At 37.5% G+C, this 72,089-nt stretch overlaps 7 protein-coding genes across 7 annotated transcripts in view; 1 reads left to right on the top strand and 6 right to left on the bottom strand.

The window, feature by feature from the left end:
* The window catches only part of LOC101540262 (olfactory receptor 1013-like), a 936-nt gene extending 860 nt beyond the window's left edge, over positions 1-76 (top strand). Inside the window, exon 1 of the mRNA XM_004620435.2 lies at positions 1-76. This exon is cut by the window's left edge and continues 860 nt beyond it. Within this exon, the coding sequence (XP_004620492.2) occupies positions 1-76 (76 nt within the window).
* Positions 77-7,506: 7,430 nt separating this feature from the next.
* Positions 7,507-8,442, bottom strand: LOC101539997 (olfactory receptor 1013-like). Its single transcript, XM_004620434.2, has one exon. The coding sequence runs from the start codon at positions 8,440-8,442 to the stop codon at positions 7,507-7,509; it is 936 nt and encodes a 311-aa protein (XP_004620491.2).
* Positions 8,443-22,772: 14,330 nt separating this feature from the next.
* On the bottom strand, positions 22,773-23,690 carry LOC101550278 (olfactory receptor 9G1-like). The gene has a single exon (XM_004620387.1). It carries the CDS (start codon positions 23,688-23,690, stop codon positions 22,773-22,775), a length of 918 nt encoding a protein of 305 aa, XP_004620444.1.
* Positions 23,691-30,570: 6,880 nt separating this feature from the next.
* LOC101550028 (olfactory receptor 9G1-like) lies at positions 30,571-31,488 on the bottom strand. The gene has a single exon (XM_004620386.2). The coding sequence runs from the start codon at positions 31,486-31,488 to the stop codon at positions 30,571-30,573; it is 918 nt and encodes a 305-aa protein (XP_004620443.2).
* A 12,209-nt stretch (positions 31,489-43,697) lies between these two features.
* LOC129405837 (olfactory receptor 9G1-like) lies at positions 43,698-44,615 on the bottom strand. Its single transcript, XM_055143470.1, has one exon. It carries the CDS (start codon positions 44,613-44,615, stop codon positions 43,698-43,700), a length of 918 nt encoding a protein of 305 aa, XP_054999445.1.
* Positions 44,616-51,468: 6,853 nt separating this feature from the next.
* Positions 51,469-52,386, bottom strand: LOC129405846 (olfactory receptor 9G1-like). Its single transcript, XM_055143499.1, has one exon. The coding sequence runs from the start codon at positions 52,384-52,386 to the stop codon at positions 51,469-51,471; it is 918 nt and encodes a 305-aa protein (XP_054999474.1).
* Positions 52,387-65,287: 12,901 nt separating this feature from the next.
* On the bottom strand, positions 65,288-66,205 carry LOC129405847 (olfactory receptor 9G1-like). Its single transcript, XM_055143500.1, has one exon. The coding sequence runs from the start codon at positions 66,203-66,205 to the stop codon at positions 65,288-65,290; it is 918 nt and encodes a 305-aa protein (XP_054999475.1).
* Positions 66,206-72,089: the final 5,884 nt, after the last annotated feature.

The following is a 72,089-nucleotide window of genomic DNA, read 5'->3' as shown; positions in this document are numbered from 1 at the left end:
ATTGATCTATAGCTTAAGAAATAAAGATGTTAAAGATGCCCTGAGAAAAATGATAGATAGAGCAAAGTTTTCCTAGTTGAAAATATTTGTAAAATATGGCAGCATTTGTTTCATAGATTATTTTCATGTCATTATTGTCAGTCTGTAATCTGAAATGTGAACACCAAAAAAATTGCTGGGTATATTTATTATAGCATAGTAAATAATTAAGCTATATACTCTCTATATGAAAAGACCAATCTGCATTTGTCTTCTACAAGTTGACACACAGGTACTGAAATTTGGTATTTATTTATTTATTTATTTTGTGGTGCCAGTGATTGAACTCAGACATGGCATATAAGTGGCAAATGTTGCTTTATTGTGCAGATTTACAGTGCAGATTTTCAGCACTGACTGTGATTTTTAAAAATAATCAATGGGGTTAGAGTGACAATACAGCAGGCAAGGAGCTTGCCTTGCATGAAGCCAACCAAGATTCAATCCCCGGCACCTTATACAGTGCAGTCCCAAGGGCTGCCAGAAATGATCCTTCAGCACAGACTGAGGAGATCACCCTGATAATGGTTGGGTGTGGCCTCCAAACAATAAATAAATAATAACAAAAAATAAATGAGGTCATTCATAAAACAAAACAAACCCATGTTAGTTTGGGATTTTTACTATCCCCCTCCACACCTCCACCCCCTAGTAAACACGGCACAAGTTATATTGCAGAAATGATACTTGTACCTAGAGTAAGAGTTGGCACAATAATATAGAACATGCCTATTTGAATTTAGTTGGGAAAACAAACACTGGGAAACCAATTTTTTTTTTTTTTTTGCTTTTAGCATGTGTATGCACGGGAAAGGAAAAGACTACAGAGAGCACCATAAGGAATGCTCCTCTTTGGGTTATAAGGAATTTCAGTGAGGAGAGCAATTTTATAAAATACTTGACAGTTCATAAACTGGTTTTATACATAATATTTTATCTTTTTGGGTCACACCTGGCAGTGCACAGAGGTTACTCCTGGCTCTGCACTCAAGAATCACCCCTGGCAGTGCTCAGAGGATGATATTGGGTGCTGGGAATCGAACCCGGATTGGCTGGGTGCAAGGCAAATGCCCTACTCACTGTACTGTGCTCCAGCCCCCAATATATATAATATTTTAATTAGTAAATGGGAATACTAAAAGTAGGCATGAATCTTGAGGATTAAACGTCAGACACTTCAATTTGTATTATTCACAGATGAGAACATAGAAATACAGACTTAGGTGTGCTGACTGCAAAGACTCCTACTCCCTTTCTCTAGAGATTAAATTATAAAATTATAAAAAACGTTTGTCTTAAAATGCCCACAGCAACAAGTTATTACTTTTAAATTTTTATTTATTGACCTGATAAAATGCAAAGATTTCCATGGAAATAGATACAGGAAAAACAAATATTCTTAATGTCATGATGAACTTTAAATAAAAAATGTTTTCTATATATAATGTTTATTCTTATAATGTGAGGTAAATTGATATCTCATTTTTGTTTGAATTTTCATTTCTTTCAGAAGAAGAGATGGTAAATAGCTTTTCATATACATCTATTGGTTCTGTATATCTTTTTGGAGAAGTGTCTATTCAAATTATGTTCATTTAAAACGTAAGATTTGTCTTTATGCTACTGTTTAATTTTATGAGTTCTTTTATCTAATATTTTACATAACTTTTAAGATATTTTAAATATGTTAAATGTGTCAATTTTTTAGTATATTTTATCTATTACTTTAGATACTAACTTTTTCTTGAAGATGTGATCAGCAAATATTTTCTCCCACTCAGTAGTAGCTTTTCACATTGATTCAAATTTATTTCAGTATATTTTAGATTGATGGGGTCTTATTGTTAATATTTGCTTTTGGGAGCTGGAGCGATAGCACAGCAGCTAGGGCGTTTGCCTTGCATGCAGTCTACCCGGGTTCAATTCTCAGCATTCCATATGGTACCCCGAGCACAACCAGGAGTGGTGAGTGCACTCCTGAGTGCAGAACCAGGAGTGACCTCTGTGCATCGCCGGGTGTGACCCAAAAGGCAAAAAAAAAAATTGTTTTTGTTTCCCTTGCAGTTGGGGAGCCAAATCTTTAAGCACATCTCTAATGATGATATAAAGAAACTTATTAGTGATATTTTTCCCTATGAATTTCATAGTTTTAAGTGTCACCCCTAATATTTAATGCATTTCAAATTAATTTCTGTGTATAATGCTAACAGTGGTAATAATTTCATTCTTTTACACATAATTGAGCTTCTTTTTTTTTACCAACATTGCTTACTGAAGCGAGTTTCTTTGCTCCATTGTAAGCTGATGGTTAGGATTACGACAGCGTTATAACAGTGAAGAACTCCTGACAACATAAGCACTCATTCATGGACCCAAGGGTAAAGAAGAAATGTTCTATCTATCATCTATCTATCTATCTATCTATCTATCTATCTATCTATCTATCTATCTATCTACTTATCATCTATCTATATGTCTCTCTATATTTCTATTTTATAAGTGAATTCTATCACCATCTATATCTCTGTTATCTATATATGACTATACCTATATATAACCCTTCTATATATCTATACCACATATCTATGCACTTACAATTAATTATAAGTTTATCCAAAGATGAAATTCTCTTATGTGGAACAATATGGCTAGTTACAAAGGACATATTAAAATAACACAGGTGAAGAAATAAAACCTGTGTTATTACTCATGTGTGGTGTGTAGATAGAAAATCAGCAGGAGTTGAACTTAAAAAAAATAAACTGGAAAATATGATCAAATGTGGTCACAGAAAGAAGGGAGAATTGGTATGTGTATATCAGGGAAAAGTGTAAGCTGTGTGGTAAAAGATAGAATTGTTTTTTTAGCAATGAATTTAATGTAGCATACATATATTGATTTTTCATGCATACAAAATTACAACTTATATAATGGTAAAATGTAATGCAGACAAAATTGTGACTTATATAATGGTAAAGTGTAATGTTATCCCAGTAAAATTAATTTAAATAATGGTTGATGGTAGGGAGTGCAATTTTATACACCATAAGCTTGAATATAAACACCTTAAAAGCATGTCACCTCAACTACACTAAAGAAAAAGAAAGAAAAAATCAACTTTAAAAGAAACTTTGGTACATCTACACAATGGAATACTACGCAGCTGTTAGGAGAGATGAAGTCATGAAATTTGCTTATAAATGGACAGACGTGGAGAGCATCATGCAAAGTGAAATGAGTCAGAAAGAGAGGGACAGACATAGAAGGACTGCACTCATTTGTGGTATAGAATAACATCACATGAGGCTGACACCCAAGGACAGAAGATACAAGGGCCAGGAGGATTGCCCCAGAGCTGGAAGACTGCTTCACGAGCAGAGGGGAGAAGGCAGCTGGAATAGAAAAGGGATCACTAAGAAAATGATGACTGGAGGAACCAGTTGGGGTGGGAGATGCATACAGAAAGTAGATAATGGACCAAACATGATGATCTCTCAGTGTCTGTGCTGCAAACCATAATGCCCAAAAGTAGAGAGAGAGTATGGGGAATATTGTCTACCATAGGGGTAGGGGAAGGGTGGGAAAGGGGGGTTACCAGGGATATTGGTGGTGGGGAATGTGCACTGGTGGAGGGATGGGTGTTTGACCATTGTGAGATTGTAACCCAAACATGAAAGCTTATAACTATCTCATGGTGATTCAATGAAATAAAAAAAAATTTTTTTAAATCTAAAAAAATTTTTAAAAAGGTGTTTTTCTTTCCTTCTCCTTTCTATGCTCTGTCTAAAAGTATAACCCAACTATTAATTTCTTTGTAAATCACAGTATTTTAATAAAATAAAATTAAAGAAAGGAAATGGATGCAACGTGGCTATAAATAAATGTTCTGTCATTACATATGTGTATGTTTCCAAATAATTTGAGTTAATGAAAAAAGAGCACAGTCCTTTTTTAAACAACCAGAAATGGAGATACAGAAATAAATAAATTGGTTCAGAAACCATTGACTTCTCTCCTAAGATGAGAACTGTAAATCTCTATTAGATAAAACAGTGCAAACAAAAATTAAGATTTCATGAATATCACTGTTCCTGGGTGGGTGATGATCATGATCCCACCTGCAGTGACCCAAGGGTGCCCTTGGTGAGTTCAGGGATGACTCACCATACCTAGCCCCTCCTTCCCTCCCACACCTTCTCCCCCTGGCCCCCCACCCATTCCCCCCATCCTCCAGCCAGTCTGATAATGGTGAAGGATGAACAAAGGAGGGAACGGGGTTGCCAGCAGGCTGGTTGGTAATCAGTGGTCATTTATTCAAGTCTTACAAGGATAGTTATAGAGAAATCATGAAGGGTTGGAGGTAGCAATTACACATATGTGTGGTTGAACATGATCATAAGCAATGAACAGATGCAAAGCCCTTCCTTCAGGGGAAGTTCTAGGAGACACTCAAGGACAAAATCTCATGTTAAGTGTTCAGCACTCTAATTCCTGCTAGGAGATCTGCCCAAGGATGGAATTCCATCTAAGGGCGTATGCTTTCCCCTTTCCTTAGCCAGTATCTATTTCAGGTGTCATCTTAAATTTACTTCTTAACAATATTTCTAGTCATTTTGTGTGGACACGGTAAGAGATATACTGAGCTTAAAAACTGGCTTTTCCTGGAAATATCTTACTATATATCCCAGACTACAGTCCTCAGCCCAAGTTATTTCTGTCCTAACCCCAGCAGGACCCTTATTTAGTTACTTTTTTTGTGGGGGGGGATCAGGATAGAGTTTGATCCATGACCATGCTCTTAACTTATTGTTCTACTTAGGGTGCTTAGCTCATCCCTTTTCGATGCCAGAGTATCTTATAGCTTGTCCTAGGTCCATCCTTGTCCCTCAGAAGGACCCTCGTTTTGAGGTGTTAGGAACTAAGGGGCAACCGAAGCTTAAGCCAACTAAATATGACAGACACCTAGGAATACATATTTTTCATAGTCCATTAACTCCGAAGTTACAAAAGCATAGCATTAACTGTCTTCCTATGTCTATACAAAAAGGACATTGCTCTAAAGTAAACTATGCAAAGGACATAGAGGAAAGAGAAAAGCAACATTTCACTTACATATACAGAATGCAGAGTCCTCAGAAGAGTTTGGCTTTACAAGTCGCAGGGTCTGATTCAGGGATAAAAGCGATTAACCAATAGGGGAAGAAGCGCACAAAGGAGAGGTTAAAGATAAACACAGAAGATTGGGAATGCCTGTCAGAATAGAATTGCCTCAGGAGCTCTGTGGTGGGAGTTACTCAATAAATCTAAGCTCCCTGTGAGAGGAGAAAGGACAAACCAATGTTAAATCTAAAATGTTTAGAACTATAATCCAACACAGGACTGCATTATTTTATTTATTATTTAGTTTTATGTTTGAATTAATATGTAGTAGAAGATATTTTATTATGATGCATCACATTTTCTAATGCCAGCACTCTTCTTGTATGGAAAACCCATGAAGTTGTCTCAACATAAAAAAGCCTCTTGTTGCAGAGTCTCCTTCCCCCCACTTGTGGCTGTCTTCATCTGGGCCCTTCAGAGAGGGACAGGTTGAGTTTCTCTCCCCGCCCTGAGCAGAGCTCCGGCAGTCGAAGACCTCCGGAACCCAGCCACAGTCATGCTCAAGGCTGCTCCCACACGAACAGACGAGCCTCACACATAAAGGAACCGGCAGAGGAACCCAGATGTGTGGGACCCAGGGCTGAGATCTCCAAGCCTACTCAGATTGGGACTGGGCCTCTTCCACCCAGACCCCCATTTTCCAGTAGCTTGGCTGCCACACCCACAAACTGCCCCTGCACCATGTAATCCCATCAACGGACAAGATCCAGAGACTATAAAACAAAGCTCCTGGAAGCACAGGGGCTGCATCGTCTGCATGACCTCTTATAGCCTAGTTCTCCCTCTCTGAGAACCTGGCAAGGTACTGAGACCATCCTGACCACACGGCAGAGCCTGGCAAGCTCTCTGTGGCTTATTCAATATTCCAAATACAGTAACAATGTTGGGTCTCAATCCCCTTACCTGAAAGAGCCTCCAATGCAGCACCACTGGGAAGAACGAGTAAAGAGAGGCTGCTAAAATCTCAGGGCTAGGATGAATGGAGACATTACTGGTGCCTGCTCAAGCAAATCAATATTTAATGGGATGACAGTGATACAGTGACAGTGTTGATAAACAATTCTACTATTTTTTTTCAAGACTGACATAACAAAATAACACAGATGTGGTATTGTTGTAAGTATTAATAACAGGTCTATTTTTTTTTTTCAAGATCAGGCTTAATTTATCTGGGTTTGTAGAGTACCATTTCTTTGGACAAAAGCATTCCTCTCATTTCTCTGTGTAGCCACCGTTTTGGTCAATCGTTTCAAAACTACACTTACCATATTGGGTTAAGCGTCAACTCCTTTTAATTTCATCAACTTTCAAAAGCTTCTATTTTTAAAGACATCACCTTTTGAGTTGCTAGAACTTATAATATCAACATTTAATTTTTTAAAAAAATTTTTATTAGTGAATCACTGTGAGGTACAGTTACAAACTTATGAACTTTCATGTTTGCATTTCGTTTACATCCCTCCACCTTGCCCATTCTCCTCCACCAATGTTCCCAGTATCCCTCCCACCACCCCCACCCCGACACCCACCACCCCACCCTGCCTCTGCAGCAGGGCATTCCCTTTTATTTTCTCTCCTGTTGGATGTTGTAGTTTGCAATAGAGGTATGAGTGGCCATCATGTTTGGTCTACAGTCTACTTTCGGCACGTAGCTTTCAACCTGAGAGGTTCCTCCCAACATTCTCTACTAGGTGTTCCACATTTTAACAACATATCAACAAATGCATCAGAAACTAAGTAAGTTTTTCTTTAGTAAGACAAAACACATCAAGAGGGACAGAGAGAAGGGTACATGGAAAGAAAAACATTTGGACTATAGGAAGTAGAGAGTTGAGTCCATTTTTGGAAAGATAATAAATAAAAGTGAATTCTTTGGAATTTTAGATATAGTACAGATATTTTAAATTCATCTTAAAAACATAATACACTTTTTTAAAACTATTAAATCAAATCTATATTTTATGGTTTTTATTATACATCACCTATATTACAAAACCCTGAACAAAAGGTTTAAGGCTCTCTGTGTTCCTGGAGTGAGCAGATGCCATTGGGCTACACTAGCACATGACAGGAATGAATCGACATGTTACTGGTGCCTGCTCGAGCAAATTGATGAGCAACGGGATGACAAATGATACAAGTGATTACATCACCACCACTCCAGTAAATCAAATCAATACAAACAAAATCATCTATTATTGATTTCTTCAAACAGAAAAAGGTGTTTTTCATCTCAATCTCTTAACCTTACCCTGAAGATTAAGAGATTGTTTTCTCTGAGCACTGATCTGAGGAATTTGTGTCAATTTACCCTTCAGATTGTGTGAACCTGAAGAGTTTTTTCAGTGCCTCTTTCACGTCTTTATTTCTGAAACTGTAGATCATGGGATTTAACATTGGGAATAACACTGTATAAAATGTAGAAACCATTTTGTCTCTCTCAAGGGAATAGCTGGAACTTGGGCGAGAGTAGATGTAGAGGATGGAGCCATAGTACAAGGTGACAGAGATGATGTGGGAGGAGCAGGTGGAGAAGGCTTTGAGGCGGCCCTGGGTAGAGCGAATCCTCAAGATGGCAGCAATGATGAAGAGGTAAGAAGCCAGGATAAGCACAGTGGGAACAATGACATTGGAAGTCAGGAGGAAGTATAGCACAGCCTGGTAGCTCTCTTTCACATCACATGCCAACTTGATCAGGGGTGGGACATCGCAGAAAAAGTCATCAATGACATTGCCACCACAAAAATCCAATGTGAATGTATTGCTCGTGAGAATAATTGCATTCACAAAACCTCCAATGTAGGAATATATAACCAGACTGATGCACAACATACTAGACATGGCCTGAGCATAAAGGAGGGGATTGGAAATAGCCATGTAGCGGTCATAAGCCATGGCCGCCAACAGGTAACACTCGCTGTAGGCCAGCCCAGCAGAGAAGAAGAACTGACATAAACAGCCAGCAAAAGAGATGCTTTTGTCCTCAGAGATGCAGGTCACTAGGATCTTTGGGGTGTAGACAGAGGAATACCAGAGGTCCAGGAAGGACAGGTTGCCAATGAAAAAATACATGGGTGTGTGCAGCCGGGAGTCATTGCAGATCAGCGTTATGAGGGTGGTATTTCCCAGGAGGGTCATAGAGTACACGCCCAGGAAGAGCACAAACAGGACCAACTGCATCACGGGGTCTGTTGAGAAGCCCAGCAGGATGAACTCTGTGACTGTGTGATTGCTCTTCTCCATGACTGAAAGAGATTTCACCTGCAAATGGAGGAGAGAAGCACTCATTCCCTGAATTATTGCTAAAGGAGAGACTTGTTCTGCGACCCTCCTCATGGTTATAAATACAAGGATATATGTGAGAGACATGAGCAGCCATGTTGCTTGCCGTGAGCAATTGATGGGAGTTTTGAGCCTCAGCATGTTTGTTTTCAATAAATATATTGAATACCAGAAAGTCATTAGTGTTGGTAAGCATTCATTTTTAAAATTCAATTTAAAAGACACTACTAATTAAATTCCATGTGCTCTCTGGGTATTGGATAGAGCGGGGAGGATAGTGAGGTATACCTCATACCTAGAAGATTTTATGCAGAAGAAAGGAATACATAAGAGATAAACCAAATAGAGAAATATTTTTGGTTAAATTTTGATGATAAATTAAGCTGGTGAGATGAAAAGAAACAGAGGGGATTTAATTAAATTAATCCTCAGAGAGGAAATTTTCCTTATCTATTTTCTGGTTACAGTGGAAACTTTGCAAGGTGAAAGAATAGGGCATCCCTTAACATTTCATTTGGCATAAGGAATAAAATGATATAACAGCATTTTGTAAAACAGGAAATACCAGAAAAGATACATTAACTCTATTTCTCTTTCTGAAAAGAGAGGTAATATTCTCAGGCTGAGCTGTCCTTGTGATTAGCCGGAGGAAAATAGGGATTCTAAGGATAAGACATTGATGACAAAAGAATTCTCTACAAGAAGACATTCTAAAATACCCTCTTTTCGTCCAGGCTGTGTATTGGTATATTATTTCTTTTCAAATAATGTTACATTATATGGGCTTGCCATTGATTTATTTCTAATGCATGTGGAAATTTTATTGTCCCTATTCAGGTGCTAGTAAGGACAATGACGCTGAGAACTTTCTTACACACTTTATGTACGGGGATCTGTTTTAATTTATCTGAGCAGTTTCCATGGTGAGCTTATGCTCATCATCTTAGAAATCTGCCAACTTGATCGTACAGGTTTAGTAACGTCTTTTCATTCTCACCTTGTGAACAAGGTAGTTGTGATTATTTCTTATCCTCAAAAACCCAAGTTACTGCCTGTCATTTTGATACTAGTCGTTCAATAATTAAGAAGTGGCATAATATTGTGGTTTTTATTTAAATTTATCTAATGACTACATGTTGAGCATCTTGTTATTCCATGTTGGCCATTTGTGTATTTTTACAGAAATATTTATTCAAGCATTTGAATTATCTTTTATGTTTTGTCTTTTATTATTTAATTGAGCTGCAATAAAATTTGGTAAAAGTCCAGTGTATTTTTGACTTTTCTTGTTTGCCTTTTGGTATTCCAGTTAAGGCATATGGCTTGGCCCAAAGTTTCCAAAGATGTGCTATGCTTTCTTCAAAGACTTTCCTCATTTCACTGCCCACATTTAGGCTTAAGCTATATGATTAGGGGCCCAGAGATAGTACACCAGGCAGGGAGCTTGTCCTGCAGGCTGCTGATCTGGTTTTGACCCCCAAACCCCAGTTCCCTGCATTTGCCAGTAGTTATCCCTGAGCACAAAGCCAGAAGAAAACCCTGAGCACAGCGGCTGTAGCCCTCAAACCCAAACCAACCAAACAAAACGTGGTTATGGTAAGCTAACTTTGTCTATAGTGTGTTGTGGTCCAACTTCAGCCTCTGCATTTGAATATCTAGTTGTCCCGATGCTTCCCCCCGCCCCCCACCCACCACACACACACACACACACACACACACACACACACACACACATGCCTGGCAATGCTCATGGTTTACTTGTGGCTCTGTACTGAGAGATCAGTTCCGGTGAGGCTTAGGAGACACTATGGGGTGCATAAGGCAAACGCCCAAACATCTGTGTTACCTCTCCCCACGCTAACTTTATTTTTAAAGACATCGTCCTCACAAAATTGTCTAAACCCTTGTCAAAATAATTTCACTGTTGTTTTAATTTTTCACTGCCCTCTAAGCTCTAAGGATTACAGCACCAACACTCAGATGGTGGTTCTTAAATTCCATACATCTGAGGAATCAACTGATCCAGACACTCATTCTGAATTTATTCAGTTGTAGTTTTGAGATGGGCTGGAGCGATAGCACAGTGGGTAGGCATTTGCTCATGGCCAACTGGGGTTTGACTGTTCCTCTAAGAGAGCCTGGCAAGCTACCGAGAGTATCCTGCCCGCACGGCAGAGCCTGGAAAACTATCCTTGGCATATTCGATATGCCAAAAACAGTAACAAGTCTCACAATGGAGACAGTTACTGGTGCCCGCTTGAGCAAATCCATGAGCAATGGGACGACAGTACTACAGTGCAGTTTTGAGATAGAAAGCTGCTTACAGTAAGAAAACAAATGTGACCAATTCAGGATATCTATAGATTAGACCTGACCGAATGCTTAAAGGAATAGCAGTTGTGTTCTTATTCCTTATCACAGGAGTCCTACCTGCATTACAAAATTGTGACAATACTTGTAGTTAACAGATATAAAGATTTATAGCTCAATTGTTTGCATTTAAAAAATAGAGGTGTAAAAAGATCAACTTTGAAACCTAATGTTAAAACTCAAGACAGTATAGACAACTTCATGGGTAGAAACTGTCTATAAGAACTGAGATGATTTTGTTAGAAATACAAATGAATGATGGCAACATTACTATGTTTAATAGTCAACATATTACTCCTTCTGATGAAGGTTATATACTGGTACTTAAAACTAAATAATACATTTTTACTTATAAGGAACATAACAATATGTTTTTCACAGTTATTCTTTCCAACTAAGGTTATATACTGGCTCTGAAAGCTAAATAATGCATTTTTATTTTTAGGGTGCATAACAATATATTTTTCCTTCAAAATTATTGAAATATCTTTTTATATTTGAAATAGTTTTGTTTGTATTAATTCTTGTCAAAGTTTCACACTCCTTTGTGTTTTAAAACAATAAGAGTACAATTTTCTTTTTTTTGACATTTAAACAGAATCTCTAGATTGTTTCTTTGTAGTGTTACTTAAGTTGCTCTTTAGATATTAGTAATATTGTAAGATATTAACAAGTTTGTTTCTTTTATAAGTGGTTTCTGACAGTTGATGCGTTTGTGCATTTATTTTCCTCAGCTCTCTTGTCTAATCTTAATAGTAATAATATTTATTTTAGTTTTTAGGAGTTAGAAATGCTACTTGATCTGAATCCGAGAGGTTTTAGGATTTAGAGTAGTAATATGGTGAATATATTTCAAAATATGCCCATCTTTGGTACTTATCATATCTTAATGACTTTGTACTAGTTATAAAGAACAAGTAAAAGTTTCCATCTACCTCAAACAGCTGCATTATTCAACTTACCTTAAAGTGGTCCACAACACCATTGCCTTAATAGAAATCAATTCTGTCCTAGAAACTTTTATACAAGTTTTTGGCTCCCCAGAGTTATATTCGACTGCAACCCCTCAGGATTTCATAACCTTGAAAGTAGATAACAAGACAATTAAACACAGTTGTACACTGACAAATTGGGTATTATTTAAGGATGCAGGAAAAAATGAAGACTTCTATTCCCTTGTGAGAATGTGAATACAGTGAGCATTCTCATTGTCTTTTGAGTTTGTAGAAGCTAAAATACACTTATATGGATGAGGGTACTAGGCATTCATTTCATTTCATATTATTTGTCCTCATTTATTTTTTCCACATTTTTTTGTGTTATGGGACATCCTCTTTTGTTCTTTGGGATCATGTGGTACTGTGCATGTAAAATATTTGTTCTGATTCTGTGAGAAATCCCTCTAACCAGTTTAGTACATTTTAGATATTTTTATGGTTATATATGTATATTATAGTACATTTGTTTTATAACATTTATTACAGTTTTGTACATTTTCAAAGTTTATTTTTTAAGATACCATGATTTATAATTTTTTATAGATTTTTGTACTTTTTCAAAGTTTATTTTTATCAAGACCCCATGATTTACAAAGTTGTTCATAATAGAGTTGTTTCAGGCATACAATACTTCAACACCAATCTCACAACCAGTGTGACCTTCCTTCCATCAATCTTTGCAGATTACCTCTATCCATTTTCTACTCTTTTAATTCGTCTTTGCCTCAGGATACTCAGCCTATTGAAGGCATCAGTGGATTATCTGCTTTCTATATACTTAATTTTCTTTTTTTGAGGTACTGCTTTATATATATTTATCTCTCTTCTTCTGCAGCATCAGAGAATGAGGTTAGTCATTATTCTTTCTTGTAAAGATTCCACAGTTGACTACAACCCTGGACCTAAACTATAACTAAAGGGTGAGACATTTCAGTCTTTTTCTTTGAAATAGCTAGTGATCACAAGATATTTTTAAAACTTCAGGAATAGTGAAAGTGATAGCTCTCAGAGGTAGTTCTAGAGACATTTCATTATTCCTTGGGAATTCCTGACCCACCTGCATTCCTTTCTAGGAACTCATATTAAATCCTTTCCTAACTATGCAGTTGGTATAGCTACCTGTTACTTGTCAGGTTCATAATTGATAGTGGTCTTGGAAGTTTTCCTGGGACATTGACATTCAAAAGTCAATGCTATTTGTTCCACTTATATCCAATCTTCCATGGGTATGTGATTCCATGGGAATATTGGATATAACACTGAGGTGTGGTGTATGGGGAAATGATACTCTATGGTATCCAGTGGGATCAACTTACTTGAGTAGAAGTTAGTGACATCAGGGAGTAGGAAATAATATGCAGTGAGATCAGTTTTCTATATCACAAATCATGCTAATACTATACATATACATACCACACATTATTAATTTCTGCTGCAAATTAATTCAGACTTATAGGAAAATAACCAGTCACCCAGAAAGTCCTCTGGAATGCACGACTTTTGAAGACAAGAAGGAAGAGAATGTTATCTGATATACTGTAATCTCTAGACAATAACATTCCTTTGGTGTTCAGATATTTTTGAAACTGTCTCTGGATTGGGGAATTCCATGGGAATGAAGTAGATGGGGGAAAAACAGACAAAAAACGTGTGTGAAGATCATATTTTGGATTGTTTTTGTTTTTGGGCCACACATAGTGGTGCTCAGGGTTTATTCTGGGCTCTGTGCTCAGGGATCACTCCTGGTGGGGGTCCGTATAAGATACCAGGCATCAACACAGCCTGGGTTGACTGTGTACTGGGGAAAGTGCCCCTATCTGTTGTACTTTCACTCTGGCCTCAGATCATATTATTTTTGCTTGTACTAAGCTGAGTGTAAAAGTGTAATGTTAGGAAAAATTCAAGTTCTTATGCAATTATCAAACTTAAAATAATTTGTAGATACTGAATATATATCTTTTTGGCTTTTTGGGTCACACCTAGAGATGCACAGGGGTTACTCCTGGTTCATGCACTCAAGAATTACTCTTGCTGGTGCTTGGGGGACCATATAGGGTGCTGGGAATTGAACCTGGATCGGCCGCGTGCAAGGCAAATACCCTACCTGCTGTGCTATTGCTCCAGCCCCATAGATACTTCTTTTTGAAGAATCTAAAACTATCAAAGAGTGCTCTGCATTTTCTCTTCTAAGACAGAAGAGGATAATTCTAGGACAGATTTGTACAAAATATCTGGGTTCTTCTACATAAGGAAAAGACAAGTATTTAGAGCCTGCAACCAGTTTCTGAACTAATACTGATTTCCAGAGTTAGAAAACCCCAGAGGTATATAGTCATCAGTCAGTCTAATGGAAGCAACATGGAAGATAGTTTCAACCAGTTATTGCTCAGTGAGCTCAAAGAAACCAGACATACCGCAAAACTTTATGCACCCATGCTGAGACATATTATTTTAACCAAGAATCAAGATTTTTGACAAAGGATTATTTTAAAAAATATTGTGACCACAAATTTTACATTCTTCAGCTGCTGTTTCCTCATGCACAATGTATTTTCTAGTTTCACTCAGCTGCCATAAAAGAGTTGATTTTTCTGTAATAGTAATGCAGTTATAATCCTTAAAATTGATTTTATAACAATTTTATTATTTTTAGCAGCAAATGGATATCCATTTGTGGAGGCATCTTCTAAGCTGTGTATAGTAGGATCTGGGGTCCCATGGGGTGATTCTCTGGGTATGATATGAAGCCAGGAATTGAACCAGGATTGGCTGTGTGCAGTACATATACCTTAATCCTTGTGTTATCTGCCTGACTCATAAGAAAGCATATATATGCATATATGTATGTGTGTATATGTATGCACACAATATATACACATATGTATGTGCATACATAATTATGTATATGCCTTTAGGGCCATGCTCTGAGGTGTTCATGGATTACTCATTGCTTTGTGCTTAGAGACCACTCCTGGCAGGGTTCGGGTAGTCATATGTGGTGTTGGGAATCCAGCCTGGGTCAATGGCATGCAAGGCAAATTGCCCTACTAGTATCTTCTTTCTAGTTCTAAGTCAAGTATGTCTGAATCAGACTATTGAACTCTGATATTTGATGTAACTGTTTTACACATCCCTAACCATAAATATCTTGAATTTGCTGCTTAGTTGATTTTTCTTGAGTGTTCTAGCTGATGCTGGGTGCTAGTGTCTATTCTGTTGTTCAAGAAATCCTGACATTTGTTGGAGCTTCCTGTCTAATTTTCTTTTTATTTCTTTTTAAAAAAAATTATTAATCACTGTGAGATAGTCATGTTTGGGTTATAATCATGCTCCACATCGCTAGTCATCAGGGAGATGCAAATCAAAACAACAATGATATCATCTCACATCACAGAGCCTGGCACACATTCAAAAGAACAAAAGCAACCAGTGCTGGCGTGGATGTGGGGGAAAAGAAATGCTATTTCACTGTTGGTGGGAATGCCGACTGGTCCAGCCTTTCTGGAAAACAATATGGACAGTCCTTCAAATGCTAGAAACTGAGCTTCCATATGACCTTGAAATACCTGTCTAATTTTCAAGCGACTTAGAAAGATTCTATCCTACAAGTATGAATTAATTCAACAATAAGAAAAGGGGGTATTCTTTCATTCTTTGAAGGTAAGGGAAAAACTGTTAAATTTTTTCCTTGTTTTTAATCTAATCACTATAAATTAACTAAAAATTATTATACTTGATGTTAAAATATTCTTTTGGCTCATTATTCACCACCTACTCTGTTAAGGAGTTTCCACTGCTGTGGTACTTGGGGATCATACTATGCTAGAAATTGAACCCAGGTCCTCACTTTGTAAGACAAATTCTCTACATCAGAGCAACATCTCAGATTGTATATTAAAATTCATATGTGGTGTTGGTAATACAGCCTGGGTCATATGTGGTGTTGGTAATACAGCCTGGGTCAACGGCATGCAAGGCAAATGCCCTACTTGCTGTATCCCAAATTACCCAGAATTTCACAAACATAAGGTCTCCTGAACGATCACATATCAAGGGCACACATTTCCTATCTTCCATTTTAGACCATGAGTCCCGCTGTTAAGTTTTTGAAATATGAAAACCTAATAAAAGCTTGCTATCTCCTCACAGGAGAAAACATTGATTTACTTAAAGAGGTGTTTGACAGACTCTTCAAGTAAACCAATGTTCAGGAGACTTAAATAATGTTAGTTTTCACTGTAGTATAAACTGGAATACAGAGTGAAAAAATAAACAGGACACCAGAAAGATGTCATTGCATAATGCTCCCAAACAGGGAGAAAGCTGTTATTACCCAATATGCCATAAACTTTCAATGGTGTCCAGCAGTTAGTCATAATATTTATGTTGCAATTTATATTCATTTTCGAACTTCTAAGAAATAAAGTAGATGGAATCAATCTAGGGGACTTGTTTCTTGTGTAAAAATGAATGGACTACTATGCAGCTAGAAGGAACTATGAAATCATGCAATTTGCTGCAACATGGTTGGAACTGAAAGACATGTTGGGTGAAGAAAGCCAGAAGAAGAAAGACACACATAGAATGATCTCACTTATCTGTGGAATATAGATTACTTACTGAATAGGAAAATGAATTGTAGAAAAGGAGGGGTGCTTAGATCATCCTCCAACCTCTCCAATGTCTAGAGAGGAGACAGACAGAGCAGGAAAGAAATCCAGGGAGGAAGGAGAGAAGAAGAAATAATGGGTGAACAGGCATCAGGGCTTCAGTTAAATTAGTGATATGAGTGAGGGGTATAGCCTTATATCCAAAACACAGATTCAACAGAACTGAAAACATGAGGTCTAAGCTAAAACCACTGAAACTTTGTAATGTGTCAAGTAGACAGGTAGGAGTAGATTAGGGGTTGGAATGGGGAGGAAATTCTGGGAACACTAGTGAAGGGAATGTGACACTGGTGGAGGGATTGGTGTTGAATTATTGTATGCCTAAAATTAAACTATCAGTAACTTTGTAAGTCATGGCTCTTTAATAAAAATTAAAAAAATATTCTAGGGTCTCAGCAATAGGACAGTGGGGAGGGCATTTGCCTTGCATGTAACTGACCTGGGTTCAATCCCTGACATCCCATCTGGTTCCCAGAGAACCTCCAGGATTGATTCCTGAGTGCAGAATCAGGAGTAACCCCTGAGCATTCCCAGATGCGATCCAAAATGCTGAAATCCCAAACTCCCCCCACCCCCAAAAAATGCCATTTGATTTAATTTGTGCCAAATAGCTTCAAATGTTGCGAGAGGTAAATACAATCACTGTATCACAGTATCACTGTCATTTGGTTGCTCATTGATTTGCTTGAGCGGGCATGAGTAACATCTCTATTCATCCCTGTTGAGTTCAGGGTCAGACGAATGAGGCCCATTATTGTTACTATTTTTGGCATATCGAATATGGTAGCTTGCCAGGCTCTGCCATGGGAGATGCATTGCTGCCTTCCAGGAACTTTGTTTTATAGTCTCTGGATGTTGGCCATTGATGAGATTACATGGCACCGCCAGGGGCAGTTTGTGGGTGTGACTGCCAAGCTACTGGAAAACTGGGGATCTGGGTGGAGGAGGCCCAGTTCCAACTAGAGCAGGTTTGGAGATCTCAGCCATGGGTCCCACATTCCTGGGTTCCCCTGTCATTTCCTTCATGCATGAGGCTCATCTGAGCCTGTGGAGAGTGGCCTTGAGCGTGGCTGTGGCTGGGTTCTGGAGGTTTTCGGCTGCCAGGGCTCTGCTTGGGGTGGGGAGGGAAACTCAACCCACCCCCTCCGAGGGGGCCTGGTGAAGACAGCCTGGTGTGGGGGGCAGGAGATTCTGTCTAGGTAAATATAATATCTTACATAATCCTGACATAGCTCATTTAGAGTGACAGAAGTCAGGCCCTGAAAAGCAATTCCCTTTGAGAAAAAAAATTGTAAAACTAGACAAAATGTATTCTGTGCGTCTTCCTCCAAGACAACGAATAATGGCATAGAATAGACTTACCCACATTGTGAGGCCATTCTTACATAAGGCAAAGGGAAGAGATACTGTGAAACCACGTTATGGACTGACTCATCTCTAGAGATGGAAACCCCAGAGGAACATACCATACTCGCTCACTGTGATAGGAACGGAAATGAGGAGAAAGATAGTTTGAGCCTAAGTGTATCTCTTAGCGAGTTCTGGGAAGCCAGGTGTATAGCTGAGCTTTATGTCTCAGACTGTGTAGTTATACTGGAATCAAGTATCAGGATTTTGAAAGTGAGTTATTTGAAGAGTATTAAAATATACCCATTTACGTCAGCAACTGCTGTTTTCCTCTAGCATGATATTTTAAATGCACGACAGAGCCTGGCAAACTATCCATGATGTATTCCAAAAACAGTAACAATAACGGGCTTCATTCCCCTGATCCCAAGAGAGTCCAGTGCAGCAGCGTTGGGAAGGATGAGTCAGGATAGGATAGGCTGCTAAAATCCCAGGCTCTTCGCATTCCTGGAGTGAGCAGACACCATTGGGCTACACTAGCATGTGTCAGGGACAAATGGAGACATTATTGGTGCCCACTTGAGCAGATCAATGAACAATGGGATGACAGTGATACAGTGATATTTTAAATGCTGTGATATTGTGTTCATATACAATGCTTTGTATTTTAGAACATATAATCAAGCACACTGGAGTCGCCTCATTAGGCTCAAATTCATGTGTGTCACAATAAATACTAACCAATATCTTGGATTTACTGTACAGGTGAATGTATTTGAGGGCCAGTACTGATATAGAGCTGCCAATCTGTGTGAAATTTCTTTTTTTCCCTATTTTTTATAATGTAGGAACACTGCTATTTATTCAGTCATTGATTAAGCTTGTTGAATTGGGCATGAATTAAAAAATTTTAATTTTATAAGTTAGATCACAATGTTTGATTACATTCACTATTCAAACACCAATCCCACCACCATCATACATTCCTACCACCAAATTCTGGATGTTTCCATCCCAAATCCCAATCCCTTTCCCAAAACACAACCAAAATAATATATTTGGTATTGTCTGGGCTGGAGTGATAGCACAGCGGGTAGGGCATTTGCTTTTCACGCGGCAGACATGGGTTCGATTCCTCTGTCCCTCCCAGAGAGCCCAGCAAGCTACTGAGAGTATCCCGCCCGCACGGCAGAGCCTGAAAAGCTATCCGTGCCACATTCATTATGCCAAAAACAGTAACAATCACGTGAAGATGTTACTGGTGCGCGCTGGAGCAAATCGATGGGCAACAGGACAACAATGACAGTGACAGTGATTGTCTGTTATGAAGAACGGCTGAACATGCTTACAAAAAGTGTTCATATGGGAAACAGTGTGAAGATTGTTCTATTTTGGAAGGATCCATTAAGACATTCTATAGGATATCACTAACATGTTGTGAAAGTTTGGGTGATGTGAACTTTAGTATATATATATATATATATGAAAATATGTATATATACATATATATATTTCCCTCTGTGATTTGTTGCCTACTCTCTGAACCCCATCAAACGTGGTGTGGTAATTTGGGGAATGGGTAGGGAGTATTTTATGATGTGTCGCGTGGCTGTGAAAGTGGCTGTGCTGTCCAGGAGTATGTTTACTCATATATGAGGTTCAGCCTGAGTGCTTTGGGAGTGGCCTTGACTGTGGCAGTGGTTGGGCTGTGGAGGTTTTTGGCTGCCAGACATGGGTCCTTTGCAGTGGGGAGGGTTCTCACCTTCCCCCCCCTCAGGGGCACCCCATGTGGAACATCCTGGCGTGAGTCCGGTGGTATGGTTAGGGGGACCTCTTGTTATGCTCCATTTAGAGAGAAGCAGCTGTGTGATCTAGATGGTGGCCGATGATGAGATTATCTGGTGCTGGCAGGCGGTGGCTGATGGGTGTGACCCCTGGGTTCCTTGAGACTGGGGAAAGAGGGCAGAGGATCTCCACTCCTGGTCCTGTTGAGCCAAGAGTCCAAGGCGACAAAGTTCCACATTATCTGGGTTCCGTAGAACTTTACTCATGCATGAGACTGGTGCGTAAGCCCAAACACGTGAGGAGTGGCCTTAAAGGTAGTGGTGTTTGGGTTGTGGAGGTTTTTGGCTGCTGGAGCTGGGTCCCTTGGGGCAGGGAGAGCTCTCAACCGCCTCCAGTGAAGACAGCCTGGTGCAGGGTCAGGATGTTCTGTGGTGCTCTCTTTCTCTTTTTAGTTTATAGTCTCATCAATGGTCTTGGCCATTGATGAGATTACATGGTGTTGGAGAGGTTTGTGGGTGTGGCTGCCAAGCTACTGGAAAACTGGGGACCTGGGGGGAGGAGGCTCAGTCCTGAACCAAGTGGGCTTAGAGCTCTCAGTTACGGTTTCTTCCTAATTCTGTGCTACAGGCCCTAACTGCGTCTTTTGATCTTTTTTGAGATTTATGGTTCTCTGAAATAAGGCCAATAAATGAGCTTATATAGCTGAACCAGAGGTGATTTGTGGGTGTGTCTCCCACATACCTAACTTTTGGCCATTTAATTTCTTGGTAAACTTGGCCCTAAGTTGTTGGGGTCTGGTCAAAGGCACAGCAGCAATTTTGGAGTATTTGGAAGTCTGAAGGCACCATTAGGCTGCTGATGCACTAGCCCTGCAGGTACAGGTTGGCCTGTTGGAGGCACCATACCCTCTATGAAATTATTACGCTTGAGAGATACTTTATTTTTAGTATCTTGCATCTTTGAAAAGTCTATTACTTGTATTTTGTCTTCGCAATTTTTATTGAGGCACCATAATTTACAATACTGTTTATTTTACCTTTGATGCAGGTTATTTCAAACCACACTCACCACCTCGGTGACTGCTTCTCTCCACCAAGGTCCCAAGGGTCCCACCAATCCACTGGCTCATTTTTTTGCATGCGTTAATAACTAACACCAATAAAAACAATGGCATATTTGGGTTTGATAAAAATTGCATCAATATTGTTTTATGCTTAAAATTTAAATTATGTAAAAAAGTCACCTAGGCACAGAAATTAAATATAAAAAATTTACTATTGAAAAAGTGTAAAATTCCTTGACTTGTTTACTTCCAATCAGACTTTTATGACAGAATTTTACTTACTAATGAAGATATTTAATTATTTTCTATAATAAAATATGTTCTAACATGAAGTCAATATTCACTGATTTCAAAACAAGACACTTTGATACCTTAGTGGGTCTTTTCAGACTCCTATTAAACATTTCTTAATTTTCCTCTCCCCATTCTAACTAAATTGATTATTTGTAGAATTTATCTGTTTCACATGAATTTTAAAATGTTTTAGTTTAGAATTATCCATAGTATTAATTTTTGAGTTAACACACCAGAAAAAATAATATAGTTTTTATAAAATTTCCAAAAATTTATCAAATTTTTATAAGGCTTTTTTTGAGCCATCTCATTATATTAGCATTTTGTTTACTCAGTGTTTAGAGATATAATTAATTTTCCTCCTTTGTATTCTAGGTCATCTTTAGTCTATCTCATGTCAAATGCATTGAATTCAATAGTATTGAATTTGAACATAGTCAAGTTTGTTTCACCGCACTCTATTACACTTTTACTCTTTTTTATTACACTAGGTTTAGATGTAGAAGAATACCATAAATTTCACGTGGAAGTCCTTATAGGTTCAATTCCACAAAATCAAAGGGGATTCTGGGTATCACATAATCATCCATAAAACTAATTTCTAATGGACCTTAACCAATGGTCCCTTAGCTGAGGAATATCAACAAGAGATAAATAGGTTGGAGAACATGCTTACTTAGTTCAGTTACTGAGTTAATTTATGAGTACCTCTGGATGTTCTTCCTAATGGCTCTAAGAAGAAAAAAATCATGTGCGTTGTGTAAGAAATAGTGTTAAGGAGCCGGGTGATAGATTTCAAATAGGTGATATTCATAGGAAAATAGTAAATTCAGCATGCTTGTATTTCAAGAGAACAACTATAGAGGACCATTTCTCTATATATGCATCGGCCAACAATATTCTTCTGCTAGAATAAAGGGATCTTTCTCTTTATTAGGGAAAAGGAAAGTGTGCATTTAAAATCCATAGTTATTTTTCTCTACAATGCAAAAGAAATTCTGTCAAAATTCTTGCATCTTATATCACTGTATCACTGTCATCCCGTTGGTCATCGACTTACTTGAGTGGGCACCAATAATGTCTCCATTCATTCCAGCCCTGAGGTTTTAGCAGCCTCTCCTACTTGTCTTTCCCAATGATTGGAGGCTCTTTCAGGGTGGGAATGAGAACTATTACTGCTACTGTTCTTGGCATATCGAATACACCACAAGCATCTTATATATTGTGGATATTTTTGGAATGGGAGCACATGCACCTGCACTCAGGGAGGACTCCTCACTAGGTGCATAGGAGTCATTGTCCTATTGATTGGGGAAATGTGCTGTGCCAAGAATTGAACCTGGGCCTTTATAATTGCCAGTCAAGTCTCGTAACATGGAGCGATATACCTGGTCAAATAGTGAAAATTAATTTCTAAAGGATCCAACTTTCCTCTCAGTTAGTCTACTGTATTATCATATATTAACAATAAAAATTATTATTATTATTTTTTAATTTGGAAGGCCATACCTAGCAGTGTCCAGGGATTCCTTTGGCTCAGTGCTTAGAGTTCACTTGTGAGAGAGCTCAGGGAAAAAAAAATATGTTCCTGAGTCACGTACAAGAAAAATGCCTTAACCATTGTGTACTCTATCTCTGGCCCAAAGGCTACAAATTTTTAACCTTGCATTTTAAGAACATGGCTCATGATGGACCACAATGTCAACTATCTTTTAAACATAACCATATCAAAGGTTTTTTTTCTCCTCAGAGAGAGAATCTTGTTTACTTGAGAAGTTTTTTAACAGCCTCTTTCACATCCTTGTTCCTCAGACTGTAAATCATGGGGTTCAACATGGGGAACACCACCGTGTAAAAGGTAGAAACAATTTTGTCTGAATCCACAGAATAGTTCGATCGAGGACGAGCATAGATGTAGAGAATAGAGCCATAGTACAAGGTGACAGAGATCAGGTGGGAGGAGCAGGTGGAGAAGGCTTTGAGGCGACTCTTTGTGGAGCGAATCCTCAGGATGGTGGCGATGATGAAGACATAGGAGGCCAGGATGAGTGCAATGGGGGTCATGACATTGGAGACCAGGAGGAAGTACATTATGCCCTGGTAGTCATCTAGTTTGCCACAAACCAACTTCACCAGGGGAAGCAAATCACAGAAAAAGTCTTCAATGACATTGTCACTACAGAAGTTCCAAGTCATAATTCTCTTAGTCATGATGAAACAATTGATAAACCCCCCGAGGTATGAGGCAGCTACCAAAAATGCACATAACTTGATGGGCATGGCCTGAGCATAAAGCAGGGGCTTTGAGATGGCCATGTAGCGGTCATAAGCCATGGCAGCCAACAGGTAACACTCGCTGTAGGCCAATCCACCAGAGAAGAAGAGTTGACATATACAGCCAGCGTAAGAAATGCTCTTGTCTTCAGAGATGCAGGTCACTAGGATCTTTGGGGTGTAGACAGAGGAATACCAGAGGTCCAGGAAGGACAGGTTGCCAATGAAAAAATACATGGGTGTGTGCAGCCGGGAGTCATTGCAGATCAACACTATGAGGGTGATATTTCCTAGGAGGGTCATAGAGTACACGCCCAGGAAGAGCACGAACAGGACCAACTGCATCACAGGGTCTGTTGTGAAGCCCAGCAGGATGAACTCTGTGACTGTGTGATTGCTCCTCTCCATGACTGAAAGAGATTTCACCTGCAAGTGGAAGAGTAGAGAGTTAATTCTTATGAACTATTACTAAATAGCATTGTTCTGATAGGCTCGTAGATTGTGGACATGGCTGTGAATATTAGATTCCAAGCAATAAGACCAGGCATGTTGGCTGCAACATGTCAAGAGAAGTTGATGAGGGTTTTTGAGCATCAACACTGTTACTGTAATAAAACATATTTACATCAAAAATGATAAGTGAGGTTTTGAGAGTAAAACTAATTTTTTTGTTTATTTTGGTTTATATCCAGAAGAGGTGAGAGTTGAACTGTGGGTTAAAAACTGGGTCAATTTGTGTAAGACAAGTGAGTTACAAGCTTAATTATCTCTCCGAACCCTATTGATTTTTTTTAAGAAAGAATTTTATGGTATATAGGCACAGAAAAATACATAGATATGAAAACCATGAAGTTGTGACAGTACATATAATATAACTAAATATAGATGCATTATAAGCTTACTTTAGACATTTATGAGACTATAGTGATATGCTACTGAACTGTTTAGGGACTAATTAATTTTAGATGCAGAAAGAATGTTAATTACCCATTATCTATCATTACAATTGAATACATTTTCCAAATGAGATATGGGATAATCCCTGAAGTTCAGAGGGTGGTAATGTTTGATATGTTGCAGAGTATGGATCCCAGTCCATGCCCTGGAATAAATATTAAATTGAACTAATCATGTATTATAAAGTAGTATACATAATGCTTGCTTTGTTTCTCCATTGCTCTCTGAAATAAAGAGATAATTCTCCTTTGAACTTGTCCTGTGACCAACGCCAGGACTGAGAAGACAAAATAATTCTTCACAACAAAACCTCTGAAATTCTTTATTTTTCTTCCATATTTGAAAATGTATCATAACTTTAAAAAATTTCCAAACAATATTCCATGATAAGGATCTACCATCTATTTTTATACACACATCATTAATAGATAACATTTCTATTCACAACAAATATTAACAAAGACTAACTTTCTCATATGCTGATAATATGGCTATATGTTTCCATTTTTATGACTTATTTGGGATTAAAGTTGTTGATTCACATGGTCAGACTGTATTTAACATCTTCAAAAACTACCCAATTGCTTTTATAATTTTAGTGCTATTTTTTCACTGTTATGTTTAAGTTATGAAACTTAAACTTGTTTCTACTCCTCACCAAAGTAAGTTTTCTGCATTTTTTTTCCCCCATTACCAATCCTGCTTTGTGTGAAGTGGTGCTTTTAATGTACATTTTCTAATGCCTTATTATGTTGAACATATTATTCCTTATTAGTTTTTATTTTGGTGAAATTTCTGGTCAAGTGCTTATTTTTAAATAATCTATTGTATCATATAGTCATGTCTTCTGTTTATAAGTATTGCATTAGATAAATGGCTTGTAAGTTTTATCCCATTGTAAGATTGATTTTTTGGATAATTTTCTTAGATATAAAATTTTAAAATTTACTTAGCGTCTATACATTTTTGCTCTTTTACATCTTTCTCTTTGTGGTCTATTAAAGACATAGTTCAGGCTCATGAATGTTTACTCCATTTTCTTCTAAGATTATATAATTTCATTGTTTACAAATATTTTAATATTCAATGTAAGTTAAATTGTTTGCATATAAAAAGTGATTTGACTTCATCCTTTGTGTATGAAAATATAGTTGTGACAACACCATTTTGCCTTTTTTTAAAATCTAATAACCTTGGTATTCAGCAGAAAACAATTTGACCATATTTTTAGGTTTCTAAAATTATTATCTCATTCTGAGTGGGTCAGAAATAACTCACACTTATCCCCCTCATTAAAATACACTTTAGAAATTCAATGTAGTCCCAAATGAGCTCAATCAAGATGTTTACAGGGATATGTTTCTTTAGAGTATATTTCCTTGTCTAATCTATATCTGAGAGATTATGTTTCTTTAGAGTCTATTTCCTTGTCTAATCTATCTCTGAGAGATTGTGCTTCTTTAGAGTCTATTTGCTTGTCTAATCTATCTCTGAGAGATTGTGCTTGATTCATAGTCTCTTCTCATTTTTTTATACAGCACACATATATCTCCACTCTGTTCCTTCTGCAGTGAGAGTATCCTCTGAGTGTGAACTATTTTGTTCCTCATGCTTTTACTTTTCTACAGTTCTTGCATTTATATTGAACCTAGCTGATAATTCAGAATAATACATTTTGGAGCTATTCAATTCGCAAATTTAAATCTACTCCCATGGGTAACCCTACCTATTCATTGCTTCATTTGTTTTGTAACCTGGACATGGGATGGTGGGGGAGCAGGGTTCCTCCTATCCACTCAAGCCATCAGAGATGTAAAGGTGATGCCTTTACTCTCCATTCTGTTTTAGTGATGTCTTTGCCCCACCTTATGCCATATCTCACTGCCTTCATTTCTGTAGCTTGGTAGTAAAATTTCAAATTAAGAGTTAAGTCCTTTGTTTTTTCTTCTCGTTTAAAAATTTATTTATATCTCTCGTTAATCTCCCCACATGACATGTTTTTCTTTTTCATGGCTGTGTCTCCTTTGTTAAACCAAGTCTCAATGGATGTATGTTTTGCTCCTTCTTTGGTTCTTAGATTCATTATGGTGGACAGGGACTATACCTGTATCAGTCTGTTTATTTCTCAGCTCTGGATAAAATCCTGAGATAATATTGTTAAGTAGATCTAGAAATGGTCATTACCTGACTATATCTGCTATTCAGCCAGCCTAATAACCTCCTCAACTAATATTATATTTGGAGAATAGTCCTTTTTACTTGTAAGGTAAATAATATTTTTTACAGTCATAATGATTTCAGTCTAACTGTATTAAAGATTTTTTTGCTTGTCTTAATTTTTAAAGTGTCACATATCTTTGTGTTTTTTAAAAGAACATTTAACATATCAAAGAATTATAACCCTGGGAGAGAAATATAAGATTATGAAATAGAGGAATTGAAATCTTTTAAAACTTTTATTGACACTTAGTCTATAGATCTTTAATATAGACTGTTCTCCTAATATGTTATGTCAACTGCTCTTATAATTCTGTTTCTTTGGTTAGTGGTTCATGATAGTTTGTATATTTGTGCATTAATTTTTCTCCTCCCTTGTCCTAATCTTAATATTAATTGCTGATCTCCAGTAGTAAGCAATGCTCTGAAGAATTTCAGAATGTGCATTAATAATATGTTGAAGATAGTTGGTACGAAGTACCAAAGAAAATATGTTTTTTATTAGTATTTCTTATGTCTCAATGTCCTGTGGAATAGTTATGAGCAAGTATAATTATATAAATAGGTATATATTTCTAATTTTTCTATTCAACTTACCTAAAATTCCCACGAACACCATAGCTCTGCACAATTCACATCTGACTGTCCCACAACCTTTTATTCTGGTTTCTGGATCTCCTTGTTGGAGACTGCAGCAACCCCATTGGAATTCAGAATTTTGTAAGGTAGTTAGCAAGACAATTAATCACAATTGTAGGTTGACAAATTAGGTGCTTTTTGAGGATAGAGAAAATCTTATTTGAGACAACTATTCCCTGGTGAAATGTGAACATAGTTTGGAAACTCATTGTCTTTTGAGTATGTCAAACATAGGAGAAATCTATTCATGGATACATATAATGCATGCATTTATTTTATGCCGATACTTTAGAAATTTTTTTGACCGCAGTGAGAGCTGCACAAGAGTCAATCTGGGTGGTATTTTGGAGGGCTTTTGGTGCTAAGGATTGAACTCAGGGCTGCTGCTTTCTATTGAGCTCAGTGCTTTTACGAAGTCTTTCACATATGTAATATGATATTTGCCGTTGTGTGCATATCTAGCCTATATTTTATGATAATATTTTTGTTATGGGTCAACTCATTTGTTTTGGTGCTCCAGTCTTTCTGCCCAATGAATTCCTCTTTGCTATAAGGTGATTTGCCTATTACTGATATCAATAGGTTCTTTGCTTTCTATCTTCTTGACAAGATTAGCCAGTGACTGCTAGCTCGAGGGAAGTGATTGAGGTGATGGGTTGCCTCAGTCTTACCTTTTGTTGTGATGTCATGATTGGCTGCATCCCTGAACCTAAAGCAAGTCCCTTCTCAGTTGACCCATTTAAAAGTAATTGCTCTGATGGTTTTGGATGTTTTCTTCTTGTAGAGTTAAACCAGTGCTTATATACTCTTGATATCAACCCCTTATCTGATGTGTATTGGGTGAATATCCTTTCCCATTCTGTAGATTGTCTTTGTATCCTGGTCACTGTAACTTTCGAGGTGCAGAAGCTTCTTAGTGTAATGTAGTCCCATTTGTTTATCTCTGTTTCCACATGTTTACTTCTAATCAGATTTCTACTATAGTATTTTACTTAATAATGCAGATACTTAATTATTATCTATAATAAAAGAGTTTCTAACATAAAGTTATTATTCCCTAATTTGGAAAAAAGCACACTTTGAATACTTAACAGGTCTTTTCAGATTTCCTTTACAATTTTCTTAACTTTTTTCTCCCCATTCTAACTAAATGACTTATTTGTAGGATTTATCTATTTCATGTAAATTTTAATATGATTTAGTATAGAACTATTTATACTATTAATTTTTAAATTAACACACGAGTCATAATAATTGATATAATTTTTATTAAATTTCAGTAAATATATGAAATTTTTAGGTTTTTTTTGCAATCTGATATTTCATTTTGTTTATTCTCAATGTGTAGAGATATAATTGATTCTGTATTCCTTTGTATTCTAAGTCATCTATAACTGTCTCATATCAAATGCATTGTATTCAAGAGTAATAAATTTGAACATTGTCAAATTGTTTCACCCCACTCTATCTTTTGCTCTTTTTATTACACTGTTTTGATTCTGGAGTGATAGTGCAGCTGGTAGGGCATTCGCCTTGCGGGTAGGGAACTCACCTTGCTTGCAGTCGACCTGAGTTCGACTCCTCCACCCTCTTGGAGAGCCCAGCAAGCTACTGAGAGTATCTCTCCCGAACAGTAGAGCCTGGCAAGCTACCCGTGGCGTAATCAATATACCAAAAACAGTAACAACAAGTCTCACAATGGAGACATTACTGGTATCCTCTCGAGCAAATCGATGAGCAACGGGATGACAGTGACAGTGACAGTGGCAGATGTTTTGATGCAGAAGAATACCAAAAATTTCGTGTGCAAGTCCTTCTAGGTTCAATCCTATAAAATCAAATGAAATTCTGGGCGTCACATAGTCATCCATAAAACTAATTTCAAATGGACCTTGACCAATGGTACTTTAGCTAAGGAATATCAGAAAGAGACACATAGATTGGAGAACATGCTTACTCATTTCAGTTGAAATGTGTTAATTTATGAATACCAATGGATCTTCCTGCTAATTGTGCTGAGAAAAAAAACCTGTGCATTGCTTAAGGAATAGTGTAAGGGAGCCAGGTGATAGATGTAAAATAGGTGACATTGATAAGAAAATATTAAATTCAGCACGTTTGTATTTCAAGAGAATAACTATAGAGGACCATTTCTCTATAATGCATCAGCCAATAATATTCTTCTGCTAAGGGGAAGAATTCTTTCACTTTATTCAGGGAAAGCAAAGTTTTGGGTTTAAAATCTATAGCTACTTTTCCATTCAATGCAAAGAATTTCTTTTTTTTTAAATTTTTTTATTGAACCACTGTGAGATACAGTTACAAAGCGCTTATGTTTGAGATTCAGCCATACAATGATTGAACACCCGTCCCTCCACCAGTGCAAACTTACCACCACCAATGTTCCCATATCCCTCCCCTACACCCAAGTCCTCACCCTGCATTTATGGCAAACAAATGCTCAGATATTCTCACTCTATTCTGGGGCATTATATTTTGCTCAAATTTTCCCACCACCATTCAAGATGCTGTATCATTTACCTTCTATTGCTCATTTGCATATCATGAAAGGTCGTGTGGCCATGTAAGCAGCCACATGCTTCTGAAATTCTAAGATTGTAAATGAATGGGTTCCAGAGACATCTCTGCAAGGAGCTATTCCATTTTGCGATTCAATTGAAAGTATCTGAGCCTGGGCTGTTGGTGCACCAAGATAGCACCCAGGGCGGGTTGTGGGCATGACTTCCGTCATCAGGAGCAGTGTGACAGCCAGGCTGAGGCTGTCCGGTTCCACTGACACCATACTGTTTGGAAATTTAGTCCTGAAAGCCACATGCCGGAGTCTTGCTTGTGTAAGCTCATAGTTGCTGGGGTTCCATCTGGAGAAGGTGGGAAGACTGCACCTAATACGGAATAATTTCTGTCAAAATTCTTGCAACTTAAATATTGTGGGTCTTTTTGTGTGGGGGAGCTCATTAACTTGCAAAAAGGGAGCACTCCTCATTAAATGCTTAGGAGTCAGTGCCCTGTTGATTGCAGAAATGTTCTGTGCCAGGAATAGAACCTGGACCTTTACAACTGAAAGTCAAGTCTTGTGCCATGGAGCGACATACCTGGCCATAAAGTGTAAATTAATTTCTAAATGGCCAACTTTCATCACCTTGAGTGTATTGTATTATCATTGTCAATGATAAAAGTTATTATTATTATTTTTTAATTTTGGAGACCATGTGTACAGTGCTCAGGGCTTCCTTTGACTTCCTTCACTTAGGGTTTACTCCTGACAGTGCACAGGGAAAAAACATATGTTGTTCCTGAGTCACATATAAGAAAAATGCCTTAACACTTATATTATATCTCTTCCCAAAGGCTACAAATTCTTAACCTTGCAAGAACATGGATCGTGATGGACCACAATGTCAACTATTTTTGAAACATATCAAAGGTTTTTGTCTCCTCAGAAAGAGAATTTTATTTACTTGAGAAGTTTTTTAACAGCCTCTTTCACATCCTTGTTCCTCAGACTGTAAATCATGGGATTCAACATGGGGAATGCCACCGTGTAAAAGGTGGAAACAATTTTGTCTGAATCCACAGAATAGTTCGATCGAGGACGAGCATAGATGTAGAGAATGGAGCCATAGTACAAGGTGACAGAGATCAGGTGGGAGGAGCAGGTGGAGAAGGCTTTGAGGCGACTCTTTGTGGAGCGAATCCTCAGGATGGTGGCGATGATGAAGACATAGGAGGCCAGGATGAGTGCAATGGGGGTCATGACATTGGAGACCAGGAGGAAGTACATTATGCCCTGGTAGTCATCTAGTTTGCCACAAACCAACTTCACCAGGGGAAGCAAATCACAGAAAAAGTCTTCAATGACATTGTCACTACAGAAGCTCCAAGTCGTAACTTTTTTAGTTATGATGAAACAGTTGATAAACCCCCCAAGGTATGAGGCAGCTACCAAAAATGCACATAACTTGATGGGCATGGCCTGAGCATAAAGCAGGGGCTTTGAGATGGCCATGTAGCGGTCATAAGCCATGGCAGCCAACAGGTAACACTCGCTGTAGGCCAATCCACAAGAGAAAAAGAATTGACACATACAGCCAGCGTAAGAAATGCTTTTGTCTTCAGAGATGCAGGTCACTAGGATCTTTGGGGTGTAGACAGAGGAATACCAGAGGTCCAGGAAGGACAGGCTGCCAATGAAAAAATACATGGGTGTGTGCAGCCGGGAGTCATTGCAGATCAACACTATGAGGGTGATATTTCCTAGGAGGGTCATAGAGTACACGCCCAGGAAGAGCACGAACAGGACCAACTGCATCATGGGGTCTGTTGAGAAGCCCAGCAGGATGAACTCTGTGACTGTGTGATTGCTCCCCTCCATGACAGAGAGATTTCACCTGCAAGTGAAGGAGTGGAGAGTTTATTCCCTGAACTGTACAAATAGTGTTCTCCTGATAGGTTCATAAATGGTGGTTATGGCTATGAACATTAGATTTAGGACGGATAAGAGCAGGCATGTTGGCTGCAACATGATCAAGAGCAATTTATGAATATTTTTTGAGCATCAGCACTTTTGTCTAATAAAACGTATTTACATCAAGAAAATGGGAAACGATTTTTTGAGAATAAAACTATTTTTTTTGTTTGTTTTAGGGTTGCATCCAGAATAGGTTAGAGTTGACTTCTAGGTAAAACGTTGGTCAGTTGGAGTGAGTTGCTAGCTTAATTATCTCTCGACTGACTATTAATTTTTTTTTTAAGAATTTTGTGGTATATAGGCATATCAAGACACATAGATGTGAAAACTTCATGAAGTGTGACAGTACATATAAAATAACTAAATATAGATGCATTATAAGTTTATTTTGGACTTTTTTGAGAATATAATGATATGCTAACGAATTGCTATAGGAGCAAATTAATTTTAGATGCAGAAGGAATGTTACTTACCCATTATCTATCATTACATCTGATTACATTTTCCAAATGAAGTATCGGATAATCCCTGGAGTTCAGAGGGTGGCAATGTTTGATATGTTGCAGAGTACGCACCCGATTCCTTGCCCTTTAATAAATATTAAATTGAACTAATGGTGTTTCATAAAGAAGTAAATATAATGCTCACTTTGATTCTTCATCTCTCTGAAATGATAAAATAATTCTCCTCTGAAACTGTCCTTATGACGAAGGCCAGAAATGAGAGGACAAAATAATTCTTTAATGAATTTCTGAAATTCTTCATTTGTCCATATTTGAGACTGTATCATAACTTAAAAAATTTCCAAATAATATTCCATGATAAGAATCTGCCATCTAATTTTATACACACATCATTAATAGATATTTAAAAGTTTCCATTAACAAATATTAACAAAGACTTTCTCATATACTGGTAATGTGACTATATGTTTCCATTTTTGTGACTAAGGGATTAAGGTTGTTGATTCACATGGTCAGACTGTATTTGACATCTTAGAAAACTACCCAATTGTTTTTTTAATTTTAATGCTATTTTTCACCATTATGTTTAAGTTATGACAGTTCTGATTTGTTTATACTCCTCACCAAAATAAGTTTTCTGCATTTTTTTTCTATTTTACCAATCCTGCTTTTCGTGAAGTGGTGCGTTTGATTTACATTTTCTAATTCCTTATTATGTTGAACATCTTATTTCTTATTAGCTTTTGTTTTGGTGAAATTTCTTGTCAAATACTTGTTTATAAATAATCTATTGTATCATAGAGTCATATTTCCTGGTTACAGTACTTCATGAGATAGATGGTTTGTAAGCTTTATCCCATTGTAAGATTGATTTTTTATAATTTCCTTCGATAAAAATGTTTACATTTTATTAACATATGTCTTTTTGCTTTTTATATCTTTGTGTTTCATGCTCTATTAAAGACAGTTCATGCTCATGAATATTTGTTTCATTTTCTTCTAAAATTATGTGATTTCATTGTTTACAAATATTTTAATATGCAATGTAAATTAATTCATTTACTTGTAAGAAGGGTTTTGACTTCATCCTTTGTGTATGGAAATATAGTGTGGCAACATCATTTTGCTTTTTTTTACCTAATAACGCTGGTACCCCGTTGAAAACAACTTGACCATATTTTTAGGTTTTTAAAATGATCTCATTTGGAGTGGGTCAGAAATAACCCAAACTTATCCCCTTCATTGAAATGCACTTTAGAAATTCAATCCAGTCTCAAATGAGCTACAATCAAGATGTTTACAAGGATATGTTTCTTCAGAGTCTATTTCCTTGCCTAGTCTAGCTCTGAGAGATTGTGTACATTGCTTGATTCATAGTCTCTCCTCTTCATCTTTGAGTATAGCACAAATGTATCTCTACTCTCTTTCTTATCCAGTGAGAGCATCCTGAGTGTGAACTATTTTGCCCCTCATTTTTTTACTTTTCTACAATTCTTGCAATAATATTGAACCAAGCTGATAATTCAGGAGAATACATTTTGAAGCTATTCAATTAGCAAATTTAAACCTACTCCTAAGTAACCCTACCTATTCACTGCTTCATTTATGTTTTGTAACGCGGACATGGGCTGGAGTGATAGCACAGTGGGTATGGCGTTTGCCTTACATGTGGCCTACCAGGGTTCAGTTCCTCTGTTCCTCTCAGAGAGCCCGGCAAGCTACCGAGAGTATGCCGCCCACACAGCAGAGCCTGGCAAGCTACTCATGGCATATTCGATATGCCAAAAACAGTAACAACAATGGGCCTCATCTGCCTAACACCAAAAGAGCCCCCAGTACAGCAGCATTAAGAAGAATGAGCAAGGAGAGTCTGATAAAATCTCAGGGACGAACTAGACTGCCCAAATGAAGAAAGACTAAAATGACTGTACTTTCAACTCACGTACGCTGGCATCAGAAGCATCTATCAAGGACCTGATGGTACAAGCACAGAAGATCAAGTACGACATCATTGGTCTGACTGAAACGAGAAGGCATCAATCACATCACGCCATTTTTGACACGGGAGAAGAACTGTTTCTCAGAACATGTAACAACAGAGGTGTTGGTGGCGTCAGTGTTCTTGTCCACACGAACTTGGCCATGAGTATTGATTCATTCGAATGCCTAACAACCTGAATCGGATGATTATGCTTGAATAGATGTGGCTCAGTTTTAATTTATATCTAGAAAGCATTAAGTTATTCTTTGCACTATTTTTCTTTTGAGAGAATTGTCTTTAAACTACATGAGCATAAAATTTCTCCATGGCAGGATATAGATGCTGGAGCAATTTCTTTAGATTGGACAGTTGCATAGTTACAATATTATAATATATTTTTATCCATGTATACAATATACTAAATGCTTAGAAGAGTTCATAATCTTTGCTGAAAATCAGAACAGGATTCAAAAAATTTCATGAAGTGATGCTATACCTCTTTAAAAAATTCTCCCCCCAAACTTTTTAGTTTTTCAAATATATGAATCTTCTGAGTGCTGTGAAGGAATAGAAAATAACCAGCGAATATAACTTAATGAAAAATTGCCTGTTTAGGACTATTAATCTTTTTCTGACTCTACTGGGTCATGAGATTCAAGAAGAGATAGCAATCTGGAACCTAACCTTGTGAGATGCAGAATGATGTCTGGCTCATACAATGTTGCCAGTGCTTAACATAGTACACAATAAACAAAATCTATCATGACATGCAATAATATTTCATGAATGAATAACTTAATGGTCAATTGTAAGTCAAAGAGCACCAAATGAAAAAATAAATTTTCTAGTTGGCTTCAATTTTATCTGTATTCTTTGCAAACGTGAATTTTAAGAAACTGATCAATCTGCTTACAAAATAAATTTGCAAAATCATTGTTTGCTCAAATGAAATGGTCTACAGAGGAAGTTTTTATGTCAATAAGAAATTTTTGGGGCTGAAGTGATAGCACAGTTGGTAGGGTGTATGCCTTGCACGCGGCTGACCCGGTTTGATCCCCAGCATTCCATATGGTCCCCGATCACCGCCAGGAGTAATTCCTGAGTGCATGAGCCAGGAGTCAACCCTAAGCATCTCTGAGTGTGACCCAAAAAGAAAAAAACAAGAAATTTTCTGTGATATTGATGGGCTGGAGTGATAGCACAGCGGGTAGGGCATTTGCCTCGCACCCGGCCTACCAGGGTTTGATTCCTCCATCCGTCTCGAAGAATTTGGCAAGCTACCAAGAGTATCACACCCCCACAGCAGAGCCTGGCAAGCTCCCCCTGGTATATTCGATATGTCAAAAACAGTAACAAGAAGTCTTACAATGGAGATGTTTCTCGTTTTTGCTTGAGCAAATCGATGAACAATGATTAGATGACAGTGCTACAGTGTAGTGTTATTATAATAATCGATAAGAATCATATCTTAGCTGCTCAAGCCAGACATTTGGGATATCAAGAGAAAACATTTATCTTTCAGGCAATTAATGCACACTTAAGTTTCCTTTCACTAATCAACACAGTGAAAACATGCTTCTTCATGTCAGACAGGATAACATTCCTTTATAAAGTTGCTTGAAAGAAGATAATTCAGGTTAGACTTAACCTGGTATCTTTTAGGTCACAATCAATCTAATAGTGATTCTTAACTTCCATGCATATTGGAAATCCACTGACCCAGCTCCAAGTTTCTCACTGAGAGAACTGTGGTGAAGCCCCAGGAATTTATTCTCATTCAAGCAGCTATTTGTAATGTAGGTGATTCATTAAAATAAAATAAATAAAATACCGCCCCCTCAAAAAAAAACCCAAGAAATTGTAGTGCAGGTGTCTATAGATCAAACCTGAGTAAATCTTAAATAAATATCACTTGTATTCTCTGTCTCTGTCTGTCTGTCTGTTTGTCTGTCTGTCTCTCTCTTTAATTTCTTGGGGCCATGTCCTGAGGTCTCAGGGCTCACCTCTGCCCTGCATTCAGGAATCACTCCTAGATGTTCTCAGGTGACAATGTGGGTGCAGGGGATTGAATCCTGATGAGCCCTCGCAAGGAAGCACCCTATGTGCCGCACTATCTCTCTGCCCAATGATTTGATTTCTTATTCTTTATCATAGAATACTACCTGCATTACAAAGCTGTGAGGATCTTCAGAGTTAACAAATACAAAGGTCTGCTTGTACTTATTCTCATTGAAAATATTGATGCATAAAGAGATCTATTTTGAATCCAACTGCCTACAGATGAAATAGTGCACATCCTTCCTTGGGTGGATTGGAGCGATAGCAAAGCAGGTAGAGTGTTTGCCTTACATGCAGACTACCCGGGTTTGATTCCTCTGTCCCTCTCGGAGAGCCCGGCAAGCTACTGAGAGTATCCTGCCTGCATGGCCGAGCCCGGCAAGCTTTATACTTGGTGATAAGGTTATATTTGGTGAATAATTCTTTTTCATTTGTAAGGTAAATAATATTTTTTACATTTATAATGATTTAAGTCTAACTTTTGCTATTAAAGTTTTGCTTGTCTTAATTCTTAAAGTGTCACCTATCTTTGTGTTTTCTAAAAGAATATCTGACATATCAAATAATTGTCATCCTGGAAGAGAAATAATAGATTACAAAATAGAGGAATTGAAATCTTTTAAAACCTTTCTTGACACTTAGTCTACAGATCTTAATAGTCTTCTTTATGTTTTACCCCAACTGTTCTTTAGAATGTTAATAATTGTTTCTTTTGTTAGTGGTCCATGATAGTTTGTATATTTATGCATTGATTTTTCTCCTTTCTTGTCCTAATCTTAATACTAATTACTGATCTCTAGTAGTGAGCAATGCTCTGAGGTATTTCATAGTCTGCAGTAGTAACATGTTGAAGATAGTTGGTACTAAGTACCAAAAAAAATTGTTTTTCTTATTACTTATGTCTCAATGTCCTGTGGAGTAGTTATGAACAAGTATAATAATATATACATCTAATTTTTCTGTTCAACTTACCTAAAATTCCCAAGAACACCATAGCCTCTGCAAAATTCACGCTGGCTGTCCCACTTTTATTCTGATTTCTGGATCTCCTAGTTGGAGACTGCAGCAACCCCTCAGGACATCAGAAGCTTGTAAGGTAGTTAGCAAGATAATTAATCACAATTGTAGGTTGACAAATTAGGTGCTTTCTGAGGATAGAAAAACTCTTGTTTGAGACAACTATTCCCTGGTGAAATGTGAACATAGTTTGGAAATTCATTGTCATTTGCGTATGTCGAATATATGTGCATATATATTATGTATATATTCACTTTAAGTTTATATATTAGAATTTTTTTGACCACGCTGAGTGGTGCTTAGAGGTCATTCTTGGAAGTATTTGGGGGACCATTTGGTGTCAAGGATTGAACTTGGGGCTCCTGCATACCACTGTGCTCAATCCTTTTGAGCCATTATTCAGACAACCACATGTATAGTATATATTTCTTTGTGTTCATGCCAAGTTCATATATTTAATAATAATATGTTTGTTATATCTAAACTAATTTTTATTGTACCTCTGTTTTTTCTGCTCTTGACTTCCGCTTTGCTATAGGATGCTTGGCCTTTTAATGGCATAAAGAGGTCCTTTGCTCTCTGTCTTTTTGTAGAGTTTAACCAATGACTGTTAGTGCAAGGTAAGAGAATGAGGCAACAGTGTTTGTCCTTAGACTTTAAATTGATTAATTAATTAATCAATTAATAAACTTGTAATGATGCCATAGTTGCATCCCTGGGCCTAAAGCAAAACCCCTCACAGTTGGTCCATGTTGTAGTTCTATTGCTTTTCACACAGTTAGGAATAGAAGAGGTAATGACTAGAAATTATTTACTCTAGAGTTATTCATTTCTTGATAATTCCTAATGCCCACACATTCTATGTTAAGAATATCTTTGCAGTTCAAGTAGTTACCTTTTCTAACCCAGTTCATAACTAATAGTAGTTCTGAAAGCTGTCCTAGCAGATTAACATTCAAAATGGCATTGGACGGTCCTCATATTTGATAGTAAGATAGTAGGACAGTAGGATTTCGGTAGTAGGATACCGAAAATGGTGATCTTCATCATGTTTGCCATCAAATTAATTGAATCATAGTGAGATATAGAATGAAGCAGAATACAATGAATGAAGGGATAAATTTTCTGTAGCACAGAGGCAGGCAAATAAATATCATAAATTATTATAAATATCATGAACTCAGTTGATTTATGTTACTGTGTTTAATTGGAATAGACAACTGAAAATTGGAATATTAGAGGTGAGACTATCTTAACATGAGTAGCTTTATATTTTAGAACACACAATCAAACATGTTAGAGTCACACCTTAGAGCCTGTCTATATGGCATTGGTGTGTTACAGTTAATAGTAACCAATGAATTGAATTTATTGTTCAGGTGAATGTTTTTTTGTGCCAGTGCTGACAAATATATTTTTTTTCTATTTTATTTTATTTTATTTTTTTTATTGAATCACCAAGTGGAGGGTTACAAAGTTCTCAGGATTATGTCAGTTATACAATATTCAAACACCCTTCCCTTCACCAGTGCCCATCTTCCATCACCAATCCCCCCAGTATATCTGCCGCCCCCTCCCACCTCCCTAGTCCCCACCCTTGTACGTGATAAGTTTCACTTCATTTACGCTTATCTCGATTACATTCCATGTTTCAACACACAACTCACTACCGTTGCTGGGGTTTCCCCCAAAAAAGAAAAAGACAGTCCTATTCCCAATGAGGCATTTGATAGTTCTCCATTGCTAAGAATACAGAGATATTAAGTCCTGCTGTTTGTTACATAACTTTTCTTTTTCCCCCTTGCCCCGCGCCACCGAGTTCACGCCTGTTTAGTAATCACCACGCTGTCTGACAAAGGGAAAAAAACCGAAGAGGATGATTATTTCCCGTCATCAGCCGGCGTGGGGCTCTGGCTTAGTTGATAGTCTAGTAGAGTGTCTGCAAGCAGTTTCTGGAACCAAAAATCTTGTGCTGGTATCAGCTCCGGCTCGAGATACCACCAGCGTCCCGCTGGTCCATGTACCTAATTTTCCCCCTTATTTCCCATTCCCACGCCACCAGGTCTGTTTGCTTAATGGACATCACACTATGTTTGACACCACACCACGTTTCTTCCCGAGAAAGAAGGATATTTCTTCTCAGCCGGCGTGGGGATATAGCTTAGTTCAGTCTAGAGAGATGGCTACCATTTTGATTGCCTTCAATATTTCAACAAAATACTTACTATTCTTGTTAGGATCACCCACAAAAGTCCGACCCATTAAGAAGGAACCATTACATATTGCTGATGCTAAGATGACATTAGGTTGCGCGGCCGCAGCAGCGGCCGCGCGGTTTTGGGTTTCTGTCTAAAGTCTAGGGAAAAAGTTGAAGGAGAGAGAGAGATTTCCGCACGGGGGACCTGGCGGAAACTCTCAAGTCACATACTGCAGGTTGCTGGTGGGCTGCTGGTGTCCCAAGCAGCTCCTTCCTCTTCGTCAGTCATTCTGGGGGTGCGGGTGCGGAGAAGTGGGGAAGCCCACGTGGCTGCACTCTCTTTAAGTGTCCAATGTGGGCGGAGACCGGTACTTCCCCACCCTCGATCCCCCGCCAGCCGCGCCGCGCGTTTGGGTGCGTCTCTCCATTTTGTGCTCAGAGAAGTGGGGTAGATGCTGTGCTGTGCCCAGGAAAAGTTGTGGGAAAGAGAGAGAGATTAAAGAAAAAAAAAAAAAAGAGAAACGCCGGTACCCCTCTCGGGGGACCTGGCGGAAACTCTCAAGTCACATACTGCAGGTTGCTGGTGGGCTGCTGGTGTCTGACAAATATTTTCTAATCTTGTGAGGGTTCTGCACCTTTTGGACACTTGCTTAATTTTGACTGTTGTGTGTTATAAAAAATATTATTAATTTTTGGTATTTTTTTACATTTTTGAGCTACTGCTCCTTACAATATTTCCAATTATACTTTTCTTATATACATTATTCCAACATCACACTCACCACTGTAGAGTTTGCTTCTCTCGGCCCATGTCCCAAGGACCCGACCCCTCCTATCCACTAACCTGCATCTTGTATATTTTCTTTGTTGCTAACTTATCAAAACAATGGTATACTCATATTTATATAAATCGTGTCAGCATTTCTTTACAGTTAAATTTTGCGTAAATGTCATCTGATAAGCAAAGAACATTCAATGTAAAATTAATAATTTTTTGTTGTAAAGTATTGAATCTCTTAACAAGCTTATGTCTAAACAGTTTTGTTATGACCTCCATGTGTGAATGCAGATACTTAATTCAGATGAACTATAAATATTTTCTAAAATAAATCCAATATTATTTAGGATAAAACACACGTTTATATTTTTAAATGTACTTGTAAATTTTTCCTAAAATTTTATTAATTCTCCTCTTCTCACTTTTGCAAAATTGTATACTTGTAGGGTTTATTTATTTCATGTAAAATTTAAAATGTATTGGTCTAGAATTATTTATACTATTAATTTTTAAATTCATATATCTGTAGAAGAGGTGTTGTTTTGAAATAAAGCTGTAAAATAACATTTTTGAAAAAAGATGCTTTGAAAAAAATTTTTCAAATTGCATTTTGTTTAAACTCATTATGTAGAGATAAAAATATTTTCTCTTCTTTGAATAACAAGTGATTTTTGTTTCATTTCATAGGTACACTTTAATGTTAATATTGTCATGTTGATTTACCCCATTGTATCTCTTGCTATTTTTATTATAATAAATGTATTTTTTTTCTTTTTGGGTCACAGCTGGCAATGCACAAGGGTTATTCCTGGCTCTGCGCTCAGGAATTATCCTCAGGGATGCTGGGAATCGAACTCAGGTCCTCCGAGTGCAAGGCAAATGCCCTACCCGCTGTGCTATTGATCCAGCCCCTACAATAAAAGTTTTTTTTTGTATTTAAATTAAAAAATTTAAAAAAAAATATTGAATAACTGTGAGATAGTTGCAAGCTTTCATGTTTGGGTGACAATCTCAAAATGAGCAAATACCCATTCCTCCACCTGTGCACATTCCCCACCACCAATATCCCGGGTATACCTCCCCTTTACCACACTCCTCCTGCCTCTATGGCAGACAATATTCCCCATACTCTCTCTCTCTACTTTTGGGCAATGTAGCTTGCAACACAAACACTGAGAGGACCAAAAATGTTTTGATGCTCAAGAGCATCACAAGTTTCATGTGCAAGTACTTATAGGTTCAATCCTATGACATCAAAAGGCACTCTGGGATTCTTGCAGAAATTCATGAAACTAATTTCTATATGGGCTTTTATTAATTTGACCTTAATTAAGGAATATAAGTAAGACATATATAAATATAAATTGAAGAACATATCTACTCAGTTTAGTAAAGCTGAATTATTTTCAGGGTATATCTGAATTTTGTGTTGTTTTTGAGAGGAAACAAGTACATGTAAGGTGGTTAAGAAGCTGTGTTAAGGGAACCAAGTGGTGAATTTCAACTCGGTAATAGTCATAGGAAAATAGTAAAATTAATTCAGCATAATTATTTGTACTTAAGGGAATAACTCTGGAGAAACTATCCTATGTGCCTGCATCAGCAAACATTCTTTTGCTAAGGGAAGGAGACTTTATTCTGTTTTATGAGGGTAAAATAAGATTTTTGGTTTTAAGTTTTTGTCTATTTTTAATTCACTAAATAGGAGCAATAGCACAGCGGTAGGGCGTTCGCCTTTCATGAGGCCGGCCCGTGTTCGATTCCTCCGCCCCTCTCGGAGAGCCCGGCAAGCTACCAAGAGTATCGTGCCCGCACGGCAGAGCCTGGCAAGCTACCCGTGGTGTATTCGATATGCCAAAAAAAAGTAAAAATAAGTTTCACAATGAGAGACATTACTGGTGCCTGCTCGAACAAATCGATGAGCAACAGGATGACAGTGACTTCACTGAATAGGAAATTGACTTCAAATACTTGTATTATATGTTATTTGTTTATTTATTTAATTATGAGGGAGGCACACTCAGTTCTGCCCAGGGCCTACTCCTCACCTAATGCTTAGGAGTCATCTCTGGTAATTGGGAAACTGTGGTATTCCAAAAACTGGAATTTACAATTAGTCAAGGCCTCTTCCAATGAGCTATATCCCAGGCCATGTATTGAAATTAAAAAAAAAATTTAATTTATATTTATTTACTTATTTAAAATTTTTTTTAATTGAATCATCTTGAGAACAGTTACAAAGCTTTCAGGTTTAAGTCTCAGTCATACAATGATCAAACACCCATCCCTGCACCAGTGAACATGTTCCACCACCAAGACCCAGTATGCCCTCCATCCCATCCCCCTACAACCCCACCTGTGTGGCAGATGATTTTCACTTTACTCTCTCTTTACTTTGTTTACATTCAATGTTTTGACAGAAACCCCACTATTATTATCTGGAATTCCACCCCCCCCCCCGCAACGATCAGACATGCCGAAAAGTCATCATTTGATAATTTGTTTTCTATTGCTGATAATGAAGAGCATGTGATTTTGGATTTCTGGTATTTTAGTAATTAAGTCTGGAGTGATTTCTGCCAGAAGCCACTGGGTTCCAAAATTGGTTTGTGTGCCTCTGGGATCATGGCTATTCAGGAGCAGAGGAGCCATTCGTGGGCAGCCTCTCAGGGTCTCATCTGGGCAGGGAGCAGCACCAGTACTGCCCCCAGCCCCCGTCCCGATATTTCCTGCATGCCCCATCATTGCTAACTTGTACTCCAACCAATGGGCTCTGAAAGATAGCAGTCGCCATGCCACCACCGCTGAAAGGAAAGGCTGAGGGAGAAAAACCTTTCCCCTCCAGGGGTGGCACGGGGCCATAGCTTAGTTCACAGTCTAGAGGCATTTCTGCAAGAAGCCGCTGGGTTCCGAGATTGGTTTGTGTACCTCTGGGGCTCTCTCTATAGCTTTGGGCATTATATTTTGCTTGGATATTCAACACCTCGATTCAAGCATGCCTTCTAGGGGCAGATGCTAGATCATCTATTTTTCATTGCTCACTTTGTATATCAAGAAAAGCATAAAGGCTTATGTGGCTGCGTAGTTCAGAGAAATAGTCCTGGTCCCCACATCCCGGAGGCATGCTTGAAGAAGCTCATAGTCACCGGGATTCCATCTGGAGAAGGCAGGGAGACTGCACCTCCTCCATCTGGGGCACCCGGTGATATTGGCTCAGTTTGGGGCCCGGAGCATTCTCCGGTGTTGCAGTGCCCGAAGGCCAGGATTCTTCCTGAAATTTTATTTCAAAATGACTCTATTTTCTTTACCTTGAGTCTGTTGTATTATCATGTACCAAGGCTAAAAACTATTATTATTATTTTTTGGGGGGTCACAACCAGCAGTGCTTAGGGCCTACTTTTGGCTCTGTAGTCAGGAGTCAATCCTGATTGTACTTGGGTCACCACAACACTGCCAGCTTCACAAGCAAGAGGAGTGCCTTAACCCCTCGCCCCAAGACTATAAATTCTTAACCCTGCATTTTAAGAAACAGACCACAATGTCAATGCTTTCGAAACATAAATAACTATACCAAAGTTTGTATTTTTTTCTGACTCCTCAGAGGGAGAAAATATTCTGTTACTTGATTAGTTTTTTGAGAGCCTCTTTCACATCCTTGTTCCTCAGACTGTAAATCATGGGGTTCAACATGGGGAACATCACCGTGTAAAAGGTAGAAACAATTTTGTCTGAATCCACAGAATAGTTCGATCGAGGACGAGCATAGATGTAGATAATGGAGCCATAGTACAAGGTGACAGAGATCAGGTGGGAGGAGCAGGTGGAGAAGGCTTTGAGGCGACTCTTTGTGGAGCGAATCCTTAGGATGGTGGCGATGATGAAGACATAGGAGGCCAGGATGAGTGCAATGGGGGTCATGACATTGGAGACCAGGAGGAAGTACATTTTGCCCTGGTAGTCATCTAGTTTGCCACAAACCAACTTCACCAGGGGAAGCAAATCACAGAAAAAGTCTTCAATGACATTGTCACTACAGAAGCTCCAAGTCGTAACTTTTTTAGTTATGATGAAACAGTTCATAAACCCCCCGAGGTATGAGCAAGCTACCAAAAATGCACATAACTTGATGGGCATGGCCTGAGCATACAGCAGGGGCTTTGAGATGGCCATGTAGCGGTCATAAGCCATGGCAGCCAACAGGTAACACTCGCTGCAGGCCAATGCACAAGAGAAAAAGAATTGACACATACAGCCAGCGTAAGAAATGCTTTTGTCTTCAGAGATGCAGGTCACTAGGATCTTTGGGGTGTAGACGGAGGAATACCAGAGGTCCAGGAAGGACAGGTTGCCAATGAAAAAATACATGGGTGTGTGCAGCCGGGAGTCATTGCAGATCAACACTATGAGGGTGATATTTCCTAGGAGGGTCATAGAGTACACGCCCAGGAAGAGCACGAACAGGACCAACTGCATCATGGGGTCTGTTGAAAAGCCCAGCAGGATGAACTCTGTGACTGTGTGATTGCTCCTCTCCATGACTGAAAGAGATTTCACCTGCAAGTGGAAGAGTAGAGAGTAAATTCTTATGAACTATTACTAAATAGCATTGTTCTGATAGGCTCATAGATTGTGGACATGGCTGTGAATATTAGATTCCAAGCAATAAGACCAGGCATGTTGGCTGCAGCATGTCAAGAGAAGTTGATGAGGGTTTTTGAGCATCAACACTGTTATTGTAATAAAACATATTTACATCAAAAATGATAAGTGAGGTTTTGAGAGTAAAACTAATTTTTTTGTTTATTTTGGTTTATATCCAGAAGAGGTGAGAGTTGAACTGTGGGTTAAAAACTGGGTCAATTTGTGTAAGACAAGTGAGTTACAGGCTTAATTCTCTCTCGAACTCTATTGATGTTTTTTTAAGAAAGAATTTTATGGTATATAGGCACCGAAAAATACATAGATATGAAAACCATGAAGTTGTGACAGTAAATATAAAATAACTAAATATAGATGAATTATAAGCTTACTTTAGACATTTATGAGACTATAGTGATATGCTACTGAACTGTTTAGGAACTAATTAATTTTAGATGCAGAAAGAATGTTAATTACCCATAATCTATCATTACAATTGAATACATTTTCCAAATGAGATATGGGATAATCCCTGAAGTTCAGAGGGTGATAATGTTTGATATGTTGCAGAGTATGGATCCTAGTCCATGCCCTGGAATAAATATTATATTGAACTAATCATGTTCATAAAGTAGTATACATAATGCTTGCTTTGTTTCTCCATCTCTCTCTGAAATAAAGAGATAATTCTCCTTTGAACTTGTCTTGTGACCAAGGCCAGGAATGAGAAGACAAAATAATTCTTCACACAACAAAACCTCTGAAATTCTTTATTTTTCTTCCATATTTGAAAATGTGCCATAAATTTAAAAAATTTCCAAACAACATTCCATGATAAGGATCTACCATCTATTTTTATACACACATCATTAATAGATAACATTTCTATTCACAACAAATATTAACAAAGACTAACTTTCTCATATGCTGATAATATGGCTATATGTTTCCATTTTTATGACTTATTTGGGATTAAAGTTGTTGATTCACATGGTCAGACTGTATTTAAAACATCTTCAAAAACCACCCAATTGCTTTTATAATTTTAGTGCTATTTTTTCACTGTTACGTTTAAGTTATGAAACTTAAACTTGTTTCTACTCCTCACCAAAGTAAGTTTTCTTCATTTCTTCCCCCATTGCCAATCCTTCTTTGTGTGAAGTGGTGTTTTAATGTACATTTTCTAATGCCTTATTATGTTGAACATATTATTCCTTATTAGCTTTTATTTTGGTGAAATTTCTGGTCAAGTGCTTGTTTTTAAATAATCTATTGTATCATATAGTCATGTCTTCTGTTTATAAGTATTGCATTAGATAAATGGCTTGTAAGTTTTATCCCATTGTAAGATTGATTTTTTGGATAATTTTCTTAGATATAAAATTTTAAAATTTACTTAGCGTCTATACCTTTTTTGCTTTTTTACATCTTTCTCTTTCTGGTGTATTAAAGACATAGTTCAGGCTCATGAATGTTTACTCCATTTTCTTCTAAGATTATATAATTTCATTGTTTACAAATATTTTAATACTCAATGTAAGTTAAATTGTTTGCATATAAAAAGCGATTTGACTTCATCCTTTGTGTATGAAAATATAGTTGTTGCAACACCATTTTGCTTTTTTTTTTTTAAATCTAATAACCTTGGTATTCAGTAGAAAACAATTTGACCATATTTTTAGATTTCTAAAATTATTATCTCATTCTGAGTGGGTCAGAAATAATCCACACATATCCCCCTCATTAAAATACACTTTAGAAATTCAAAGTAGTCCCAAATGATCTCAATCAAGATGTTTACAGGGATATGTTTCTTTAGAGTCTATTTCCTTGTCTAATCTATCTCTGAGAGATTGTGCTTCTTTAGAGTCTATTTCCTTGTCTAATCTATCTCTGAGAGATTGTGCTTGATTCATAGTCTGTTCTCCTCATTTTTTAATACAGCACACATATATCTCCACTCTGTTCCTTCTGCAGTGAGAGTATCCTCTGAGTGTGAACTATTTTGTTCCTCATGCTTTTACTTTTCTACAGTTCTTGCAATTATATTAAACCTAGCTGATAATTCAGAATAATACATTTTGAAGCTATTCAATTAGCACATTTAAATCTACTCCCATGGGTAACCCTACCTATTCATTGCTTCATTTGTTTTGTAACCTGGACATGGGATGGTGGGGGAGCAGGGTTCCTCCTATCCACTCAAGCCATCAGAGATGTAAAGGTGATGCCTTTACTCTCCATTCTGTTATAGTGATGTCTTTGCTCCACCTTATGCCATATCTCACTGCCTTCATTTCTGTAGCTTGGTAGTAAAATTTCAAATTAAGAGTTAAGTCCTTTGTTTTTCCTTCTCGTTTAAAAATTTATTTCTCTCTCTCGTTAATCTCCCCACATGTTTTTCTTTTTAATGGCTTTGTCTTCTTGGTAAACCAAGTCTCAATGGATGTATGCTTTGCTCCTTCTTTGGTTCTTAGATTCATTATGGTGGACAGGGACTATACCTGTATCAGTCTGTTTATTTCTCAGCTCTGGATAAAATCCTGAGATAATATTGTTAAGTAGATCTAGAAATGGTCATTACCTGACTATATCTGCTATTCAGCCAGCCTAATAACCTCCTCAACTAATATTATATTTGGAGAATTGTCCTTTTTACTTGTAAGGTAAATGATATTTTTTACAGTTGTAATGATTTCAGTGTAACGTTTTGTATTAAAGAATTTTTTGCTTGTCTTAATTCTTAAAGTGTCACATATCTTTGTGTTTTTTAAAAGAACATTTGACATATCAAAGAATTATAACCCTGGGAGAGAAATAAAAGATTATGAAATAGAGGAATTGAAATCTTTTAAAACATTTATTGACACTTAGTCTATAGATCTTTAATATAGACTGTTCTCCTAATATGTTATGTCAACTGCTCTTATAATTCTGTTTCTTTTGTTAGTGGGTCATGATAGTTTGTATATTTGTGCATTGATTTTTCTCCTCCCTTGTCCTAATCTTAATATTAATTGCTGATCTCCAGTAGTAAGCAATGCTCTGAAGAATTTCAGAATGTGCATTAATAATATGTTGAAGATAGTTGGTACGAAGTACCAAAGAAAATATGGTTTTTCTAAGTATTTCTTATGTCTCAATGTCCTGTGGAATAGTTATGAGGAAGTATAATTATATAAATAGGTATATATTCCTAATTTTTCTATTCAACTTACCTAAAATTCCCAAGAACACCATAGCTCTGCACAATTCACATCTGACTGTCCCACAGCCTTTTATTCTGGTTTCTGGATCTCCTAGTTGGAGACTGCAGCAACCCCACTGGAATTCAGAAGTTTGTAAGATTGTTAGCAAGACAATTAATCACAATTGTAGGTTGACAAATTAGGTGCTTTTTGAGGATAGAGAAAATCTTGTTTGAGACAACTATTCCCTGGTGAAATGTGAACATAGTTTGGAAACTCATTGTCTTTTGAGTATGTCAAACATAAGAGAAATATATATATATGCATATATATGATGCATGCATTTATTTTATGCTGATACTTTAGGAATTTTTTTGACCACACTGAGAGTTTCTCAAGAGTCAATCTGGGTGGTTATTCGGAGGGCTTTTGGTGCTAAGGATTGAACTCAGGGCTGCTGCTTTTCACTGAGCTCAGTACTTTTACGAAGACTTTCACATATATATATATATATATATATTATGATAAATGCCGATGTGTGCATGTCAAGCCTCTATTTTATGATAATATTTTTGTTATAGATCAACTCATTTGTTTTTGTGCTTCCAGTCTTTCTGCCCTATGAATTCCTCTTTGCTATAAGGTGATTTGCCTTTTACTGATATCAATAGGTTCTTTGCTTTCTATCTTCTTGACAAGATTAACCAGTGACTGCTAGCTCGAGGGAAGTGATTGAGGTGATGGGTTGCCTCAGTCTTACCTTTTGTTGTGATGTCATGATTGGCTGCATCCCTGAACCTAAAGCAAGTCCCTTCTCAGTTGACCCATTTAAAAGTAATTGCTCTGATGGTGTTGAAAGTTTTCTTCTTGTAGAGTTAAACCAGTGCTTATATACCCTTGATATCAACCTCTTATCTGATGGGTATTGGGTGAATATCCTTTCCCATTCTGTAGATTGTCTTTGTATCCTGGTCACTGTATCTTTCAAGGTGCAGAAGCTTCTTAGTGTAATGTAGTCCCATTTGTTTATCTCTGTTTCCACATGTTTACTTCTAATCAGATTTCTACTGCAGTATTTTACTTAATAATGCAGATACTTAATTATTATCTATAATAAAAGAGTTTCTAACATAAAGTTATTATTCCCTAATTTGGAAAAAAAAGCACACTTTGAATACTTAACAGGTCTTTTCAGATTTCCTTTACAATTTTCTCCCCATTCTAACTAAATGACTTATTTGTAGGATTTATCTATTTCATGTAAATTTTAATATGATTTAGTATAGAACTATTTATACTATTAATTTTTAAATTAACACACGAGTCAAAATAATTGATATAATTTTTATTAAATTTCAATAAATATATGAAACTTTTAGGTTATTTTTTTGCAATCTCATATTTCATTTTGTTAATTCTCAATGTGTAGAGATATAATTGATTCTGTATTCCTTCGTATTGTAGGTCATCTATAACTGTCTCATATCAAATGCATTGTATTCAAGAGTAATGAGTTTGAACATTGTCAAGTTATTTCACCACACTCTATCTTTTGCTCTTTTTATTACACTGTTTTGATTCTGGGGTGATAGTGCAGCTGGGAGGGCATTCGCCTTGTGGGTAGGGCATTCGCCTTGCTTGCAGTCGACCTGGGTTCAACTCCTCCACCCTCTTGGAGAGCCTAGCAAGCTACTGAGAGTATCTCTCCCAAACAGCAGATCCTGGCAAGCTACCCGTGGCGTAATCAATATACCAAAAACAGTAACAACAAGTCTCACAATGGAGACCTTACTGGTATCCGCCCGAGCAAATCGATGAGCAACGGGATGACAGTGACAGTGACAGTGGCAGATGTTTTGATGCAGAAGAATACCAAAAATTTCGTGTGCAAGTCCTTCTAGGTTCAATCCTATGAAATCAAATGAAATTCTGGGTGTCACATAGTCATCCATAAAACTAGTTTCAAATGGACCTTGACCAATGGTACTTTAGCTGAGGAATATCAGAAAGAGATACATAGATTGGAGAACATGCTTACTCAGTTCAGTTGAAATGTGTTAATTTATGAAGACCTCTGGATCTTCCTGCTAATTGTGCTGAGAAAAAAAATACCTGTGCATTGCTTAAGGAATAGTGTAAGGGAGCCAGGTGATAGATTTAAAATAGGTGACATTGATAAGAAAATATTAAATTCAGCACGTTTGTATTTCAAGAGAATAACTATAGAGGACCATTTCTCTATAATGCATCAGCCAATAATATTCTTCTGCTAAGGGGAAGAGTTCTTTCACTTCATTCAGGGAAAGCAAAGTTTTGGGTTTAAAATCTATAGCTACTTTTCCATTCAATGCAAAAAATTTCTTTAAAAATTTTTTTTTATTGAACCACCATGAGATACAGTTACAAAGCGCTTATGTTTGAGATTCAGCCATACAATGATTGAACACCCGACCCTCCACCAGTGCAAACTTACCACCACCAATGTTCCCATTATCTCTCCCCTACCCCCAAGACCTCACCCTGCCTTTATGGCAAACGAATGCTCATATATTCTCTCTCTATTCTGGAGCATTATATTTTGCTCAAATTTTCCCACCACTATTCAAGCCTGCCTTCCAGGGGAAATGCTGTATCATTTACGTTCTATTGCTCATTTGCATATCATGAAAAGTCGTGTGGCCATGTAAGCAGCCACATGCTTCTGAAATTCTAAGATTGTAAATGAATGGGTTCCAGAGACATCTCTGTAAGGAGCTATTCCATTTTGGGTTTCAATTGAAAGTACCTGAGCCTGGGCTGTTGGTGCACCAAGATAGCACCTGGGTGGGCTGTGGGCATGACTTCCGGCATCAGGAGCAGTGTGACAGCCAGGCTCAGGCTGTCCGGTTCCAATGACAGCTTACTTTTGGAGATTTAGTCCTGAAAGCCACATGCCGGAGCCTTGCTTGTGTAAGCTCATAGTTGCTGGGGTTCCATCTGGGGAAGGTGGGAAGACTGCACCTAATACGGAATAATTTCTATCTAAATTCTTGCAACTTACATATTGTGGGTTTTTTTGTGTGGGGGGGCACATAAACTTGAAAAAGGGAGCACTCCTCATTAAATTCTTAAGAGTCAGTGCCCTTTTGATTGCGGAAATGTGCTGAGCAGGAATAGAACATGGACCTTTAAAACTGCAAGTAAAGTCTTGTACCATGGCGCGACATACCGGGCCATAAAGTGAAAATTAATTTCTAAATGGCCCAGCTTTCGTCACCTTGAGTGTATTGTATCATCATTGTCAATGATAAAAATTATTATTATTATTTTTTAATTTTGGAGACCATGTGCTCAGGGCATCCTTTGACTTGTTGCTTAGGGTTTACTCCTGACAGTGCACAGGGAAAAAGCATATGTTGTTCCTGGGTCATATATAAGAAAAATGCCTTAACCCTTATATTATATCTCTTTCCAAAGGCTACAAATTCTTAACCTTGCAAGAACATGGATCATGATGGACCACATGTCAACTGTTTTTGAAACATATCAAAAGTTTTTTTGTCTCCTCAGAGAGAGAATCTTATTTACTTGAGAAGTTTTTTTACAGCTTCTTTCACGTCCTTGTTCCTCAGACTGTAAATCATGGGATTCAACATGGGGAAAACCACCGTGTAAAAGGTGGAAACAATTTTGTCTGAATCCACAGAATAGTTCGATCGAGGACGAGCATAGATGTAGAGAATGGAGCCATAGTACAAGGTGACAGAGATCAGGTGGGAGGAGCAGGTGGAGAAGGCTTTGAGGCGACTCTTTGTGGAGCGAATCCTCAGGATGGTGGCGATGATGAAGACATAGGAGGCCAGGATGAGTGCAATGGGGGTCATGACATTGGAGACCAGGAGGAAGTACATTATGCCCTGGTAGTCATCTAGTTTGCCACAAACCAACTTCACCAGGGGAAGCAAATCACAGAAAAAGTCTTCAATGACATTGTCACTACAGAAATTCCAAGTCATAACTTTCTTAGTTATGATGAAACAGTTGATAAACCCCCCGAGGTATGAGGCAGCTACCAAAAATGCACATAACTTGATGGGCATGGCCTGAGCATACAGCAGGGGCTTTGAGATGGCCATGTAGCGGTCATAAGCCATGGCAGCCAACAGGTAACACTCGCTGTAGGCCAATCCACCAGAGAAAAAGAATTGACACATACAGCCAGCGTAAGAAATGCTCTTGTCTTCAGAGATGCAGGTCACTATGATCTTTGGAGTGTAGACGGAGGAATACCAGAGATCCAGGAAGGACAAGTTGCCAATGAAAAAATACATGGGTGTGTGCAGCCGGGAGTCATTGCAGATCAACACTATGAGGGTGATATTTCCTAGGAGGGTCATAGAGTACATGCCCAGGAAGAGCACAAACAGGACCAACTGCATCATGGGGTCTGTTGAGAAGCCCAGCAGGATGAACTCTGTGACTGTGTGATTGCTCCCCTCCATGACAGAGAGAGTTCACCTGCAAGTGAAGGAGTGGAGAGTTTATTCCCTGAACTGTACAAATAGCGTTCTCCTGATAGGTTCATAAATGGTCGTTATGGCTATGAACATTAGATTTAGGACGGATAAGAGCAGGCATGTTGGCTGCAATGTGATCAAGAGCAATTTATGAGCATTTTTTGAGCATCAGCACTTTTGTCTAATAAAACGTACTTACATCAAGAAAATGAGAAGTGATTTTTTGAGAGCAAAACTACTTTTTTTGTTTGTTTTTGGGTTGCATCCAGAAGAGGTTAGAGTTGACTTCTAGGTAAAAAGTTGGTCAGTTGGAGTAAAACAAATGAGTTGCAAGCTTAATTATCTCTCTATTATTTATTTTTAAGAATTTTGTGGTATATAGGCACATCAAGATACATAGATGTGAAAACTTCATGAAGTTGTGACAGTACATATAAAAGAACTAAGTATAGATGCATTATAAGATTATTTTGGACTTTTATGAGAATATAATGATATACGAATGAATTGCTATACGAACAAATTAATTTTAGATGCAGAAGGAATATTACTTTCCCATTATCTATCATTGAATCTGATTACATTTTCCAAATGAAGTATCAGATAATTCCTTAAGTTCAGAGGGTGGTAATGTTTGATATGTCGCAGAATACGCACCCCATTCCATGCCCTTCAATAAATATTAAATTGAACTAATGGTGTTTCATAAAGAATTAAATATAATGCTTGCTTTGATTCTTCTCTCTCTGAAATGATAGAATAATTGTCCTCTGAAGCTGTCCTTGTGACTAAGGCCAGAAATGAGAGGACAAAATAATTCTTCACACAGTGACTTTCTGAATTTCTTCATTTGTCCATATTTGAGAATGTATCATAACTTAAAAATTTCCAAATAATATTCCATGATAAGAATCTACCATCTAATTTTATACACACATCATTAATAGATATTTAAAAATTTCTATTAACAAGTATTAACAAAAAATTACTTTCTCATATACTGGTAATGTGACTATATGTTTCTATTTTTGTGACTAAGGGATTAAGGTTGGTGATTCACATAGTCAGACTGTATTTGTCATTTTAGAAAACTACCCAATTGCTTTTTTACTTTAATGCTATTTTTTCACCATTATGTTTAAGTATGACAGTTCTGATTTGTTTATACTCCTCACCAAAATAAGTTTTCTGCATTTTTCTTCTATTTCACCAATCCTGCTTTTTGTGAACTTTTGATTTACATTTTTTAATTCCTTATTATGTTGAATATCTTATTCCTTACTAGCTTTTGTTTTGGTATAATTTCTTGTCAAATACTTGTTTATAAATAATCTATTGTATCATAGAGTCATATCTCCTGGTTACAGTACTTCATGAGATAGATGGTTTGTAAGCTTTATCCCATTGTAAGATTGATTTTTTATAATTTCCTTCGATAAAAATGTTTAAATTTTATTAACATATGCCTTTTTGCTTTTTATATCTTTGTGTTTCATGCTCTATTAAAGACAGTTCATGCTCATGAATATTTGTTTCATTTTCTTCTAACATTATGTAATTTCATTGTTTACAAATATTTTAATATGCAACGTAAGTTAATTCATTTACTTGTAAGAAGGGTTTTGACTTCATCCTTTGTGTATGGAAATATAGTGTGGCAACATCATTTTGCTTTTTTTCAACTAATAACGCTGGTACCTCGTTGAAAACAACTTGACCATATTTTTAGGTTTTTAAAATGATCTCATTTGGAGTGAGTCAGAAATAAACCAAACTTATCCCCCTCATTGAAATGCACTTCAGAAATTCAATCCAGTCCCAAATGAGCTGCAATCAAGATGTTTACAAGGATATGTTTCTTAAGAGTCCATTTCCTTGTCTAGTCTAACTCTGAGAGATTGTGTACATTGTTTGATTCATAGACTCTCCTCTTCATCTTTGAGTATAGCACAAATGTATCTCTACTCTCTTTCTTATCCAGTGAGAGCATCCTGAGTGTGAACTATTTTGCCCCTCATTTTTTTACTTTTCTACAATTCTTGCAATAATATTGAACCAAGCTGATAATTCAGGATAATACATTTTGAAGCTATTCAATTAGCAAATTTAAACCTACTTCTAAGTAACCCTACCTATTCACTGCTTCATTTATGTTTTCTAACGTGGACATGGGCTGGAGTGATAGCACAGTGGGTATGGCGTTTGCCTTAGCATGTGGCCTACCAGGGTTCAATTCCTCTGTTCCTCTCAGAGAGCCCGGCAAGCTACCGAGAGTATCCCGCCCACACAGCAGAGCCTGGCAAGCTACTCATGGCATATTCGATATGCCAAAACCAGTAACAACAATGGGCCTCATCTGCCTAACACCAAAAGAGCCCCCAGTACAGCAGCATTAAGAAGGATGAGCAAGGAGAGTCTGATAAAATCTCAGGGACGAACTAGACTGCCCAAATGAAGAAAAACCAAAATGACTGTACTTTCAACTCACGTACGCTGGCATCAGAAGCATCTATCAAGGACCTGATGGTACAAGCACAGAAGATCAAGTACGACATCATTAGTCTCACTGAAACGAGAAGGCATCAATCACATCACGCCATTTTTGACACTGGAGAAAAACTGTTCCTCAGAACATGTGACAACAGAGGTGTTGGTGGCGTCAATGTCCTTGTCAACACGAACTTGGCCATGAGCATCGATTCATTCGAATGCCTAACAACCTGAATCGGATGATTATGCTTGAATAGATGTGGCTAAGTTTTAATTTATATCTAGAAAGCATTAAGTTATTCTTTGCATTATTTTTCTTTAGAGAGAATTGACTTTAAACTACATGAGCATAAAATTTCTCCATGGCAGGATATAGATGCTGCAGCAATTTCTTTAGATTGGACAGTTGCATAGTTACAATTTTATAATATATTTTTATCCATGTATACAATATACTAAATGCCTAGAAGTGTTCATAATCTTTGCTGAAAATCAGAACAGGATTCAAAAAATTTCATGAAATGATGCTATACCTCTTTAAAAAATTCTCCCCCCAAACAATTTAGTTTTTCAAATATATGAATCTTCTGAGTGCTGTGAAGGAATAGAAAATAACCTGAGAATATAACTTAATGAAAAATTGCCTGTTTAGAACTATTAATCTTTTTCTGACTCTACTGGGTTATGAGATTCAAGAAGAGATAGCAATCTGGAACCTAACCTTGTGAGATGCAGAATGATGTCTGGCTCATACAATGTTGCCAGTGCTTAACATAGTACACAATAAACAAAATGTATCATGACATGCAATAATATTTCATGAATGAATAACTTAATGGTCAATTGTAAGTTAAAGAGCACCAAATGAAAAAATCAATTTTCTAGTTGGCTTCAATTATATCTGTATTCTTTGCAAATGTGAACTTTAAGAAACTGATAAATCTGCTTACAAAATAAATTTGCAAAATCATTTGTGGAGAGCCGCCACGGGACCATGCTTCGTGGACACCTGTTTCTTGTTAATTACACCGTGCTTTGTAGATAACACCTGATAAGGAATCAGGATGTCTTGTCATGCTACGAGCTGTAACTAGTCTATCAGCTGCAGACACTTGGGCGTAAGCAAGCAGCGAGGGGTAATAAGGAGGGAAGCTGCCTAGCTAGGGAATTCCTCCTTCTCTTGTCCGTTTGCATGAGAAGGTATCTGAATAAATCGATGCCAGAAGAATCTCCGGGTTGCGTGGTTTTTTTACAATCATTGTTTGCTCAAATGAAATGGTCTACAGAGGAAGTTTTTATGTCAATAAGTAATTTTCTGGGGCGAAGTGATAGCACAGTTGGTAGTGCGTTTGCCTTGCACGCGGCTGACTCGGGTTTGATCCCCAGCATCCCATATGGTCCCCCAAGCACCGCCAGGAGTAATTCCTGAGTGCATGAGCCAGGAGTAACCCCTAAGCATCTCCGAGTGTGACCCAAAAAAGAAAAAAAAAGAAATTTTCTGTGATATTGATGGGCTGGAGTGATAGCACAGCGGCAGGGTATTTGCCTTGCACCCGACCTACCAGGGTTTGATTTTTCCGTCCGTCTCGGAGAATTTGGCAAGCTACCAAGAGTATCACACCCCCACAGCAGAGCCTGGCAAGCTCCCCCTGGTATATTCGATATCTCAAAAATAGTAACAAGAAGTCTCACAATGGAGACGTTACTCGTGTTTGCTTGAGCAAATCGATGAACAATGAGATGACAGTGCTACAGTGGAGTATTATTATAATAATCGATAAGAATCATATCTTAGCTGCTCAAGCCAGACATTTGGGATATCAAGAGAAAACATTTATCTTTCAGGCAATTAATGCACACTTAAGTTTCCTTTCACTAATCCACACAGTGAAAACATGCTTCTTCATGTCAGACAGGGTAACATTCCTTTATAAAGTTGCTTGAAAGAAGATAATTCAGGTTAGACTTAACCTGGTATCTTTTAGATCACAATCAATCTAATAGTGATTCTTAACTTCCATGCATATTGGAAATCCGCTGACCCAGCTCCAAGTTTCTCACTGAGAGAACTGTGGTGAAGCCCCAGGAATTTGTTCTCATTCAAGCAGCTATTTGTAATGTAGGTTATTCATTAAAATAAAATAAATAAAATACCGCCCCCCCCCAAGAAAACCCCAAGAAATTGTAGTGCATGTGTCTGTAGATCAAACCTGAGTAAATCTTAAATAAATATCACTTGTATTCTCTGTCTGTCTGTCAGTCTGTCTGTCTGTCTCTCTTTTTAATTTCGTGGGGCCATGTCCTGAGGTCTCAGGGCTCACCTCTGCCCTGCATTCAGGAATCACTCCTAGATGTTCTCAGGTGACAATGTGGGTGCAGGGGATTGAATCTGATGAGCCCTCGCAAGGAAGTACCCTATGTGCCGCACTATCTCTCTGCCCAATGATTTGATTTCTTATTCTTTATCATAGAATACTACCTGCATTACAAAGCTGTGAGGATCTTCAGAGTTAACAAATACAAAGGTCTGCTTGTACTTATTCTCATTGAAAATATTGATGCATAAAGAGATCTATTTTGAATCCAACTGCCTACAGATGAAATAGTGCACATCCTTGCATGGGTGGATTGGAGCGATAGCACAGCAGGTAGAGTGCCTTACATGCAGACTACCCGGGTTTGATTCTTCTGTCCCTCTAGGAGAGGCCGGTAAGCTACTGAGAGTATCCTTTCTGCATGGCAGAGCCTGGCAAGCTACCCATGACGTATTCAATATGCCAAAAACAGTAACAACAAGTCTCACAATGGAAATGTTACTGGTGCCCGCTCGAGCCAATCAATGAACAATGGGACAACAGTGCGACAGTTCTACTTCCATGGGTGGAGATTGTCTAGAAAGACTGTGATATTGCTAAGTAGATCTAGAAATGATTACAACCTGACTATCTCTGATACTAAGTCAGCATGTTATCCTCCTGAGCTTTATACTTGGTGATAAGGTTATATTTGGTGAATAATTCTTTTTTATTTGTAAGGTAAATAATATTTTTTACATTCATGATTTAAATCTAACTTTTGGTATTAAAGTTTTGCTTGTCTTAATTCTTTTTTTTTTTTTTTTTGCTTTTTGGGTCACACCCAGCGATGCTCAGGGGTTACTCCTGGCTTTGCACTCAGGAACTACTCCTGGCGGTGCTTGGGGGACCATATGGGATGCCGGGGATCGAACCCGGGTCGGCCGCGTGCAAGGCAAACGCCCAACCCGCTGTGCTATCGCTCCGGCCCCATTAATTCTTAAAGTGTCACCTATCTTTGTGTTTTCTAAAAGAATATCTGACATATCAAATAATTGTCACCCTGGAAGAGAAATAAAAGATTACAAAATAGAGGAATTGAAATCTTTTAAAACCTTTCTTGACACTTAGTCTACAGATCTTAATAGTCTTCTTTATGTTTTACCCCAACTGTTCTTTAGAATGCTAATAATTGTTTCTTTTGTTAGTGGTCCTTGATAGTTTGTATATTTATGCATTGATTTTTCTCCTTTCTTGTCCTAATCTTAATACTAATTACTGATCTCTAGTAGTGAGCAATGCTCTGAGGTATTTCAGAGTCTGCAGTAGTAACATGTTGAAGATAGTTGGTACTAAGTACCAAAAAAAATTGTTTTTCTTAGTACATATGTCTCAATGTCCTGTGGAGTAGTTATGAACAAGTATAATTATATATATATCTAATTTTTCTGTTCAACTTACCTAAAATTCCCAAGAACACCATAGCCTCTGCACAATTCATGCTGACTGTCTCACTTTTATTCTGATTTCTGGATCTCCTAGTTGGAGACTGCAGCAACCCCTCAGGACATCAGAAGCTTGTAAGGTAGTTAGCAAGATAATTAATCACAATTGTAGGTTGACAAATTAGGTGCTTTCTGAAGATAGAAAAACTCTTGTTTGAGACAACTATTCCCTGGTGAAATGTGAACATAGTTTGGAAATTCATTGCCATTTGAGTATGTGGAATATAATATATGTGCATATATATTATGTATATATTCATTTTAAGTTTCTATATTAGGATTTTTTTGGACCACGCAGAGTGGTGCTTAGGGGTCATTCTTGGAAGTATTTGGGGGACCATTTGGTGACAAGGATTGAACTTGGGGCTCCTGCATACCACTGTGCTCAATCCTTTTGAGCCATTATTCAGACAACCACATGTATAGTATATATTCCTTTGTGTTCATACCAAGTACATATATTTAATAATAATGTTTGTTATATCTAAACTAATTTTTATTTTACCTCTGTTTTTTCTGCTCTTGACTTCCGCTTTGCTATAGGATACTTGGCCTTTTGATGGCATAAAGAGGCCCTTTGCTCTCTGTCTTTTTGTAGAGTTTAACCAATGACTGTTAGTGCAAGGTAAGAGAATGAGGCTACAGTGTTTGTCCTTAGACTTTAAATTGATTAATTAATTAATCAATTAATAAACTTGTAATGATGCCATAGTTGCATCCCTGGGCCTAAAGCAAAACCCCTCACAGTTGGTCCATGTTGTAGTTCTATTGCTTTTCACACAGTTAGGAATAGAAGAGGTAATGACTAGAAATTATTTACTCTAGAGTTATTCATTTCTTGATAATTCCTAATGCCCACACATTCTATGTTAAGAATATCTTTGCAGTTCAAGTAGTTACCTTTTCTAACCCAGTTCATAACTAATAGTAGTTCTGAAAGCTGTCCTAGCAGATTAACATTCAAAATGGCATTGGACGGTCCTCATATTTGATAGTAAGATAGTAGGACATTAGGATTTCGGTAGTAGGATACCGAAAATGGTGATCTTCATCATGTTTGCCATCAAATTAATTGAATCATAGTGAGATATAGAATGAAGCAGAATACGATGAATGAAGGGATAAATTTTCTGTAGCACAGAGGCAGGCAAATAAATATCATAAATTATTATAAATATCATGAACTCAGTTGATTTATGTTACTGTGTTTAATTGGAATAGACAACTGAAAATTGGAATATTAGAGGTGAGACTATCTTAACATGAGTAGCTTTATATTTTAGAACACACAATCAAACATGTTAGAGTCACACCTTAGAGCCTGTCTATATGGCATTGGTGTGTTACAGTTAATAGTAACCAATGAATTGAATTTATTGTTCAGGTGAATGTTTTTTTGTGCCAGTGCTGACAAATATATTTTTTTCTATTTTATTTTATTTTATTTTATTTTTTTTATTGAATCACCAAGTGGGGGGTTACAAAGTTCTCAGGATTATGTCAGTTATACAATATTCAAACACCCTTCCCTTCACCAGTGCCCATCTTCTATCACCAACCCCCCCAGTATATCTGCCGCCCCCTCCCACCTCCCTAGTCCCCACCCTTGTACGTGATAAGTTTCACTTCATTTACGCTTATCTCGATTACATTCCATGTTTCAACACACAACTCACTACCGTTGCTGGGGTTTCCCCCCAAAAAGAAAAAGACAGTCCTATTCCCAATGAGGCATTTGATAGTTCTCCATTGCTAAGAATACAGAGATATTAAGTCCTGCTGTTTGTTACATAACTTTTCTTTTTCCCCCTTGCCCCGCGCCACCGAGTTCACGCCTGTTTAGTAATCACCACGCTGTCTGACAAAGGGAAAAAAACCGAAGAGGATGATTATTTCCCGTCATCAGCCGGCGTGGGGCTCTGGCTTAGTTGATAGTCTAGTAGAGTGTCTGCAAGCAGTTTCTGGAACCAAAAATCTTGCGCTGGTATCAGCTCCGGCTCGAGATACCACCAGCGTCCCGCTGGTCCATGTACCTAATTTTTCCCCTTATTTCCCATTCCCACGCCACCAGGTCTGTTTGCTTAATGGACATCACACTATGTTTGACACCACACCACGTTTCTTCCCGAGAAAGAAGGATATTTCTTCTCAGCCGGCGTGGGGATATAGCTTAGTTCAGTCTAGAGAGATGGCTACCATTTTGATTGCCTTCAATATTTCAACAAAATACTTACTATTCTTGTTAGGATCACCCACAAAAGTCCGACCCATTAAGAAGGAACCATTACATATTGCTGATGCTAAGATGACATTAGGTTGCGCGGCCGCAGCAGCGGCCGCGCGGCTTTGGGTTTCTGTCTAAAGTCTAGGGAAAAAGTTGAAGGAGAGAGAGAGATTTCCGCACGGGGGACCTGGCGGAAACTCTCAAGTCACATACTGCAGGTTGCTGGTGGGCTGCTGGTGTCCCAAGCAGCTCCTTCCTCTTCGTCAGTCATTCTGGGGGTGCGGGCGCGGAGAAGTGGGGAAGCCCACGTGGCTGCACTCTCTTTAAGTGTCCGATGTGGGCGGAGACCGGTACTTCCCCGCCCTCGATCCCCCGCCAGCAGCGCCGCGCGTTTGGGTGTGTCTCTCCATTTTGTGCTCAGAGAAGTGGGGTAGATGCTGTGCTGTGCCCAGGAAAAGTTGTGGGAAAGAGAGAGAGATTAAAGAAAAAAAAAAAAAAGAGAAACGCCGGTCCCCCTCTCGGGGGACCTGGCGGAAACTCTCAAGTCACATACTGCAGGTTGCTGGTGGGCTGCTGGTGTCTGACAAATATTTTCTAATCTTGTGAGGGTTCTGCACCTTTTGGACACTTGCTTAATTTTGACTGTTGTGTGTTATAAAAAATATTATTAATTTTTGGTATTTTTTTACATTTTTGAGCTACTGCTCCTTACAATATTTCCAATTATACTTTTCTTATATACATTATTCCAACATCACACTCACCACTGTAGAGTTTGCTTCTCTCGGCCCATGTCCCAAGGACCCGACCCCTCCTATCCACTAACCTGCATCTTGTATATTTTCTTTGTTGCTAACTTATCAAAACAATGGTATACTCATATTTATATAAATCGTGTCAGCATTTCTTTACAGTTAAATTTTGCGTAAATGTCATCTGATAAGCAAAGAACATTCAATGTAAAATTAATAATTTTTTGTTGTAAAGTATTGAATCTCTTAACAAGCTTATGTCTAAACAGTTTTGTTATGACCTCCATGTGTGAATGCAGATACTTAATTCAGATGAACTATAAATATTTTCTAAAATAAATCCAATATTATTTAGGGTAAAACACACGTTTATATTTTTAAATGTACTTGTAAATTTTTCCTAAAATTTTATTAATTCTCCTCTTCTCACTTTTGCAAAATTGTATACTTGTAGGGTTTATTTATTTCATGTAAAATTTAAAATGTATTGGTCTAGAATTATTTATACTATTAATTTTTAAATTCATATATCTGTAGAAGAGGTGTTGTTTTGAAATAAAGCTGTAAAATAACATTTTTGAAAAAAGATGCTTTGAAAAAAATTTTTCAAATTGCATTTTGTTTAAACTCATTATGTAGAGATAAAAATATTTTTTCTTCTTTGAATAACAAGTGATTTTTGTTTCATTTCATAGGTACACTTTAATGTTAATATTGTCATGTTGATTTACCCCATTGTATCTCTTGCTATTTTTATTATAATAAATGTTTTTTTTTCTTTTTGGGTCACAGCTGGCAATGCACAAGGGTTATTCCTGGCTCTGCGCTCAGGAATTATCCTCAGGGATGCTGGGAATCGAACTCAGGTCCTCCGAGTGCAAGGCAAATGCCCTACCCGCTGTGCTATTGATCCAGCCCCTACAATAAAAGTTTTTTTTTGTATTTAAATTAAAAAATTTAAAAAAATGTATTGAATAACTGTGAGATAGTTGCAAGCTTTCATGTTTGGGTGACAATCTCAAAATGAGCAAATACCCATTCCTCCACCTGTGCACATTCCCCACCACCAATATCCCGGGTATACCTCCCCTTTACCACACTCCTCCTGCCTCTATGGCAGACAATATTCCCCATACTCTCTCTCTCTACTTTTGGGCAATGTAGCTTGCAACACAAACACTGAGAGGACCAAAAATGTTTTGATGCTCAAGAGCATCACAAGTTTAATGTGCAAGTACTTATAGGTTCAATCCTATGACATCAAAAGGCACTCTGGGATTCTTGCAGAAATTCATGAAACTAATTTCTATATGGGCTTTTATTAATTTGACCTTAATTAAGGAATATAAGTAAGACATATATAAATATAAATTGAAGAACATATCTACTCAGTTTAGTAAAGCTGAATTATTTTCGGGGTATATCTGAATTTTGTGTTGTTTTTGAGAGGAAACAAGTACATGTAAGGTGGTTAAGAAGCTGTGTTAAGGGAACCAAGTGGTGAATTTCAACTCGGTAATAGTCATAGGAAAATAGTAAAATTAATTCAGCATAATTATTTGTACTTAAGGGAATAACTCTGGAGAAACTATCCTATGTGCCTGTATCAGCAAACATTCTTTTGCTAAGGGAAGGAGACTTTATTCTGTTTTATGAGGGTAAAATAAGATTTTTGGTTTTAAGTTTTTGTCTATTTTTAATTCACTAAATAGGAGCAATAGCACAGCGGTAGGGCGTTCGCCTTTCATGAGGCCGACCCGTGTTCGATTCCTCCGCCCCTCTCGGAGAGCCCGGCAAGCTACCAAGAGTATCGTGCCCGCACGGCAGAGCCTGGCAAGCTACCCGTGGTGTATTTGATATGCCAAAAAAAAGTAAAAATAAGTTTCACAATGAGAGACATTACTGGTGCCTGCTCGAACAAATACATGAGCAACAGGATGACAGTGACTTCACTGAATAGGAAATTGACTTCAAATACTTGTATTATATGTTATTTGTTTATTTATTTAATTATGAGGGAGGCACACTCAGTTCTGCCCAGGGCCTACTCCTCACCTAATGCTTAGGAGTCATCTCTGGTAATTGGGAAACTGTGGTATTCCAAAAACTGGAATTTACAATTAGTCAAGGCCTCTTCCAATGAGCTATATCCCAGGCCATGTATTGAAATTAAAAAAAAAATTTAATTTATATTTATTTACTTATTTAAAATTTTTTTTAATTGAATCACCTTGAGAACAGTTACAAAGCTTTCAGGTTTAAGTCTCAGTCATACAATGATCAAACACCCATCCCTGCACCAGTGAACATGTTCCACCACCAAGACCCAGTATGCCCTCCATCCCATCCCCCTACAACCCCACCTGTGTGGCAGATGATTTTCACTTTACTCTCTCTTTACTTTGTTTACATTCAATGTTTTGACAGAAACCCCACTATTATTATCTGGAATTCCACCCCCCCACCCCAACGATCAGACATGCCGAAAAGTCATCATTTGATAATTTGTTTTCTATTGCTGATAATGAAGAGCATGTGATTTTGGATTTCTGGTATTTTAGTAATTAAGTCTGGAGTGATTTCTGCCAGAAGCCACTGGGTTCCAAAATTGGTTTGTGTGCCTCTGGGATCATGGCTATTCAGGAGCAGAGGAGCCATTCGTGGGCAGCCTCTCAGGGTCTCATCTGGGCAGGGAGCAGCACCAGTACTGCCCCCCGACCCCGTCCCGATATTTCCTGCATGCCCCATCATTGCTAACTTGTACTCCAACCAATGGGCTCTGAAAGATAGCAATCGCCATGCCACCACCGCTGAAAGGAAAGGCTGAGGGAGAAAAACCTTTCCCCTCCAGGGGTGGCACGGGGCCGTAGCTTAGTTCACAGTCTAGAGGCATTTCTGCAAGAAGCCGCTGGGTTCCGAGATTGGTTTGTGTACCTCTGGGGCTCTCTCTATAGCTTTGGGCATTATATTTTGCTTGGATATTCAACACGATTCAAGCATGCCTTCTAGGGGCAGATGTTAGATAATCTATTTTTCATTGCTCACTTTGTATATCAAGAAAAGCATAAAGGCTTATGTGGCTGCGTAGTTCAGAGAAATAGTCCTGGTCCCCACATCCCGGAGGCATGCTTGTAGAAGCTCATAGTCACCGGGATTCTTTCTGGAGAAGGCAGGGAGACTGCACCTCCTCCATCTGGGGCACCCGGTGATATTGGCTCAGTTTGGGGCCCGGAGCATTCTCCGGTGTTGCAGTGCCCGAAGGCCAGGATTCTTCCTGAAATTTTATTTCAAAATGACTCTATTTTCTTTACCTTGAGTCTGTTGTATTATCATGTACCAAGGCTAAAAACTATTATTATTATTTTTTGGGGGGTCACAACCAGCAGTGCTTAGGGCCTACTTTTGGCTCTGTAGTCAGGAGTCAATCCTGATTGTACTTGGGTCACCACAACACTGCCAGCTTCACAAGCAAGAGGAGTGCCTTAACCCCTCGCCCCAAGACTATAAATTCTTAACCCTGCATTTTAAGAAACAGACCACAATGTCAATGCTTTCGAAACATAAATAACTATACCAAAGTTTGTATTTTTTTCTGACTCCTCAGAGGGAGAAAATATTCTGTTACTTGACTAGTTTTTTGAGAGCCTCTTTCACATCCTTGTTCCTCAGACTGTAAATCATGGGGTTCAACATGGGGAACATCACCGTGTAAAAGGTAGAAACAATTTTGTCTGAATCCACAGAATAGTTCGATCGAGGACGAGCATAGATGTAGATAATGGAGCCATAGTACAAGGTGACAGAGATCAGGTGGGAGGAGCAGGTGGAGAAGGCTTTGAGGCGACTCTTTGTGGAGCGAATCCTCAGGATGGTGGCGATGATGAAGACATAGGAGGCCAGGATGAGTGCAATGGGGGTCATGACATTGGAGACCAGGAGGAAGTACATTTTGCCCTGGTAGTCATCTAGTTTGCCACAAACCAACTTCACCAGGGGAAGCAAATCACAGAAAAAGTCTTCAATGACATTGTCACTACAGAAGCTCCAAGTCGTAACTTTTTTAGTTATGATGAAACAGTTGATAAACCCCCCGAGGTATGAGCCAGCTACCAAAAATGCACATAACTTGATGGGCATGGCCTGAGCATACATCAGGGGCTTTGAGATGGCCATGTAGCGGTCATAAGCCATGGCAGCCAACAGGTAACACTCGCTGCAGGCCAATGCACAAGAGAAAAAGAATTGACACATACAGCCAGTGTAAGAGATGCTTTTGTCTTCAGAGATGCAGGTCACTAGGATCTTTGGGGTGTAGACGGAGGAATACCAGAGGTCCAGGAAGGACAGGTTGCCAATGAAAAAATACATGGGTGTGTGCAGCCGGGAGTCATTGCAGATCAACACTATGAGGGTGATATTTCCTAGGAGGGTCATAGAGTACACGCCCAGGAAGAGCACGAACAGGACCAACTGCATCACGGGGTCTGTTGAGAAGCCCAGCAGGATGAACTCTGTGACTGTGTGATTGCTCTTCTCCATGACTGAAAGAGATTTCACCTGCAAGTGGAAGAGTAGAGAGTTAATTCTTATGAACTATTGCTAAATAGCATTGTTCTGATAGGCTCATAGATTGTGGACATGGCTGTGAATATTAGATTCCAAGCAATAAGACCAGGCATGTTGGCTGCAGCATGTCAAGAGAAGTTGATGAGGGTTTTTGAGCATCAACACTGTTATTGTAATAAAACATATTTACATCAAAAATGATAAGTGAGGTTTTGAGAGTAAAACTAATTTTTTTGTTTATTTTGGTTTATATCCAGAAGAGGTGAGAGTTGAACTGTGGGTTAAAAACTGGGTCAATTTGTGTAAGACAAGTGAGTTACAAGCTTAATTCTCTCTCGAACTCTATTGATGTTTTTTTAAGAAAGAATTTTATGGTATATAGGCACAGAAAAATACATAGATATGAAAACCATGAAGTTGTGACAGTAAATATAAAATAACTAAATATAGATGAATTATAAGCTTACTTTAGACATTTATGAGACTATAGTGATATGCTACTGAACTGTTTAGGGACTAATTAATTTTAGATGCAGAAAGAATGTTAATTACCCATTATCTATCATTACAATTGAATACATTTTCCAAATGAGATATGGGATAATCCCTGAAGTTCAGAGGGTGGTAATGTTTGATATGTTGCAGAGTATGGATCCTAGTCCATGCCCTGGAATAAATATTATATTGAACTAATAATGTTTATAAAGTAGTATACATAATGCTTGCTTTGTTTCTCCATCTCTCTCTGAAATAAAGAGATAATTCTCCTTTGAACTTGTCTTGTGACCAAGGCCAGGAATGAGAAGACAAAATAATTCTTCACACAACAAAACCTCTGAAATTCTTTATTTTTCTTCCATATTTGAAAATGTATCATAACTTTAAAAAATTTCCAAACAACATTCCATGATAAGGATCTACCATCTACTTTTATACACACATCATTAATAGATAACATTTCTATTCACAACAAATATTAACAAAGACTAACTTTCTCATATGCTGATAATATGGTTATATGTTTCCATTTTTATGACTTATTTGGGATTAAAGTTGTTGATTCACATGGTCAGACTGTATTTAACATCTTCAAAAACTACCCAATTGCTTTTATAATTTTAGTGCTATTTTTTCACTGTTACGTTTATGTTATGAAACTTAAACTGGTTTCTACTCCTCACCAAAGTAAGTTTTCTGCATTTTTTTTCCCCCATTACAAATCCTTTTTTTGTGTGAAGTGGTGTTTTAATGTACATTTTCTAATGCCTTATTATGTTGAACATATTATTCCTTATTAGCTTTTATTTTGGTGAAATTTCTGGTCAAGTGCTTGTTTTTAAATAATCTATTGTATCATATAGTCATGTCTTCTGTTTATAAGTATTGCATTAGATAAATGGCTTGTAAGTTTTATCCCATTGTAAGATTGATTTTTTGGATAATTTTCTTAGATATAAAATTTTAAAATTTACTTAGCGTCTATACCTTTTTTGCTTTTTTACATCTTTCTCTTTCTGGTCTATTAAAGACATAGTTCAGGCTCATGAATGTTTACTCCATTTTCTTCTAAGATTATATAATTTCATTGTTTACAAATATTTTAATACTCAATGTAAGTTTAATTGTTTGCATATAAAAAGCGATTTGACTTCATCCTTTGTGTATGAAAATATAGTTGTTGCAACACCATTTTGCTTTTTTTTTTTAAATCTAATAACCTTGGTATTCAATAGAAAACAATTTGACCATATTTTTAGATTTCTAAAATTATTATCTCATTCTGTGTGGGTCAGAAATAATCCACACATATCCCCCTCATTAAAATACACTTTAGAAATTCAAAGTAGTCCCAAATGATCTCAATCAAGATGTTTACAGGGATATGTTTCTTTAGAGTCTATTTCCTTGTCTAATCTATCTCTGAGAGATTGTGCTTCTTTAGAGTCTATTTGCTTGTCTAATCTATCTCTGAGAGATTGTGCTTGATTCATAGTCTCTTCTCCTCATTTTTTTATACAGCACACATATATCTCCACTCTGTTCCTTCTGCAGTGAGAGTATTCTCTGAGTGTGAACTATTTTGTTCCTCATGCTTTTACTTTTCTACAGTTCTTGCAATTATATTGAACCTAGCTGATAATTCAGAATAATACATTTTGAAGCTATTCAATTAGCACATTTAAATCTACTCCCATGGGTAACCCTACCTATTCATTGCTTCATTTGGTTTGTAACCTGGACATGGGATGGTGGGGGAGCAGGGTTCCTCCTATCCACTCAAGCCATCAGAGATGTAAAGGTGATGCCTTTACTCTCCATTCTGTTATAGTGATGTCTTTGCCCCACCTTATGCCATATCTCACTGCCTTCATTTCTGTAGCTTGGTAGTAAAATTTCAAATTAAGAGTTAAGTCCTATGTTTTTCCTTCTCGTTTAAAAATTTATTTCTCTCTCTCGTTAATCTCCCCACATGTTTTTCTTTTTCATGGCTTTGTCTCCTTGGTAAACCAAGTCTCAATGGATGTATGTTTTGCTCCATCTTTGGTTCTTAGATTCATTATGGTGGACAGGGACTATACCTGTATCAGTCTGTTTATTTCTCAGCTCTGGATAAAATCCTGAGGTAATATTGTTAAGTAGATCTAGAAATAGTCATTACCTGACTATATCTGCTATTCAGCCAGCCTAATAACCTCCTCAACTAATATTATATTTGGAAAATTGTCCTTTTTTCTTGTAAGGTAAATAATATTTTTTTACAGTCGTAATGATTTCAGTCTAACGTTTTGTATTAAAGAATTTTTTGCTTGTCTTAATTCTTAAAGTGTCACATATCTTTGTGTTTTTTTAAAGAACATTTGACATATCAAAGCATTATAACCCTGGGAGAGAAATAAAAGATTATGAAATAGAGGAATTGAAATCTTTTAAAACATTTATTGACACTTAGTCTATAGATCTTTACTATAGACTGTTCTCCTTAATATGTTATGTCAACTGCTCTTATAATTCTGTTTCTTTTGTTAGTGGGTCATGATAGTTTGTATATTTGTGCATTGATTTTTCTCCTCCCTTGTCCTAATCTTAATATTAATTGCTGATCTCCAGTAGTAAGCAATGCTCTGAAGAATTTCAGAATGTGCATTAATAATATGTTGAAGATAGTTGGTACGAAGTACCAAAGAAAATATGGTTTTTCTAAGTATTTCTTATGTCTCAATGTCCTGTGGAATAGTTATGAGGAAGTATAATTATATAAATAGGTATATATTCCTAATTTTTCTATTCAACTTACCTAAAATTCCCAAGAACACCATAGCTCTGCACAATTCACATCTGACTGTCCCACAGCCTTTTATTCTGGTTTCTGGATCTCCTAGTTGGAGACTGCAGCAACCCCACTGGAATTCAGAAGTTTGTAAGGTAGTTAGCAAGACAATTAATCACAATTGTAGGTTGACAAATTAGGTGCTTTTTGAGGATAGAGAAAATCTTGTTTGAGACAACTATTCCCTGGTGAAATGTGAACATAGTTTGGAAATTCATTGTCTTTTGAGTATGTCAAACATAACAGAAATATATATATATATATGCATATATATGCTGCATGCATTTATTTTATGCTGATACTTTAGGAATTTTTTTGACCGCACTGAGAGTTTCTCAAGAGTCAATCTGGGTGGTTATTCGGAGGGCTTTTGGTGCTAAGGATTGAACTCAGGGCTGCTGCTTTTCACTGAGCTCAGTACTTTTACGAAGACTTTCACATATATATATATTATGATAAATGCCGATGTGTGCATGTCAAGCCTCTATTTTATGATAATATTTTTGTTATAGATCAACTCATTTGTTTTTGTGCTTCCAGTCTTTCTGCCCTATGAATTCCTCTTTGCTATAAGGTGATTTGTCTATTACTGATATCAATAGGTTCTTTGCTTTCTATCTTCTTGACAAGATTAACCAGTGACTGCTAGCTCGAGGGAAGTGATTGAGGTGATGGGTTGCCTCAGTCTTACCTTTTGTTGTGATGTCATGATTGGCTGCATCCCTGAACCTAAAGCAAGTCCCTTCTCAGTTGACCCATTTAAAAGTAATTGCTCTGATGGTGTTGAAAGTTTTCTTCTTGTAGAGTTAAACCAGTGCTTATATACCCTTGATATCAACCCCTTAGCTGATGGGTATTGGGTGAATATCCTTTCCCATTCTGTAGATTGTCTTTGTATCCTGGTCACTGTATCTTTCAAGGTGCAGAAGCTTCTTAGTGTAATGTAGTCCCATTTGTTTATCTCTGTTTCCACATGTTTACTTCTAATCAGATTTCTACTGCAGTATTTTACTTAATAATGCAGATACTTAATTATTATCTATAATAAAAGAGTTTCTAACATAAAGTCATTATTCCCTAATTTGGAAAAAAAAGCACACTTTGAATACTTAACAGGTCTTTTCAGATTTCCTTTACAATTTTCTCCCCATTCTAACTAAATGACTTATTTGTAGGATTTATCTATTTCATGTAAATTTTTATATGATTTAGTATAGAACTATTTATACTATTAATTTTTAAATTAACACACGAGTCAAAATAATTGATATAATTTTTATTAAATTTCAATAAATATATGAAACTTTTAGGTTATTTTTTTGCAATCTCATATTTCATTTTGCTAATTCTCAATGTGTAGAGATATAATTGATTCTGTATTCCTTCGTATTGTAGGTCATCTATAACTGTCTCATATCAAATGCATTGTATTCAAGAGTAATGAGTTTGAACATTGTCAAGTTATTTCACCACTCTCTCTTTTGCTCTTTTTATTACACTGTTTTGATTCTGGGGTGATAGTGCAGCTGGGAGGGCATTCGCCTTGTGGGTAGGGCACTCGCCTTGCTTGCAGTCGACCTGGGTTCAACTCCTCCACCCTCTTGGAGAGCCCAGCAAGCTACTGAGAGTATCTCTCCCGAACAGCAGATCCTGGCAAGCTACCCGTGGCGTAATCAATATACCAAAAACAGTAACAACAAGTCTCACAATGGAGACCTTACTGGTATCCGCCCGAGCAAATCGATGAGCAACGGGATGACAGTGACAGTGACAGTGGCAGATGTTTTGATGCAGAAGAATACCAAAAATTTCATGTGCAAGTCCTTCTAGGTCCAATCCTATAAAATCAAATGAAATTCTGGGTGTCACATAGTCATCCATAAAACTAGTTTCAAATGGACCTTGACCAATGGTACTTTAGCTGAGGAATATCAGAAAGAGATACATAGATTGGAGAACATGCTTACTCAGTTCAGTTGAAAGTTAATTTATGAATACCTCTGGATCTTCCTGCTAATTGTGCTGAGAAAAAAAATACCTGTGCATTGCTTAAGGAATAGTGTAAGGGAGCCAGGTGATAGATTTAAAATAGGTGACATTGATAAGAAAATATTAAATTCAGCACGTTTGTATTTCAAGGGAATAACTATAGAGGACCATTTCTCTATAATGCATCAGCCAATAATATTCTTCTGCTAAGGGAAAGAGTTCTTTCACTTTATTCAGGGAAAGCAAAGTTTTGGGTTTAAAATCTATAGCTACTTTTCCATTCAATGCAAAGAATTTCTTTAAAAAAATTTTTTTTATTGAACCACCGTGAGATACAGTTACAAAGCGCTTATGTTTGAGATTCAGCCATACAATGGTTGAACACCCGACCCTCCACCAGTGCAAACTTACCACCACCAATGTTCCCATTATCTCTCCCCTACCCCCAAGACCTCACCCTGCCTTTATGGCAAACGAATGCTCATATATTCTCTCTCTATTCTGGAGCATTATATTTTGCTCAAATTTTCCCACCACTAT

Source organism: Sorex araneus, chromosome 6 (assembly GCF_027595985.1).
Source record: "Sorex araneus isolate mSorAra2 chromosome 6, mSorAra2.pri, whole genome shotgun sequence".
In the NCBI taxonomy this organism is placed as follows: Eukaryota; Metazoa; Chordata; class Mammalia; order Eulipotyphla; family Soricidae; genus Sorex; species Sorex araneus.
This window is presented reverse-complemented; position numbering and strand designations above follow the sequence as displayed.

What these genes read in the sequence shown, in the direction of transcription:
- LOC101550278 (XM_004620387.1), bottom strand. Translation starts at nt 23,690, where the DNA reads ATGGAGAGGAGCAATCACACAGTCACAGAGTTCATCCTGCTGGGCTTC.
- LOC129405847 (XM_055143500.1), bottom strand. Translation starts at nt 66,205, where the DNA reads ATGGAGAAGAGCAATCACACAGTCACAGAGTTCATCCTGCTGGGCTTC.
- LOC101550028 (XM_004620386.2), bottom strand. Translation starts at nt 31,488, where the DNA reads ATGGAGGGGAGCAATCACACAGTCACAGAGTTCATCCTGCTGGGCTTC.
- LOC101539997 (XM_004620434.2), bottom strand. Translation starts at nt 8,442, where the DNA reads ATGGAGAAGAGCAATCACACAGTCACAGAGTTCATCCTGCTGGGCTTC.
- LOC129405846 (XM_055143499.1), bottom strand. Translation starts at nt 52,386, where the DNA reads ATGGAGGGGAGCAATCACACAGTCACAGAGTTCATCCTGCTGGGCTTC.
- LOC129405837 (XM_055143470.1), bottom strand. Translation starts at nt 44,615, where the DNA reads ATGGAGAGGAGCAATCACACAGTCACAGAGTTCATCCTGCTGGGCTTT.